The sequence below is a fragment of the Melospiza melodia genome, unplaced genomic scaffold (genome assembly GCF_035770615.1).
Source record: "Melospiza melodia melodia isolate bMelMel2 unplaced genomic scaffold, bMelMel2.pri scaffold_18, whole genome shotgun sequence".
NCBI lineage: Eukaryota > Metazoa > Chordata > Aves > Passeriformes > Passerellidae > Melospiza > Melospiza melodia.
In genome coordinates this window covers 7,356,323-7,427,753 of record NW_026948525.1, presented here as the reverse complement: position 1 = coordinate 7,427,753, position 71,431 = coordinate 7,356,323, and the positions used below count along the sequence as shown (strand labels likewise).

The 71,431-nt window shown below is 49.0% G+C and overlaps 1 protein-coding gene and 1 long non-coding RNA gene across 2 annotated transcripts; one reads left to right on the top strand and one right to left on the bottom strand.

Moving 5' to 3' along the window:
• Positions 1-25,972: 25,972 nt before the first annotated feature.
• Positions 25,973-35,878, top strand: LOC134433350 (olfactory receptor 14J1-like; the record flags this gene model as incomplete). The annotated part of the gene is made up of 3 exons (XM_063182206.1): positions 25,973-26,434; positions 35,150-35,202; positions 35,710-35,878. Coding segments are annotated over 3 exons (684 nt in total), but the record flags the coding sequence as incomplete, so codon positions are not given.
• Positions 35,879-39,988: 4,110 nt separating this feature from the next.
• Positions 39,989-41,948, bottom strand: LOC134433478 (uncharacterized). Its single transcript, XR_010031562.1, has 2 exons — positions 41,836-41,948; positions 39,989-40,452 (listed from the first exon to the last, which is right to left on the bottom strand). It is a non-coding gene; the product is annotated as an uncharacterized LOC134433478 (long non-coding RNA).
• Positions 41,949-71,431: the final 29,483 nt, after the last annotated feature.

Genomic DNA, 71,431 nt, shown 5'->3' with positions numbered 1-71,431 from the left:
TCCAGGAGCCCGTGGTAGGGCCTGCCGGGCTTCCAGGGTCGGTGCTTGCGGCGTCGGCCAGGGAGGTGCTCGCAGCGCCGGCCTGGCCAGGGTGGCGCAGCCCACTCTTCACTCCCCGGAGAGAGAGAAGCAGGGGGAAAGACGGCCCCATCTGAGCATGCTCCGAAGACACAGTAAAAAAACTTTTTCGGCTCTGGGTGAAACTTCGCCCCCCGCCGCCGGGATGCAGGGGGGCTGGGAAGCAGCAGATCATCCCCCTCCAAAGGCTCTTCCCCTGCTGGAGTTGGGGGAAATGGGGCGAGCCAGTTGCAGTTAGCAATCCAGGGAAAAACAACTGCTCTTCGTTCCAAGACCAGAAAGAGTGCCTTAAATGTTAGGTAAATTCGGGGGTGTCTGAATCCACAGTCCAAAACGAATTGGAAAATGGATTCCATGCACTCCCATACAAACACATCCAGAGCACACAGCTCATTTGTAAAAACCCAAAAAGCTTTACCCATCGGAAAAGCTCATAGGAATGTCTTTCTGACAGGAAAATTCCAAGAATTCCATCCTCTTCATTTTTGCCAGAGGGCAATAAATTTCTCCTCTGAAGGGGAGAAAGGAAACTCAGCCCTGGTGGGAATGCCCCACCACCTTTGCAGCCATAATCTGCAAAGACCAGGATCATCAGGAAGGGAAAAGCCAACAGTACCTTGAAGAAGAGTCCAGCATGCTCTGGCCAGCTGCTTGGTGCTGCTGAGATTTCCGGCCATCTTCCTGGAGGCTTTTCAGAAAGTTCTCTTTGTTGTCAGCCTTGGCTGTGAACTCTGTCCAAATCAGGATCTTCAGTTCTTCAGCTCCTGGCTAGAATCCACTTCTGTGGTCACTTGTGAAGCAACCATCAATGACACACATTCGGGGTTTACTCAGTGCAGCAATTGCTCCTCTGGGGGTCTCTCCAAGTGATGATTTGCTCTTCAGATGAGGGGTCACCAATTGATGGTTTGTCCTCCTCAGTCACTCGGGGTTCACCAATTGTGACAGTAGTCACAAGGGTTTTGAGGGTAAGAGAGAGACATGTTCAGAAGGCTTGATTTATTATTTTATGATATATATTACAATATGTCTACACTAAAAAGAATAGAAGGAAAGTTCTCAGAAGGCTAGCTAAGCTAAGAATAGAAAAGAATGAATAACAAAGATCTGTGTCTCAGCAGAGAGCGACACCCAGCTCTACCATGAGTGGTCAGTAAATCCAAACATCCACACGAGACCAATCATGGATTCACCTGTTACATTCCACAGTAGCAGATAACCATTGTTTACATTTTGTTGCTGAGGCTACAGCTTCTCAGAAGGGAGAAAAATCCCAAGATGTCTGTGACATGGCAGTTGTGCGCAGGCTGACAGAGCAACTTCCCTGTGCCCCTCTAACCAGATCCCTGTTACCCGGTTTCCGTGTTCTGAATCCCCTCATTCCCAAAATGGCTGCGACCACATGGTTGGCATTCACAATACTGCTCACCACATGGCCAGAGAACAAAATGGCGGCAGCCACGTGTTTCAGCCTTCCACTCACCCTTCTTCTCCCCACAATCCCTTTCGCCCACCTGTCCCATCCCCTTCTGGTCACACAACCCCTTCTTTCCATGGGACGCTCATCCCCCTCCCTTCATGTCCCCACCCTCTATTTCATCATCCTGTAACCCCGCCCCTGGTTCCCATGGTTGCCCCGCCCTCCTGCCTATTTCTCACTCCCCCTTGCCTGGGTCCCAAGAGGGTGGGACTGAGGGCTGGGGGGGTGGGCCCCTGCCTGGTTCCCATGGGGGTGAGGCAGGGGGAGGGGATGTCCCTCCTCCCAGTTACCAAGGCACCGGTGTGGGAGGGGCAGAGGCAGGGGGTGTATCCCCTCCCACACCCCATGGGGGTGTGGTGAAGGATGTTTCCCCACCTGCTTCCCAAGGCCCTGGGGCTGAGGGAGCGAGTAGTCCCGTTCCCGGTTCCCAGGGCAGTGGGGCTGAGGGAGAGGGTGGTCCCCTTCCCGTTCTCAAGGCAGTGGGGCTGGAGGAGGGGATGATCCCCCTGTTGGGTCCCACCGGGGTGGGGCTGAAGGGGGAAACCCTGAGGTCCAAAACAGGGAGGAAGAAGTCATCCCCTTGATAGCCCCTGTTCAATACACGGGTTGTAGGACTGGCCCTAGAACCTACCAGCCCTTCTCATTTAAGATAAAGTGTGAGTTATGTAAAAGTCAATTAGAATTTAGGAGAAATATTGAAATTTTTAGAAGCATGATGAGAGCTACATTACCATCCCTTGAGTTTGTTCCTGCTGACATCATAGATCTTTTCCTGTGCCTGCTTACCCAGTCAGAGTTTGATCTACGGGAAAGCTCCTGGAAGAGATCTCTCAGAGATCTTGTAGAAGAACTTAAGCAAACCCCTCAGGGTGCCAAAGATTTAGAGAATAATAACATTACTTATGAACATCGGTGCGGCGAGGGGGAGTGGGCTAAGCCTGAGGACCAAGCTTGGGTGTTATCAAAATTCATTCTAGATAAGATTTCAAATGCTGCAGATAAGGCTTTTAATCAGCTACCAACTGCTGAAGCTAGTGGTAGTTTCCTTGACATTAAACAGTCTCCTTCAGAAAGTTCCTTGCAGTTTGTCGACCGGCTCCGTGCACAGGTTGAGAGACAAGTTCGGGACCCCAAGACACAGATGGAGATAGTAAAAGAAATGGCACAGAGGAATGCCAATGAAGTCTGCAGCAGGGTGCTCCTGGGACTGCCTCTCAACCCCCCGCCTACACCGGCAGAGATGACGGAAGCCTGTGCTAGGAAGGCGGAACTGTTTTCTGCACGAGAAGCGTGGTCAAGGCTGACAGACCCAGAGACGGTGGCTGTTGTATCTCCAGAAGTGAGGAGGCCGCAGGTGTCATCAGAACAACTTGAACATGTCATTTGCTTCAAATGCAAAAAACCAGGACACTTTGCCCAGGACTGCCCCCAAAGCCAGCAACAAAAGACACCCTTCTCACCAAAAAACTCTGATGCGAGCATGCACCCGCCCAGCGCCGCAACATAAATGCAGTGAGCTTTCCTAAGAGGAAAACCTCCCTCAAAACAGAACAAGGGGAAGAAAGGGAAGCAGGGTGTGGGAAAACAAAATAACTGCTTACAAGATAAAATCTGGTGGTTTCACAAGCGTTTCAAGCTTGTGACCACCAAAACTTTTGCTTTCAGGTCAACCCAGTGAACAATCATTGGAGTGGACCTACCAGAGGACTCGCAGAACTTGACAAAAGATCGCACATGATTGGATAGTACTTTGTTATTGGGGACACTGCACACACACCCATGGAGATTGAGGTAGTTCCCATGACCATCAAAGCGGACATACCTAACCTCATTCTTCTGGCACACTGTCCACAGCCACTCTTTTGTTTGGCCAAGGGGCAAATCATTGCCCACGCCATTCCTGTTCCAGCAGAAATTTCAGTAGATGACAAGGCCCTAGGTGTATACTGGGCAGAAGTGGTTGGCGAGGACAAACCCATTATGGGATGCAACCTAATGCGTGGAACAGAACATCTCCACATGAAAGGGTTGCTTGACACAGGGGCAGATGTGACAATCATACCTGAAAAGCTGTGGCCGTCAAATTGGGATTTGCAGCCCATGGCTGGTCAAATCCAAGGTGTAGGAGGAGTCACATTGGCAAAGATATCAAAAAGCATTGTGCAAATTGAGGGAGCGGACAGAAAATTGGCTAGTGTCTGCCCATTTTTTACTAATTACAAAGCTCCCTTGTGGGGTAGAGACACCATGTCCCAGTGGGGAGTCAAATTGGTCATCCCTAAGACACCCCAGGATTTTTAGAAGCGGCCACTGTGGAGTGCTTTGCCCACAAGCAAACATGGCTGAAAAAGTATACAGTCTGGGTAAAACAGTGGCCACTCAGTAATGAAAAGATAGCGGTGCTCGAGAGCTTGTGGAAGAACAATTGGCTAAAGGATGCACTGAAGAGACAACTAGCTGCTGGGATTCCCTGGTCTTTGTAATAAAAAAGCCAGGGAAGGATAAGTGGTGACTCCTTCATGATTTAAGAGAAATAAACAAGAGAATTGTGGACATGGGGTCTCTCCAACCAGGGATGCCCTCCCCAGCGATGCTCCCCCAAAATTGGCAATTGGCTGTTCTCAACATCAAGGACTGTTTCTTTCATATTCCCCTACACCTGGAAGATGCACCATGGTTTGCCTTCTTGATTCCCACCATCAATTGAAAAGTCCCAATGAAGAGTTACCAGCTGGCAGCTGGCCATTTGTCTCGGTGCAGGGAAGGCTCAAGAACCCCAATATGAGTGTTCAGCAAGCTTCGTTTATTGAAGAGAGCATCAAACTTTTATGCACAGCAAGTAGTAAGCTCATGCATAATCTGGAAGCTAAGCAGCCTATTGGTTATACTACAATATCAGCTTCTTCATTGCAAAGGAGTTCCATTTGCTTTTTCTCATGTCTCTTGTCTCTTAATTACAGGACTTTGTTATGGTAACACAGCTATGCTCAAGGACAGTGTCTTTGCAAGTGCAGGACTCAGACTGGCTGAGTTCGGTACTTTCCCAGCCTTTGGTCGGCTAACAAGCGAATGTCTACGTGACCTCTGTCATGTAGCCATTCCTCCAACAATTCCCCCGTTTTTCTATTTGCATAGGCAATGTTTGATTAAATGCAGCAGATATCATCTTTTTGCACTATATTTTGTAAGCACATGCTAAAGCAAGGCAAAACTAATACTACTAACAAAGTTATAAAGCTTACCATAATGCTAGCTTTATTGGTTAATTGCATTACACTCTTTTTAATACAAGAATAGGCAATTTTAATAACTACTATATTGCAAGCAGTATTCTTAACTGGCAAAGTCTTTCTTTTATAAGGGATTTATGCTAGGGAGTTAAACAGAAGGATTTATAGGATATGCTATAAGACAGACACGAAAAGAATTTTGTGCTGTTGCAAGGGTCAAACAAAACTCAGGTGTGCTAATATAATTTACAAAAGTAAGCTAAAAGAATAATATGTGTGCAGATTTCGTTAGCATTGGTTGCCTGATAAGCTTGTTCTCTATTCTCAAACAATAGATATATTTTGAACAGGAATAGTTCTACTTAAAAATGCTTCCAATTGTCTTCTCTAATTAGAGTTTCTCTGATGTTCATGATAACATTCTGCACATAAATCATAAAATAAATGTCTGGCATAAATCTATTTTTGTTCTTTACATTTACTACATACAAGCAAGACCTAAGGGATACAAAAGGCACACTTATTACGTCTTACTTATACAATCATTTCAACACATCTTTAACATCTTTAAATTTTTCAAAATATAATTTCAGAGTCTGATTATGTTAGCGTTCAAAAACACATAATCACAGGGAGATTATATGCGGTGCTTTTTATTAAGAGCTCTGGGAATCGGGGTATATTCAACCCAAATCTGACTCCGACCATACATCCGAAATGATCATGTTTTATACTCTATCGTTACATAACTTTCATGTTAATTATTAAACTTATATTGTTCTATTGTATACATAAATTTAGCCCCTCTCTGAATTTCCAACATAGTTTCTCATTATTCTTCTTATAGTTATATAATAATTATATTTAATTACTAAACAATCATCACATCTAACAATTATATAATTTTTCATACTGCTTACGCAGGTGCAGTTGATCTGGGAAAGCACAAAGCCTAACATTTTAGATTCTATCTTTAACTTTTTCCAGGGCTCCACTATCATTCTCCCCGCTTTGAAAGCATTTTCACTTCACTATAGGTGTAAATGTTTTCATTTGATACTGTCCTTTATTCCTCAGTTCTTCAAATCCAGGGTTGATGTAAACGTTGTCGTGGATGCTGTTACGAACTGGAGAACCAGAAGATGGTGGGCATGGATCTCGTGTTAGTGCCTTCATTATCCTCTGGTTCCAGGTCGTTTTCTTCTGTATCTCTCCCTTTAAGATGCTGTAAACTAACCAAATTGCTAAGAATACAATTAGTAAGATTATCACACTCTCAATGATAGATTTAATCCATGAACTCACATTCCACCCTAATCCTTTAAAGATTTTTCCTAACCAGCTTGTAGCCAAATCCTTTTGCTCTTCTTGTGCTTCATGCTCTATTTGTTTCAACTGATTGATGTCATATTCTACATCTGCAGTTACATTTGGGATATGAACGCAGCAATGATCAACTTGTCCCTTTAAAAATCCACATACTCCATGCTCTTTCAGAAGTAACATATCTAGGGCTAATCAATTTTGTGAAGTCATTTTTGTGGTGGCTTGTAATTGTATATTCAATTCTTTAAATCCTTCCCAGGTTACTTTTGCCAGTCTATCTACCTGACCTGTAAGTTTGTAGAGCATCTCTCTACTCTGATAGTTTGCTATAGGACCAAGCAATGACTCTAGGGCCCATCCAAATTTCTCTCCACTAAAGGGTTTTTGCCAAGTGTCATCTGGATCTTCATTGTCTAGAACTTCTCGTCTTGCTCTTATCTGTAGAAGTTCATGTTTTCCATTAAATGGGGACTTTTTCCAAATTGGACATAAGGTTGGGAGGCCTAAAGTAATCTCCTTTACTTTCTCGTCTACAGGCAGATGTGTTGTCCAGGTACCATCACTTGCTGCCCATACAAATTGTCCTGGACCTCGGACTGTAACCCTGGTACACCCTGTAATTACTCTATAATTCACTCTGCCTTGTTTATGTTTAATCCCTCTGCAAGCACAACCAGTTTGTAGGACTATTGCCAGGGGTGGCATCTGTTTTATCTCTTCATCATCCAAAGAGCAGTCGTAAGTTTTATTACATGCCCACCAACTTACTTTGTCTGCCCTTGTTCTGCTACTAGTGTCAGTGTTCGTTATTGCTGGATCTGTTTCATTCGCAGGGCCTTCCCACTTAATACACCAAGGGGTGTTTGCCATATATTGGAATCTTTGAAGAATACTCACAGACCACGCACTGTCCCAAGGTTCCATCTGATCTTTCCTATCCTTGGCCTCACATTCCCATAGCAGAGTGGTTTCTGTAACTTGCCTCAATTCGGGTACCTGTTTACATGTAATTGTTTTGTTCTTTTGTATTTCAGGTAGTTTTGATGTTATGATTCCCCAATTTACTGGGCCTCCTGCTGCCTTTGGTATTGGCAGACAGGCAGTTATTTGGCTGGTGTTTTGCATTTTGGCAAAATCTTTGACTAATCCAATCATTACATTCTCAGCCCGAACTGCATTAGAAACCTTTATCACCTGTGTTTCTGTTTGTACCTCTCTCTTCATTCTAGAATGAAGAGTGGTTAGTTCATCATTTTGCGTTCCACATCCCAAAGACATTAATGACCATAACGTTAGCACAATTACTGATAGCATTCTGGAGGCAATTGAACACGTCTTATCTGCAGCCTTTGTTCATTCCAGAGTTTATACAGTCTGTGATCCTCGATGGACTTTCTTCACTCGGGTATAGTGGATCCAGGGTTCCACGCCGGCTACTTTGACTGCTGTAAAGGTGGTCAGTAGTACCTGATGGGGTCCACTCCACTTTTCTTTCAGCGGTTCCTCGTTCCAGTTCTTGATGTACACCTCGTCTCCTGGATGTACGTTATGGACTGGGTTCTCGAGAGTCAGTGGTCTATTCCACACGAGGATACTCCGGAGCCGAGCTAAAGTTTTCCCAAGAGACAGAACATAATTATATACGTCCTGCTTTCCTGTGACATGTACATTAGGGTTAGGCTCAGGAGATTCATATGGTTTCCCATACAATATCACATAAGGACTGACTGACATCCCACTCCTAGGCTTTATCCGAATCCTCAACAGTGCTATTGGCAAAGCCTGGGGCCACTGCAATTTGGCTTCTTGGCATATTTTACTGATTTGCCTTTTTAATGTCTGATTCATCCTCTCTACCTGCCCACTTGACTGGGGTCTCCATGGTGTGTGGAGGTCCCAGTTTATCCCCAGCAACCTACTTACCTCTCTTACTACTGTACCTATGGAATGGGGTCCCCTATCTGATGATACCCCTAGGGGTACCCCGAATCTGGGAATAATCTCCTGTAGTAACCACTTAACTGTTTCCTTTGCTTGGTTCGTGCGACAGGGAAGGGCTTCTGGCCACCTAGAGAATGTGTCAACCCCCACTAACAGGTATTTGTGTCCTCGGGTTCTTGGTAGTTCTATAAAATCTATCTGCCAATAGTCTCTTGGCTCTATTCCTATCCAAATTCTTCCTAGCTGTGCCTGTCGCCTGGCCACTGGGTTGTTTTTCAAGCAGATATCACATTTTGACATTACTGATTTTGCCATTGTAAACATCCATGCTGAAATTAAACTCTGCTTTAGCAATTTTACCAATGCCTCTGCTCCCAGTGACATTCGTTATGTTTAATTTGTAGAACTTCTCTCATTATCAAGCGGGGTACCACTATTTGTCCCTGTGCAGTCACATACCATCCCTCTGAATTCTTTTGTGCATTTAGCAAACATGCCAGTCTCTCATTTTCTACTGAATATTTTGGTTTTGGAGGCAAATTGAATTAGGATACATTAAGCTTCAAAGGTATCAATGCTATTGTTGTTTGTACCTCCCGAGCAACCTGTCGGGCTGCCCAGTCTGCCTTTCGATTTCCCTCACAGATTTTGGAGTTTCCTGATTGGTGTGCTTTGCAGTGTATGATTGCCACTTGTTCAGGTTTTTGTACTGCCTTTATCAATTGCAGGACTGCATCCTGATGTTTAATGTGGGTACCCCGAGAAGATAACAGTCCTTTCCACAGTGCTCCGTGTACATGCACCACTCCAAAAGCATATTTTGAGTCAGTCCAGATATTTACCTTTTTCCCTTCACTTAATTTTAATGCCCTGGTTAAAGCAACCATTTCTGCCCTCTGGGCAGATGTATTTGGTGGTAATGCCTTTGCCTCCACTACTGTATTGACTGTTGTTACCGCATATCCAGCGTATCTGATACCATTTTCCACAAAGCTGCTCCCATCTGTAAACAGCTCCCACTCCGGCTGCTCTAGTGGGACGTCTTTCAGGTCTTCTCTTGCTGAATAGGTGTACTCTATCACTTCTACACAGTCGTGTTGTAATGGGCCTTCTTCAGTTGTGGTACCTAGGAACAAAGCTGGATTCAAAAGGTTAGTTGTTTTTAATGTGACATCATCCTGCTCAGTCAGGACTACCTGGAATTTCATCATCCTGCTGGGAGATAGCCAATGTCCCCCCTTTTGCTCTAAGACAGTGGTTACCATGTGTGGTACATAGACATCTATGTGCCTTCCCATAGTAAGTTTCCTGGCTTCTTGTATCAGGATCACAGTAGCTGCAACTGCCCGCAGACATGGGGGCCACCCGGCATTTATGTTGTCGAGTTGTTTGGAAAAGTAGCCCACCGGCCTTTTCCAGATTCCCAGACGTTGGGTCAGGACTCCTAGTGCTAGGCGCAGCCTTTCATGTACAAACAGCTGAAAATCTTTAGACAGATCAGGTAACCCTAATGCTGGAGCAGTTATCAGTGCTTCCTTTAATTTTAGGAAGGCTTCTTTCTGTGGTTTGCCCCAGGTGAATGGCTGCATCTTCTGAGCTTCATACAGGGGTTTCGCAATCAGTACCTAGTCCATGATCCACAAGCGGCACCATCCTGCCATCCCAAGGAAGACTCGCAGCATGTAAATTCTGGGGCTCTGGAATAGCACAAATTGCTTGGATATGGTTAGTACCTAGTTTTCGTTGCCCTTGTGAAATTTAAATCACAGTGGTTACCTTTATACAGGTTGCTTTTTCTTCTGTAGATATTAGTATATCATCAACATACTGCAACAATAAGTATTGGTCTCTTGGTACTTGCCCAATTTCGCTTCAAATCTCCAGTTCCTTTGACAGTTAGTTTCCAAATAAGGTTGGTGAGTTCTTGTCATGTCCAGGTGAGCTGGGTCTTTTTTCCGTTCCCTGTGTTATCACAGGGGCTGTGTGAAGTCACTGAGGAGGTCACTCTGCCCCGGCCCCCCTCACATTTCCCCCCAGAGCAGTCCAACCCTGCCCGTGCACAGCAGAGTCCCCTGTCCCCCCGGGTCCCCCTGCCCCCGGCCCTGCAGCCTCCCCCAGAGGATGTTCCACGAGATCGACCCCAGAGCCTGACACAGTGATGGGGCGCTGGGGCCCTGGGGGTGGCACAGGGGGACAGGGACCCCCCGGCAGCGTCCCCGTGTTCCCCAGGGCCAGAGCCTGGGTCAGGGCTCCTTCGCCCTGGTATGAACGAGGGCTTGAGAGCGCTGAAAAAGTCCCCAGCAAGGGATCAGCAAAAGCCAGATTTAATATTAAGGGACAGCATGGCAAAGTTCCTCGGTAAGCATCACTCTGCTCCTGACTGGACACTTCAGGCACACCAAGGAAACATAGGAACAACAAAACCAAACCAAATCCAGGCAATCAAACCAGAAATTACCCAGGAACTGCCCGTGTGTGTGTGTGTGTGTGTGTGTGTGTGTGTGTGTGTGACACAAGGAAAGTGAGGGCAAGGATAAAAGGAATACGGCCTTAAAGCTTAACAGAGCTCAAACTTTACAGGACTTAACATAACCTTGACTGATACTTTAAACTCGACAATTTAACAAAAGAACTGCACTTAACAGTATTTAACCTAACTTTTAACTTATGACTTTGCAATTCAACAGAGGAATGACATTTAACAGTATTTAACTTAGCTAATAACTTAAACTTAACAACTTAGCAAAAGAGCAACTCTTAGCAGCATTTAACTTAGCTTAGACCTTGTGACTTGACCTTACTTACAGGCATGACTGACTCAGCTATCCAAGGGACTCAAACCTCTCAGAGAGCAGCATTTCTGCCATATTTCCCCAGCACAGGCACTCCTCTGTGCACACAGAATCTAAGAGTCAGTTGTCGAGATCCGCCCGAGTGAATGGGTGACGGATGATTTTTTGGTGCAAAATAACCAACAAGGCACAGGGGGTTTGCAGTAACAAATCAACAAAATGCAATTTTATTGATAATAACCACAGCTGAATAAGCGTTTGAATAGGGAATCTAGGGAAGAAAAGGGTAAGACAAGGGAAGAGGGAGGAAAGAAGGTCAGGTGGGGTATAGCTACCGAAACGTGTCATTGTCCTTTGGGGGTCCAGCCGTCGAAGCTCACTGGTGCACGTCCCAGGGAGATCTCAAAGCACGGTCAGATTGCACCCCAAAATATACTGGTTTTCGTTGGGGGAAGGGTGGCCGAAATAAGGTTTCCAAGGAGGGGAAAAGAATAGGAACAAAAGGAGGGGGTGCTTTTTCCATTGTTTTCATGGCCGAATGCTTCGCATGTGCGTTTATTCTGGGCAGTTTTCCCCCTTCATGCACATTCCCCCCCCCCGAGCTGGGGGGGTTCAGTCCCAGGGGGTGCCAAGGGGGGGTGCCAGGGGGGTGCCAAGGGGGTTTCTTGTCTTGTTTTGGTTCCTTGATGAAGAGGCTCACCTCTCTATTTGTCTGTCACAGTGGTTGAAGACAGGCAAAAGGGGTCTTCCCTTGGAGAGGGGGAACCACTCCAGAGCTCAGACCAGCCAGGTCAGGAGGTAGGGAGAAAGTCCAGATCCATTTTTCAGAAAGGGCAGCATGCCCCTTTCTAGTACAGCATGGCATGTTCTGCAAACACCACCTGTGAACACACTGAATAAGCATAAGACTTTCTTTCCCAACTGGCTCAACAGTTTTTAACCTTTCAGTGTCTTTTCTCTTCATGACAGTTGTGAGGCAAAAATGAAAGATTTTCGGACAGACCCTCACCTTCAGTGCAAGGCACCTGTGAGAAATTCCCCTGAAGGCAGGAAATGTTCCCTGTGGATGCTTTGGCATCTACCCAGTGGGTGAAGGGTTGAGCCTGGAGGAATGGGGGGATTGGCCCAGGCTCCGTCCTTGTTCAGGATTCCTGAGTGCAGCAAACGGGAGAGTTCCTGGCTGGGAGAGGCCCCACTCAGAGGGAGTCGCTAGCCCAGGAGTGTCACTATAGGACACGAAAGAACACAAGCTCACCTCGTTGTTCTCAATGAGAAGTAAAAAGGGGAAGTTTATTTTCTGACTCCAACATTTACAGTTTTCCAAAAGTGACAGTGGATTGGAGGGTCACTGTCCCATCTCTCCAATGACACTGGACAAACCAACAGTGCATCAACTCTCTCCTCCTCCATAAAGGAATGCAAAACAATGAGTTATTTACAGAAAGTGTGTGAGAAAGTTAATTACAAGAATGTCAACATCAGAAGGCTTAGAAAATCTTAAAATACCAGGGCAACATCTCACCCTTATCCATTTAAAAAAGAAAAAGAGAAAATGAACAATATGAAAAAGAAAACATGAACAATGTTCAGTGCCCACTTGCAGAGGAATCATCAGAGTGATCACTCTCATCATCTGCATCTGACAATTCACCCGCTTGATGCCTTTCAGGTTGGTCACGGTTTCCATCTTGCTCGTCGGCTGGATTCTGTCTCTGCGGTCGCAGGTCAGGGCGAACACATTTCAAAAGTACCCAGCGTACTCAAGTATCTGTGGATACACAAACATACCTGCGCCCCAAAGCGATAAGGTCATAGGGACCTTCCCACTGTTTGGTGAATAAATTCCACACCCGAACCTTCGCTCGATGCTGATGTGCCTCGTCCGCAGCCTGCAAACGAGAGATGGTGATTCAAAGTGACAGGATTATTTGAGTTCTGTGGCACTGTGAGATGATTGACTGCGCACAAAACTTTTGCCAACCGACTGTGCGGGGTTTCACCCTGCATTCCCCGTTTTTGTTTTTGAAGAACTCGCTTCAGAGTACCATGAGTGCCTTCTACAATACCTTGACCAGTCGGAGAATGAGGGATACCAAACTTGTGCGAGACACCCCACAACTGCAGGAACTGCCGCACCTTTTGCGATGCACAAGCAGGACCGCTGTCGGTTTTCACAGCAGAAGGTATGCCCAGAACGGCAAAGGCCTGCCTCCAGTGGGCAAGGACATCACGGGCCTTCTCCCCAGTGTGAGCCAAAGCCCACATCGCAGAGGAGAACGTGTCCACAGTGACATGCACATACTTGAGCCGGCCAAACTCGGCAACCTGGGTGACATCGGTCTGCCAAAGCTGCAAGGCCCTTAAGGCCTCTGGGATTTACCCCTGCCGGCAAGGCGAAGCAAGTGCATGGCAGTCATCACATGACTCGACAATGTCACGAGCCTCAGTTGGCGTCAGCTGAAACTGCTTCTGCAGGGTATGTGTGTTCTGGTGGAAAAACCCATGGGATGCCTTGGCCTGCAGGAGTGTATCAGGCTGAGGCGCTACCCACGCTGGGTTAGCCAACTTGTCAGCCCTCACATTACCTTCCACTATAAAGCCTGGCAAATTCGTTTGACTCCTCACATGCAGAACATAGATTGGATGAACCCAGGCCTGAATGGCACACAACAAGGTCTTCAGTAAATGAAACAAGGCAGGATTACTGACCTCCTTCAAAACCGAACGGCCCAACTGGTGTGCAATATCAGCCACATGGGCGGAATCCGTGACCAAGTTGAAAGGTTCCTGGGAAAATTTCTCAAATGCCATAACAGCAGCCCTCAGTTACAACCAATTGGGCTGACCCATCCTCATGGCCTTCCAGAACCTGCCACTCAGATCCGTCCCTCCAGGTAGCAATGGCTTTTCCTGTTCTCCCTGAACTGTCAGTGAAGACGGCGGGTCCTTGCACAGGTTCCTGACTATTCTTGGGCTGCAAAGAAATTTGTGTGGATTTCGCCATATGCAGTAGCCTATGACTGGGCAGATGATAAATGACCTGCCCTGAAAAATTTTCCAGAGCACTCTGCAGGGACACACTGTTTGCAAAGCTCCAGTCAAAATCCTCCCATTGCACCGGGAGTATGATCTTTGCGGGATCCACACCTATCAATTGCAAACACCATTGCCGGCATTTGATTATCAAGCGAGCAATCAGCTCAAACAATGCAGTTGCCGTCTTCTGCGGCTGATGGGACAGGAAAACCCATTCCAACATGCAAGGAATCAGACCATTTGTCACTCCATTGGCCAATGACGCCTGTGGGATACGAATCTGGAGTGGTGATGAACACAGTGACATCTACGGAGGGATCAATGCGATAACCTTGGCAAGCATTGAAACAGCTTGCTGAACCACCTCCAACGCCTTAAGTGCCTCAGGGGTCAGTGTGCGAGGTGACTTTAGATCAGAGTCTCCTTTCAACAAATCATACAGAGGAGACAGCTGTGGGTCGGTTAGCCCCAAGTACGGACGTAACCAAGTGATGACACCTACCAATTTCTGAGCATCATTCATTGTCTTCACAGAATGCACAAATTGCACCTCCTGGTGACAGATTGTCCATTCCAGAATTTTGACCTCCAAGTTCTTCCAAGGTGGTTGTTTTTGAACCTTTTCTGGAGCCACCTGCAGTCCATGAGCATGCAAAGCATTGAGCAACCAAGGCTGAATCCTCAGCAGCTCATCTTGGGTGGACACAGCCACCAAAATGTTGTCCATATAATGATACAGAAGTACATCTGCTTGCCAACTCCACACAAGGCACAGGCCACATACCACTGGCATATGCAGGAGAATTGTGCATGCTCTGGGGCAATGTCCTCCATTGATATCTCTGTGCAGGTTCAGCCTCGTTAATCTCTGGCACTGAGAAGGCAAACTTTGATCTGTCATCAGGATGCAAAGAAATCGTAAAGAAACAATCCTTCAGATCCACAATGAGGACTGGCCAGTCTGCAGTAAGCATGGTAGGTGATGGCATGCCCGCCTGCAATGTTCCCATGCTTTCCATCACGGCATTAACCTTACGGAGGTCTTGCAAAAACCTCCATTTCCCAGATTTCCTTTTGATGCAGAAGAACGGAGTGTTCCAGGGAATGGTAGAAGGCTCCAGATGACCCTGGTCCAACTGTTCCTGCACCAGATTCTGAAGAGCGACCAATTTATTTTGAGGGAGGGCCCACTGCTTCTCCCAGACAGGCTTGTCCAGCAGCCACCTTATAGGAGGCGCAGGACACTCTGCGTCCTTCATCGCAGTGGCCCACATCAAAAATCTGTCTCGATGCGCACCCCCTAGACAGACAGAACATCCCTCCCCCAGAGGTTGGGAGGAGTTGAAGTAATATGAGGCCTAACCCAGGCTGTCTGTCCCTCTGGGTTCATGAGCAGCACGGGCTGCAGGCTCACGTAGCATTGTGCCATCCCTCCCAGGCCCACAACAGATGTCTCCACCGGATCCAGGGGCCACTCCGAGGGCCAGGCAGCAAGTGGGAGAACCAGGATGTCAGCACCGCTGTCAATAAGCCTGCAGAGGTGGATCTCCGACGGCGTCGCACCAGGAATGGACAGGGTACACAGCATCTCGGAATGGTCCTTGGTCAGGACCGCAGTCCAGTGAACTTGAGGCAGCCCAGTGGATCCAAAGCCACCAGCTCCACACAACTGGTCAGCTGTCTGCGAACAGAGGACTTAAAAGGCACAAGTTGAGCAAGTCGTGTCCCTTTCGGGATCATGATGGGAGGGGGTGCGTGTGGAGACCATGGCACAAATCTGCCCTGTGAAATCTGTATCAATGAGCCCCAGGTGCACAATGATGCCCTGAAGGGTGGCACTAGACCTCCCCATAAGGAGAGCACTCATGCCCCCACCCAAGGGATCAAAGGCATCCAGGAGAGCCTTGTGTATTTTACAAGATTTTAAGACAACTGTTGCTGCGATGCAGACATCCACACCTGCTGATCCGTGGGTGCTGGCTGCAAGCTGGCAAAGGAGACCTCCATTGGCTCCTGGGTATGGAGAGAAGCTTGTGTCTGGGCATGTCCCTGCTGCACGCTCCGCTTCACGTTTCCCGAGTCCGGTAAAGCCTGGCCATTAACATGAACATTCGCCTTGCAGATAATGGACATGTGATTTGGCCTACCACACTGACCACAGAAGAACATGGGGAATTTGACCTTCTGTGCCTTCTTCCCCTGCTTCTTGCCAGCCTGTGCAGTCCCCTGCTGTGGCCGCCTGCCCTGCGGTGCCGCCCAGAGTGGCTGCACAGCAGCAGCCACAGCAGCCAACTTCCAGCCCGAGGGGATGATGTCCGCACAGGCCTCTGCCATCTTGGAGACAGCAGGAAAACCAGGCACAGCCGCTATGACCCTCCTACAAGCATCATTGTAATTACACCTCGCAAGGTTTGCAATCACAATCCTCCTTGCCACAGGATCAGGCACCTGCCTCTCCACAGAGGCAGCCAGCCTTGCCACAAATGCCATGAAAGGCTCATCAAATCATCCCCCTGGACAATGGTCGCAAATGGCTGCCTCGGAACAGCCATTTCCAGGGTCTGAACAATCGCTGCCATGCCCAGTGTGTGGCACTAGTCAAGCACAAGGGGATCGAATCCACTCTGCCCCTGAGTATTTTCATAAATCCCTGTTCCCAACAGCATGTCAGTGACATCCACACGCCTGGGGTCCTGTGGCCCCAGCACAACATTTTGCACCACCGCATCGGCTGCCAAATGAGCCCACTTGGTCTCAAAAACATCAAACTGCACAGGGTCAAAAAGACAGGACGCCACATGACGGAGGTCATGAGGCATCAGCACGTCCATAGCAACCCTCCGGAGAGTCTGCATAACCTCAGCAGACCCCAAACCATGCTGAGCAACGGCATCACGGACTTCCCCCTCCAGCTTATATGAAAGGGGTTCATGGGTGTTATGAGTAACACCCCTGAGAACAGGGAAAGCCTGGGAAGCCCCTTGCAAAGCCACAGCACCTGCTGTGTCCCGGTCCTTGGGCCCCAGAGGGACAAGGGTAGATGATCGACTGGGAGGCAGGTCAACACCACTCACCCCTGCACCCCCTGCAGCACCGGCAGAGCCAGAGGACCCCACTCTGCAACCCTGCGGACGCCGCAAGGAGGCAGGCTCAGACATCTCATCAGTTTTAGTATTGACTTCTCGCCAGAAACACACAGGGTTCCTCAGACACACAGTCACCTGGCATGAGGGAAAAATCCACAAATTCAACGAGGAGGCGCCATGGCCCCGGGAACCCATCAGCCTCCCACTGGCCATGTCAGCATTTGCACTAAAGGTAAATACCTCAGCACCCTGTTGCACCGCAGCTGCAGCAGGGGGTGCCTTGGCAGGCACAGGTGCCAGCACGGCCTGCAAACCCAGTGTGGACTGGGATAAGACCAGCGCGGGGTCCCCAGCCCCCAACATGGGGGAGGAGGCGGATGCCGTAAGAGGCGGGACCCGCGGAGCCACATCACTGCAGAGCAGCACAAGGGAGCTTGGCACAGCCCCTATGAGAGTCCATCCTGAACCGCAAGACTCCACAGTGGGCACTGCCCCAGCCGAATGGAGTGGGGTGGGCTGCCTGCCCACCAGAGTGGGGCCAGACGGAACACTGTCCATGGCCCCACACCCCCACGGCTTCCACTGACTGCGCATCCCTGGCAGACTGCACCGACTCAGAGATGGGTAAAGCCACCCTCCCCACCAATGAGCCCAACTCGAAGGCGGTTGGACCTGCTCCTGCTGTGCTCAGGGGGAACGTCGTGGAAACACCGCAGTTTGGACAAAGAGTTGTCACCGAATCAGACTCAATCCGAGGCAGAGGCTGATCCTCAAAGGCCGGGAAGGCACAAAGAGAGGACAGCACGCCCTCCGCCCTGCCGCCCGCACAGGGCGAGGCAAGGATGACCTGCCGAATCCACAGAGCCATCCCCCAGTTGGACCTGTTCCCCAAAACACCGTCCTAGGTCCAGGGGGAGGGCTCTACATCACACAGAAACTCAAACTCTTCCTCGTCCACATCCGAGACAGGAGCGCATCCCTGGGAAATCTGAGAGGTGCAAGAACCGGACCCCTGCCAAAGCTCCTCACACTTCTTCCACTGCATCAGCAGCGATCCCACTTCTACAGTGCAATCATCAAAGAGGGCCTGCATGAGGCAGACCCCCATGAGAAACCGCGCCTCCCTGGAGAACACCTTCGCAGGGTCCGAAAAGAGCTCTCGCTCTCGGGCCCACAGAAACAATCTCTCAAAATCATCCCAGGAAACAGAAACCTGTTTCCACTCCAGGACCCCTGTCCAGACATCCAAAATTAGGGAATCCTCCTTGAAACCCACAGCGGTTGCCATTGCCCCAAGAACAGCAGGCAAAGCGCCAAAGAGGGGGAACAATACAACCTCACCGACAATCTGCACTCTGTCTCAGCCTGGGCTGCAGTACACTTAGGTGGTCACCAGATCTCACTGTAGAACACAAAAGAACAGAAGCACACACCACCGTTCTCAAGGTGAAGGAAAAAGGGATATTTTATTTTCTGACCCCAACATTTATAGTTTTACAAAAGTGACAGCGGATTGGAAGGTGACAGTGCCACCTCTCCAAAGACACTGGTCAAAACAACAGCCCTTCAACTCTCTCCTCCTCCATAAAGGAATGCAAAATAATGAGTTATTTACAGAAAGTGGTTGAGAAAGTTTGCTACAAGAATGTCAACATCAGAAGACTTAGAAAATCTTAAAAATCAGGGTGACACAAGTCTGGCTAGACATGGTCTCTGGTGACTTCCTCTCTGGTGACTGCCCCTGCACCACTGGGGCTCACTTGTTTCCTTGCTATGGAGACCATTGTGACACTGCGGAGCATTGTGGATCCAATGGGCCATGGTGACACTGCAAGCCCTTTTGGAACCTGTTACACTGTTGGGCCTTAAGGAACCAAGAGGAACATTGTGACCCTGCAGGGTACCACGGATCCAGGGGGGCACTGTGACACTCTGGGGCCTTGTGGAACCAAGAATATCTTTGTGGCTCTGTTGGGCCGCATGGTCCCAAGGGACCAGTGTGAAGCAGCAGGGCTTTGTGGAACCAAGAGGCCATTGCTGATTTCAGGGCCTCGTGGAGCCAAAGGGCTATTGTGATCCTGCAGGGCACTGTGGATCAATGCAGAGCATTGTGGCATTACAAGGCCCCATGGAATCATGGAGACCATTGTGACCCTGCAGGACCTCAAGGAGGCAAGGGGCCATTGTGACACTATGGGAAGTTGTGGAAACAAGGGAATCATTGTTGCACTACTGGGCCCCAATGGAACCAAAGGGCCATTGGACACCCAAAGTCCATTATGGCACTGTGGGGCCTTGGGCTTGTGGAACCATGGAGACCATTAAGATCCTTTAAGGACTTGTGTAGCCAAGGGGCCATTATGACACCTTAGGGCCTCATGGAAGCAAGGAGCCATTGTGACACTGCAGGGCCCTGAGGAAGCAAGGGAACATGAAATATGTGTGGCTGCCTTGGTCTCTCAGGGGTCACCTGATAGGTCTGGCAGACCTTGGAATGTGGAAGGCTGCTCCCATCTGCCCCTGAAACACTGGGGCTCTGGGCTCTTCTTTTTATGGAAAAGAACTGTCCATTTTTTCCAGGTATCCTTGGCCAAATTTGGATTCCACTTCCAAGTTTCTGTGTATCCAAGGATTGTTGCCAGACAAAAGTTGCCAGGCCAGACAAGTCTGGCTGGTCTTTGACTCCTGAGGGGCACCACTCACCTGTTTTCCAAATATTGGAAAGAGCTCTGTGCTTTTCTGTTTATGAAAAAACCCATCCCTCTTCTCCATGCACAGATGTTTTAAATTAGGACTCCACATCCATAATTTCAAATATCCAAGGGTTGTTCCAAGCAAACCTGCCTGGACAGCCAGGTCAGGCTTGCCTTGGCCTCTGGTGGTTGCTGTTCATCAGCTCCTGAAACATGGGGGCTCTGTGGTTTCCTTTGCATGGGGACCAAAGTGACATTTGTTAGCCTTGTGAAACGAAGGAGCCATTGCGGCACTGCAGAGCACCATGGATCCAAGGGACCATTGTGACACTGCAGAGCCTCGTGGAACCAAGGACATCATTGTGGCTCTATTTGGCCACATGGTCCCAAGGGGCCAGGGCAAAGCAGCGGTGTGGGAGTTAGCCTGGCTGTAACTCAGAGTCAGCCAGATTTTACCCCAGAAGACCTGGGCGCAAGTTTGAAGCCCTGGGAATCATTTGTTTAACCTAGGGTGAGCTTGAGAGTTCCCTCATATACCTTTAGTGTTGTTATGCTAAGTTGTCCAAGTTCTCCTCCCCTATTTGTTACTTGTTTCCCCTCTTTGGTTTTTGTTCTAGAGTGTTCTACCCCCAAGTGTATACATTGTTGCTTCGCCTTTATCTCAGATCTTTGGATCCCACACCCCTCGTGCTGTGCTCGACTTCTCCATGTTTATTGTTTTTCACCCTGTTACTAAAGTTTTTTTTGGTAACTCCATTGATCCTGCTTGTAGGAGCTTCGGGGGGTATGACGGTTGGGATGGATGGAGATGATAGATCTCTGAAGCCAGGTCTTGAACTTGTGGTTTATTGCAAAGGGTGTGTGTCAGGACCCAGGACAACCCTCTGGCTGTCCTGAGCACCAAGACCCCTGCCAGGGGTCTCAGAGACCCTGGCACAGAGCCCAAATGCCTGTGGTTTTGATTATGACCCATGGAGCAAATTACCAACATTGTATGAAGGTCAGCAGGGCACAAGAGGTTAAGTAGAATATCAGTGAAGTTAGCACAGGGGAGAAAAGTAGACTTTAGAATTTTTGGTATGGGGGTTCAGGAGGCAGGATGGAGGGAACTGGGGGTGTCCAGCCTTTCTCCTTCTTCTTCTTGGCCTCCATCTTCTGCTGTGATGTTGGCACTTAGAGATTGCTTTAGAGTAGAAGCTCACTGTCTAACATAGGTGATAGGTTTTGGAAAGTAATTGTAAACATTGTACATGTAGTTTTTAGTATAAAGACATAACACTGCCCCGGGGGCAGGCAGAATGCCTCGGACTGTCTTGCTGAGCTGACCTCGGCAGGGCTGGAGAAAAGTTTTTACAGATAACATAAAATAAACAACCTTAAGATGGAGAAATGAAGAGCCCTGACTCCTTCTTCAAGCGCTGGGCTGGGAAAAGAAACTTTTGAACTTTTCTCAGGGTCAATCTGACCAGCTAGAGATCCCAACAGGTGTGGGTGCAGGGGCCTTGTTTGGAGCTGCCAGACACTGCTCGGAGCAGGCCCAAAAGAGGAGCTCAAAAGAGGTGCCCAAAATGGATGTCCAAAAGAGGAGAGGAGTTCCCGTTACAACACAATAAATCTTCTTCTGTGACACATATTCTAATTTTCACTAACCACTCTAGTACAAGATACAAATCTTATGGCATTTACATACAGCCTATAAGAAACTTTACATTGCCATACTGTGTTATATTTTAAACCCTAAAAACTACTCTTTGGACCCCTACTGCCAAGCTAGTAGGGTCTGCTCTGACCCTTGGACCTGTCTGCAAGCAGAGGGAATTGTTTCATCAAAAGAAGATTACCTTTAGCCAGACATACCATTGTTTTCCAGTTGTTCAGTAACTAAGGCTTGGTCTCTAAAAGCTTGCTTTCATTTCAATCTCACTTACAGTTTGTCTATTCTCAAAATCTTTTGCCCCATAATCATATTTATAAGGCTTTCCTGTTTCATCTTCCCCAGCATCTGCTCCTTTTCATTTTCACCACCCTTGCCCTGAAGTTGGGGAACCAGAAAGGTTTGTCAGAGCCACCCTCATTGTGACATTTGGTGCACAAACAGGGACCCTGACATTCAGTCATGTCAGCTGGGGTGAGCTGATGGATAGGCCAGTGCTCCCCGGGATTTTGGATTGTGCCAGGCTGGCAGATTCATCATTGCTTCGAGTGACCTCAGCCAGGATCCACAGGGACAATGACAGTTTCACCTGCATAGGATTGCAGGTGGGTTTGGGGAAATACAGGACAATTAATGCCCATTTTGCTCCTGTGTTTTTACAATACGCATCCACATCCCATAACTGATTTAGGCTGTTCCAGTGGCTGTTCCACCTGAGGCGGAGAAAGAGAAAAATGGGTAGCCGGATGTCCAAAGTAGAAAGGTGCGTATATGGATGCTTTAAGTTAATTCTCACTGATCATGACCAAATATCTTCAAAGAACAAATTAAAATCAATCATGAAGTGGATCATTAAAAATTTTCCAGATGTCCCTCACCCTGACCGTCCTCCCTCCATCTTGGCTGCTCCACTTCCTGCTACTACAACCTTCTCTTCCACCCTGAATGAACCTCCAGACTCCACCCCCACAACCACAGGTTATGCCTCCACGGTCAATCATTCCCCCACTACCCTGGGCCATGCCTCCAGAAGGCCAGCCTGGAAGTCTGCCATCCTAGGTCAAGGCCCTTCCTCCCCAACACCTGACGCCTTTTGCATCATCCTCTGGCAACAATATAACCCTATGTTCAAGGTACTAAGCCCAGCTGCCACACTATTTCTAATCCAAATGTTTCTCCTCCAAGTCATTCTTCCTCCCCAGAAGACAGTTTGGACTCCTCAGAGCCAACTTGCCCCTCAACCCCAGAAGATCCCTGGGAAAGTAAGAAGACTGGCATATAGTCTCAAAATTCCTCATTGCCCCCGTATGTTATAAAAGAAGGGGGCAGAATCCCAGGTATCAGCCATTGGTTTACGGGGAAATCAAGGATCTGTGTAGGGCAGCTAAAGACCATAGGAAGGACTTACTGTCTTTTAATGGCCTAATTAGGGCCATGTCTACAGCACATGTCTTAACCCCCTATGATTTAAAATGTATTATGACCACGTTGCTGTCACCTACAGAATACACCCTGTGGGAAGGGGGATGGAAGTGTTTAGCACACAATGCTAATAATGAGGCAAGATCTGAATTGACAATCAACCATCTAGCTGGAGAAGGACAACACAGCCTACCAGATGATCAAGCAGCAGGTATCGCCAGAAAAGTATTGGATGATATCAAAGAGATGGCTTTGAAAGCTTTAATCCAGGTATCGGATGGTAGCACCCTCAATATGGACTACCTTGGGTGGCTGCAGCTAAAGCTTTAGGACAATTAGACAATCTTGGGTGCCTGTTAAGTAAGCAGAACAATGCTGCCTCCCTCACATTGAGTTGCCCACTCTCAGACATAGAGACCATCAGACATGCCACCTTGCAGAACATTGACAGAGTTTTTACTGTGGGCACATGGGGCATGGCCGTGTAGACTCTGAGGACATGTGTTGCATGAACCTCTCCATCCACAGCGAGTCAATCCACAAGAGAATTAAGGTACTGAAGGAAGGGTTCAAGAAGCTTTAAGTAGAAAACAAAGACTGGGTCAATAAACTCTTCCAATCCAAGGGACTAAAGAGTTGTATGATGTCTAGCTAAAACAGGACTATTAATTTTCTTACTGATTGTTGCTGTATTGTTAATTGTTCCATGCTTTTTTGGATGCTTTTAGAAAGTCTTACAAAATTATTTCTGTTCCATCTTTGTTGTAAAACAGAAAGGGAGAAGATACCCAAAACAAGCTCCTCATGGACCCCTTGGAGGAGAGAATTGGAGACCAGGATGGCACAAAAACCTCTCAGAGACTCAGCGTGGGAAGGAAAATTCTTAAAAGTACCTAAAAGTATTCTTAAATCCATAAAGTATCTTAAAAACCTTGAGTTTCTCAAGGCATTAATGAGCCCCACTGAGTGTCAGTACAAAGCTCTCAAGGGATTCGTTAAAGCAGAAATCTGAGGCCTTGAGTGCACAAACATCTCACAGAGTCTGTATCAAAAGGGAAACACCAAGTACCTTCAAACAACTGAAGTACCTTGAAGCATTAATGAGCCACAATGAGTGTTGTTACTGACAAAGCCTCTCCAGGGACTAATTACAGCAGATAATTGCAGGCCAGGATTGCATAAACCTCTCAGAGACTTCAAGGCAAAAGCAAAACCCAAAGTCCTTTGAAAAACCTGCAGTCCCTGCAGGGAGCATTAAGGAGGCCCCAGGGCCATTGCTGACCAAGCTCCCCAGGGACTCCTTCCAGCAGATCCTTGAGGCCACTGGGATGTGGGCTAGGGGGGGATGCTGAGGGCAGGACAAGGGGGTGACAGTGCCCAGACTGGCTGGGGCTGTGCCAGGAGGCCCCAGGGCCTCAGGACAAGGTGTCTCCTCACAGCCCTTGCTGGCACAGACCCTGCTGTGCCCCAGGGCACCAAGATTTGGCTTCTCTATGTCCCCACCTGTCATCACTGCCTCCAGTTCTCTGCTCTGCCTGGGGCCTGGGGACACTTTCTCAGTCATGTCCCTCTCTGGGACCCATTAAAAGTCCAAGAAAGTTTGGAGTATGATTCTGACTTGGAGTTCTGGAGAGGTTTCTTCAGCTCCCTCTCAGGGACTGATGTTCAGGGCCTGGGCACAAAGTCCCAGAGGCTCATTAAAGTCCTTATGTTGTGTCTGTGCTGATGAGCTGGGCTGGGCTCCTGGACAGAGGCAGCTCCTGGTAATCAAGAAAAGCTTCAAAAGCACATTTCTCTTGATTAGCAGCTCTTCTACCAGCCCAGCAGGGCTGGGGCACTGCCTGCAGCCACCCTGGGCACAGCACAGAGGCACAGAGAGCTTCAATCAGTCAGGGCTGGGAAGGTGCTGAGAAGTGCCTGGGGCACAATCACTGCCAGCCCTTGACACAGGAGCCTCTGGCTGCAGGACAATGCGGGTGTAGCTCCTGAAGCATCTCCTCAAGCTGGAACATCCCAATGCCTACAGACTCTGTGAGTACATTCTCTGATTGTCTCTTGTGCAGAGCAGCCAGGGGTACCCAGGGCTGTCCTGCAGAGCAGGGTCCTGCAGCCCAGGGCGCTGTGCTGGGGCAGGGACTCTGCTGCCTGCCAGGGACAGCTCTCAGCCAGCCCTGGCAGCTGCTCCCAGCACTGGGGGACAAGATCTGGGTGGGAGGAGACAGCTGGTAAGGCTTGGAAGTGTTCTCCTTTTGTGGGGAGGATGCTGCATTGTTCAGGACTGCTCCCAGCATGGCATTTACCTTCAGAACATTTCCAAATACATTATGCAGGCAGCGGAGCGAGGCAGGGACTGCATAAAAGGGAAAATCCTGCTTTTTTAAAGTACTGCTCTGGGTTGTCTTAATGGGAAATTGCACACAGATATTCATCTGGCAGTCCAGGATGAGAAAAAAAAAATTTCTCAGATGTTGCTAAACCAGGCAGTGACAGAAATCAGCACAGGGCCCCTTAGAAGCTGCATTTTGTCTTGTTTATCCAGCCTCCTCAGGGTTGCTTTGACGTTGCCATCAGAGCCTGCAGAGCCAGAGCTGCCCCTGGGCAGTGCCAGTACTGGGAGGGGTCTGCAGGGCAGAGCTGAGCCCCCAGGGCTGGGCTGGGCTCTGGCAGGACTGGCAGGGCCCAGCCCTGGGCACAGGGAAGCAGCTGCTGGCAGGGACAGCTCCAGGCAGCAGAGCCCTGGGTAGGGAGTGTGTGGAATGTGCCCCCAAGCTGTGCTGGGATATTTAGGATCCTCTCCAAACCCAATTATTCCATGATTACTTTTTTAAAGATCCAAATGCCAAGGCACAGCAAATGTCCAACAGCAGCTCCATCAGCCACTTCCTCCTGCTGGCATTGGCAGACACGCGGCAGCTGCAGCTCCTGCACTTCTGCCTCTTGCTGGGCATCTCCCTGGCTGCCCTCCTGGGCAACGGCCTCATCATCAGTGCCATAGCCTGCGGCCACCACCTGCACACGCCCATGTTCTTCTTCCTGCTCAACCTGGCCCTCACTGACCTGGGCTCCCTCTGCACCACTGTCCCCAAAGCCATGCACAATTCCCTCTGGCACACCAGGAACATCTCCTACACAGGATGTGCTGCTCAGCTCTTTTTCTTTATGTTCTTTATGGGAGCAGAGTTTTCCCTCCTGACCATCATGTGCTACGACCGCTACGTGTCCATCTGCAAACCCCTGCACTACAGGACCCTCCTGGGCAGCAGAGCTTGTGCCCACATGGCAGCAGCTGCCTGGGGCAGTGCCTTTCTCAATGCTCTGCTGCACACAGCCAATACATTTTCCCTGCCCCTGTGCCATGGCAATGCCCTGGGCCAATTCTTCTGTGAAATCCCACAGATCCTCAAGCTCTCCTGCTCACAATCAAACCTCAGGGAACTTGGGCTCATTGTAGTTAGCCTTTGTTTATCATTTGGCTGTTTTGTGTTCATTGTTTTCTCTTACGTGCAGATCTTCAGGGCTGTGCTGAGGATCCCCTCTGAGCAGGGACGGCACAAAGCTTTTTCCACCTGCCTCCCTCACCTGGCTGTGGTGTCCTTGTTTATCAGCACTGGCACATTTGCTCACCTGAAGCCCCCCTCCATTTCCTCCCCATCACTTGATATATCAGTGTCAGTTCTGTACTCAGTGGTGCCTCCAGCCCTGAACCCCCTCATCTACAGCCTGAGGAACCAGGAGCTCAAGGCTGCAGTGCAGACAATGATGACTGGATGCTTTCAGAAACGTTGAAATGCTTGCCAATTTCTACAAATAAATGTAATAAAAATAATCTTTGATATTTCTGTTTGTTTTCATTTTGGAAGTTCTTTTTATTTGTTTTAATTTTTTCATATTATCTACAAATAAATGTAATTCTATGTGACATTTCTCATTATGTTTCTCTCCACCTTCCCTGTGGCCACAGCCCATTTCAATGGGGAGCTGCACTCTTGGTGGCTTTAAATGAACTAAAGGATCTCACAGCAAAGTTTTCTGCAGAGATGCCCTTTTGTTGCCTTCTCTGGAGCTGCAGCAGCAATGTCTGTGTGCAGAGCTGGGGCAGATCAGGGCTGGCCCAGCAGCTGTGCCCAGCAGCAGCAGCACTTGGTGTTGCCAGTGCTGCTGCCGTGGCCCTGCCCCGCTGCCCTGGTGGCCCTGGTGTTGCTGCAGGGCCTGAGTGCTCTCGGGGCCGGGCACAGCCCTGGGGGTGGCAGTGCTGGGGCTGCAGCAGGGACAGGCCAAGTAATATGAATAATTTGTAATATAAATAATTTGTAATATAAATAATCTTTGATAGTTCTTTTGGATTTGTTCTTTTCCCCCCTGTGTTTTAGTTTTTTAATATTGTCCACAAAGTAAAACCATTGTTTGAGCCATTTCTCATTTTGGTTCTCTGCACCTTTCCTGTGCCCACAGACTGTGTCAGTGAGGGGCTGTGCTCTTGGTGTCTTTAAAGGAGCTAAAGGATCTCCCAGCAAAGTTTTCTGCAGTGATCCCCTTGTGTTCCCTATTCTGGAGCTGCAGCAGCAATGTCTAAGTGCAGAGCTGGAGCCAGATCAGTGCTGAGCACATCAGCTCTGGTCCTGCTGGCCAGGAGCCATTGGCCTTCTTGCCCACCTGGGCACTCTGCTGGCTCATGTCAAGCCTGCTGTCCATCAGTCCCTGCAGGTCCCTTTCTGCCTGGCTGCTGTCCAGCCACTCTGTCCCCAGCCTGTAGTGCTGCAGGGGTTGCTGTGTCCAAAGTGCAGAACTCGGTACTTGGATTTGCTAAATCTCACATTGGTGGATTTGGGTTCTGGATCCAGCCTGTCCAGGGTCCTGTGCAGAGCTCTCCTATGCTCCCACAAAATCAACACTTACATCCAGCTTGGTGTCATCTGCAAAGATGTCCTTGGTTCCATGGGGCCTCTCATTGTCACAATGGCCTCCTTGTTACACCAGGCCCTGCACTGTCACACTGGTCTCCTTTGTTCCATGAGGCCATGCAGAGCAAAAATGGTCTCCTTGGTTCTGTGGGGCCCCAAAATGTGACAATGGACTACTTGTTTCCATGGGGCTTCACAGTGTCACAATGTTCTCGTTGGTGCCACAGTTTCACAGTGGCCCCTTGGTTTCATGGGGCCCAATGGTGTCACAGTTTCACAGTGGCCCCTTGGATCCATGGGGCCCCAGGGTGTCACAATGGCCTCATGGTCACATGAGGTCCCACACTGTCACCATGGTCTCTGTGGTTCCAGAAGTCCCCTCAGCGTCACAACAGACTCCTTGTTTCCACGAGGCCACACAGTGTCACATTATTCCAGATTCCTTGAGTCCCCATCGTGTCACAGTGGCCCCTTGTTTACACAGGATCCTGCAGTGTCCCGATGTCCCCTTGGTTCCACGAGGCCCCACAGTGTCACAATGGCCCCTTGGCTCCTCTCGGCCCTGGAGTCTCCCAATGGTGCCCTTGGTTTTGCAGTGCCAAAATGGTGAAACCCCTTGGTTACTCGAGGCCCTGCAGTGTCACAATGGCCTCTGTGGTCCCACAAGGACTCACAGTGTCACAGTGCACTCTCTGGGTCCATTTGGCCCCGGAGCACAACAATGGACCCCTGGTTCTATGGGGCTGCACAGTGTCACCATGGTCCAATTAGTTCCACAAGGCCCTGCAGTGTCACAATGGCCCCAGAGTGTCCCAATCATCACAGAGTGACAGAATCAAATAGGCTGGAAAAAACTTTTGGATCATCAAGTCCAACCAATGTCCTAACACTGCCTTGTCACCCAGACCATGCCACTAAGTGCCACTGGAGAGGGACAGTGACTCTGCCACCTCCCCCCCTGGCCAGCCCCTTCCAATGCCCACTCATCCATTCTGTGAAGAACTTCTTCCTATTGTCCAGTCTGAACCTCCCCTGGTGCAGTTTAAGGCTGTGTCTTCTTGTCCTGCCCTCCAGCAGATCCACACTCACACCCAGCTTGGTGCCATCTGCAATTTGTGAATGGGGGACTCGATCCCCTGACCCAGATCACCAGTGAAGATATTAAACAGGACTGGGCCCAGCACAGATCCCTGGGGGACACCACCAGTGCCTGGATACCAGCTGGGTGCAAACCATCCCCACCACTCTCTGGGCCCAGCCTCCAGCCAGCTCTTAAATCTGCCAGTGAGGAGGGAACCTGCCCAAGCCGTGGGCTGCAGCTTTTCCAGGGAATGCTGTCAGAGACAAAGTCAAAGGCTCTGGTGGAGTCCAGACAGACACATACACAGCCTTTCCTTCATCCACAGGTGGGTCACCTGGTCATAAAAGGAGACCAGGTTGATCAGGCAGGATCTGCCACCCCTAAATCCATGCTGGCTGTCTCTGGTCCCTCAGCCATCCTGTGATGGCACTCAAGGTGATCTGTTCCATAACCTTGCTGGGCACCCAAGTCAACCTGACAGGCCTGGAGTTCCCCAGCTCCTCCTTCCAGCCCTGCTTGGGGATGGGCTCACACTGGCACCTCCAGTGCTCTGGGACCTCCCCACTGAGCCAGCACTGATGGTAAATGATGGAGAGCAGCTTGGGGAGCTCATCCACAGCTCCCTCATCCCCCTGGGATGGACCCCATCCAATCCCCATACCTGTGAGCATCTGAGTGGCTCAGCAGGTCACCAACTGCTTCCTCCTGGATTACAGGGGGGCTGTTCTGCTCCCTGTGGCCATCTACCAGCTCAGGAGAACACTTGTCCTGAGGACAACCTGTCCTAATATTGAAAATTGAGATAAACAAGGTGTTAAGTAGCTCAGCCTTTACCTCATCTTTAGTTACTATCTTCTCCACTGCATCCAATAAAGAGTAGAAGTTCTCCTTATCCCATTGTTTGCTATTAATTTATTTATAGAAATATTTTCTATTACTTTTCATGGAAGTGTCCTAGTTAAACTCTAATTTAGCTTTCACATCAAAACTTTTCTTTCTGCATGACCTTACAACATCCTCAAACAATTCCTAAGTTGCCTGACTTTCTATCTAAAGGTGATGCTCACTCTTTTTTCCCCTGACTTCCCACAAAAGCTCCATGGGCAGCCACGCCAGTCATTTTCCTTACCAGCTCCTCTTTTGCCACACTGGGACAGGCAGCTCCTTCCCCCTTAAGATTACTTTCTTGAAATGTGCCCATCCTTCCTGGACCCCTTTGTTTTTAAGGGATGTTTCTCTTAAAAAAATCATGACCTGATTTGGTACTCCCCAAATCTGCATCCTAAACAGGCCAAAGTCTGCCCTTCCTAATTCCAGTGCAGAAGTTTTGTTGTTGCCCCTCCTTCTTTCACAGAACATTGAACACTTCATTATTTCATAGTCACTGTGCCCCAGGCAGCCTCTGAGCCCCACATCTGCCACCAGCCCTTCTCTGTTTGTGAACAACAGCAGACAGAGCTTTCCTTGGCAGTGGGAGTGTTACCAAAAATTCTGTAAAACAGAAAACTCCTTAACACCAATGTAGCATTAAGAAGCAGAATTTTTTATTCAGGGGGATGCATGGGGGAGAGCTCCTCTCAAAGCTGTGCATGCTGAGAACAGGGAAGTTTCTCTTTATTTTCTGTATTTTGCACATATATTCATTGATTGTCCTGGACTAAACATACATATGATAATCATTTCCCCAAAATCATTAACACGTTTCCCCTCCCCTTTTGCATGCGTTCTTCTGTCCTGGGGGTCTCCTGGTGGTCCCTGGTGCTCGTGGACCCCAATGTTCCAGTGGGCCTGGCTGAGCTGGCAGGACACTGAGGCTGCTGAACTTCCAGTTCCCCTTCTCACACAATGGGCACTGTGTGGTTTCCACAGGCCTGGAGTTTGGAGAACAAGATCCAGGTGTCAGTTCACCTGGTGTAGACAATTTATCATCTGGTAACATGAGGTCACAGAGTGAGCTGTGACATCACAGAGTGGGATATGTGAGGTCATTGAGCATCTATGACATCATAGACTGTCTCTGTGACATCACAGAGCCAGCTGTGACATCACTGGGCAGAGATCTGACATCACAGAGCAGATGCTGACATCAGAGATTTGGTTGTGACATCAGAGTCCAGCTCTGTGACATAAGAGAATGGGCTGTGACATCACAGTACAGCCTGTGACATCCCAGAGGGGCTGTGTGACATCCCAGCAGTGCTGTGTCAGGTCACTGGGTTGGTCACTCTGCCCCAGCTCCCCCTCACAGTTTCTCCCAACAAGTCCAATGCTGTTCATGCCCAGCAGGGTCCCTGTCCCCCAGGATCCCCCCGGCCCACCTGGAGCCACAGCCTCCACCAAAGGATGTTCCACAGGATCCACCCCAGAGCCTGACAGGGGACAAGGGGCCAGGGCTGTGTGACCAGGACATCAAGGACGGGGATTATCCAGGTCACTGTGGCCTGGGTTGGGTTGCCAAGCGCAGGAAAGATGTCTGGCAGCTGGAGCAGGGTCTGGGAAGGGCCTCCAAGGTGGGGCTGGAGCCCTTGGGCTGTGAGCAGAGGCTGAGGGAGCTGGGCTGGTCCAGCCTGGAGCAGGGAAGGCTGAGGGGCTCCTCATCCCAGCCTGGCAGTGCCAGCCAGGAGGGGATGGAGAACACAGAGTCAGGCTCTTTACCGGGGGGCTGGGGGGAGACAAAAGCCAATGGGTGGAAGGAGAAAGAGGGGAGATCAGCCAGGGCAGGAGGAGATGAAATGAGTGGGGCTGGTTTCAGCATTTCCTCAACACCAAGAGCAGCCTGACTTCCCTTTTCCATCCATAGATTCGCAAATCAGGAATTGTTTGAGCTGCTCTGTCCTCAGTCCAGGATGAGCATCCTGATACAAGAACTTAATTGTGTTTATATCTATCACAGAACCACATTTGTCTAAAAATAATTTTAGTATGGAAATCACTTGTGGATGGTGGACTCATCAGATGCTGCAGGGACATTGCACATAGCTCAGGGAAGAGTGAGATTGTTATTAAATTGTTTCCTGTTCAACTGTGGTCTTTTGGCCATAAAGAGAAACTTTCTGTGCCTCTGAGTCTCACCAGTTCCTGACCCCCAAAGGACACAAACCTGATGAGTTGTGGTTCCCACTCCAGTGGTGGCACTTGGACCTCCCTCCACACCCAGAGCAGAGCTCCCTTGTCCCAGAGAGTCCCTGGCAATGCAGGGATGAAGGAAAAAAGACAGGCTATGGGGATCGGGGCAGGGAACAGCCAGGGATTTGGAGCCTGGTTGTGAGCCCAGGGCAGGACCCGGCCCTTGGCCTTGGTGAACCTCATCCAATTTTCCTGGGCCCATGGATGTCTCCAGCCTGTCCAGATCCCTCTGCAGAGCTTCCTGTCCTTCAGCACAGCCACACTCCCACCCAGCTTGGGCTCACCTGGGAACTGACTGAGAGTGCCCTCGATGGCCACATCCAGATCAGCAATAAAGAGATTTCACTGACTGGGCCCCAATCCTGAGCCTTGGGGACACCCCTGGATGTGACTCCATTCCTCAGCTGCTCTGACTGCCAGGGGTTGGGTGAGGGAAATGGTGGGGATGCGTGCCAGGGATGTGTGCCAAGGCCTGAACCCCAGCCCCTGGCCAGGCAGATCCTGTCCCGCCCTCCTTGCTCAGGGCTCTTCCCGGGATGGGCACTGGCATGTGGGCATGTGCAATGGCAAGGGCAGGAGCATGGGGCGGCCCCTGCCAGGCTGCTGAGCAGGAACAAGGAGGCAATGAGGCCCCAGGCCTGCAAGGGTCAATTGTCCCCTCCTGGCCCCAGGGCCAGCAGCCATGGCCAAAGTGCTGCCCAAGTTGGCTCTGGCAGGGCTGTCTTGCAGCTGCTGCCCATCCCTGTGCCCTGTGCAGCCCAGGCTGTCCCACGGTGTCCCTGCCCTGCGCCTCTGTCCCTGCAGGCTGTCGGCATCCCCTGGCTGCTCCACCTGGCTGGGTCCTTCCTTTGCTGACAGCTCTGCCTCCTGCCTGCCCCTGCCTGCCCACACAGAGCCTTGGGCTGCTCCAGGCTCCTGCTGGGAACGTGCTGCACTACAGCCCTGCCCTGCCAGGGAAATTCCTTTCTCCTGGTGCCAGTCTGGGCCTCCCCAGCTGCCCTTGGCATTAATTCTTTCTTTCTCTGGCTGTTTTCCACTATGTCAAAAGGATCCACCATCCCTGAAATCTCCCTTTAAACACTCTCATGGCTCTGCTCCACTGTCCTCAGTCTCCACCTCACTGAGCACAGAGCTCCTTTGTCCCTATACAGTGCTCATATGCCCAAGGCCTCCAAACCCCTCATTGGGACATCTCTGGGCCCTCTCCAAGGTGTTTCCAAATGAAAACATTCAGATCATTGTCTAAGAAAATCACCAGAGGACAGGGCCAGCCTGAACTGACTGTCCTGGTTACTTTTGTGTGGGAGCAATCCTTGGATATATGGAATTTGGGAGGCCAAATTCTAATTTTGGCCATGGTCCCTGGACAAGAAGGCTGGTTCTTTTCCATAGGAATAAAGGAACAGAGCCCCTCTGTTTCAGGGGCAGATGAGAAGTGACCACCAGAGGCCAAGGCCAGCCAGGGCTGGCAGGTTTTGTTTTGCAAGATACCCTTGCATAGAGGAAATCTTTTAGGGAGAGTACCAGTTTTGGCAATGGGCATCTGAAAAGTGAGACAGTTCTTTTCCACAGCAAGGAAAGCACGGAGGCAGCCCTTGACTTCCCAAGATCAGCCAGAGCTGTCATGTGGCCCCTGGGAGGCCAAGCCCGCCAGAGCTGTTCCATGTTCCCTGGATTCCATGAGGCCCCACAGTTTCCCAATGGTCCTTTGCTTCCAGGTGGCCCTTGGGGACGTGGTTTTGCGGTGATGATGGTGCTGCCAGGGTGCCGGTGGCACTGGGTGAGTGTCAGGGTCTCTTCCCACCTCGATGACTCTGGGATTCCCTGCTGAGCGCTCTGGCACCAATCATGTCCCACGTGTGCTGTTTAGGGCTGGCCTTAGCAGTGACTGTGGGGACAGACAGTGGCAGCCCATCTGCCACAAGATCTGCCAGCCTTTGGGCCCTGCCTTCTCCTTCAGACAGCTGCAAGAGGTTGACTTCAGCCCAGTCATCCTCCTCCTCCTCCTCCCACAACAAGGGAATGGGCCTGAAGCTGAAGATGCTGTTACCTTCACAGCAGTCCTGTGGCAGGTCTGTGCTGCTGTTGTCTTCTGCCGTGGAATCCTCTCAGAGTTCTCTGAGCTCTGGTTCACTGCAGTTTTCTCAGCTGTAGAGGTCTTGGGAGCTGCTGAACTCTCCTTGGGACAGCTCTGGCTCTGCTCCACCTTGGCACTCTTGGCAAAGCTCAGTCTGGCTGTAGGATTCCTAGTCTTCATCATTGCCAGTTGAGGTGCCCGCCTCACTCTCCTTCTCTGCCAGCACTGAGCCCTGCTCTGCCTCTTCCAGCTGCTCCCTGGGGATTTGGGCTCCCAGTGGGCTGGGTGAGGGGCTGGGGGGAAGCAGGGGCTGTCTGGAGCAGGGACTGGGCTCTGTATCCCTGCTGATGGCACCTCCTCTCTGGGGGCAGGAGAATGTGCCTGCTTCTCCTGGCTGTTCACACTTCCTTCCCCTCACTGGCTCAGCTTTGGCTCAGTCACCTCCTTTTCCATTGGGGGCAGCTCCTGGACAGTTGCCCTTTGCTGCCCCTGGTAGGGCTGTTGCTGTGCCCCATCTCCCCACAGCACCCTCACAGCCGCCTTCCACTGCTGCAACTCGTAGGCACTCCTTGCTCTGCATGGGGACGCTTCCTTGGCTGCCATTGCGGGCACCGACTGGGAGAATTCACAGCTTGTCGCCTCTTCTCTCAGGCCAAGCTCTCGGGCCCCAGCATCTCCCCACTTGTTATCTCTCTCAGGTTTCTTCTCTTCCTCCTCCTCCTCAGTGTCTGACCATGGCCAGGCTGAGGCACCCACTGCCCCCACCAAGTGCCCGCTGAGGGCCTGGTCTTGCCCCTAGCTGGGCAGGGGGCTGGGTGACTGGAAGGAGTTGAGCTTTGTCTTGCTCTCTTCCATCTCAGAGCTCCTGTAGCACGGACAGATCCCGGGAGCTGCTTCCTTCTAAGAGAGTAGCTGTCACGGGACTGGCCACCCCAGGGCTCTGTGCCCCTTCTATACACCCTCAGTCACGGTGGGGCTCTCTGATGTCACAATGGTCTCTGGGCACCACCATGTCTTGCATCATCAAGGGCCCTGTGTCACAAAGGGCCACACCCAGTGCCCCTTCAGCAGCTGAGCCCACTGGAAGCTGCATGGAGAAGCCCCTGGCCTTGGGCACTTGCAGCTCTTGCTGTGCCCAGGCCCTTCCCACAGTCCCACCGTGCACCCACTGTGTCATGGTCCTACTTGACAGGCTGACCTGCACCCTCAGAGCCCTGCCTTGGCAGAGTAAGCTGCTGTGGGCACGAGCCATTGGCCAGATGGACGCAGCCAAGCACTTGTGGGCAGTGGCTCCTTGTGCAGCTTTAGACTGGGCATAGGGGACTGTTGAGAGTTTTTGCAGATTGAGGAGTTCTTGCTAGACAATGGCCATATTCAGCTGATGCACAATCCAGCCTGCTAGTACTAATGGACAATGGACACATCCACAAACAATGAATAATGGACATATTCAGAAATGGGGCCGGTATATCCTTGAAGAAGATACAAGAAGAAGAGTTGTTAAGACTCAGAAGGTTTGTCAGCAAGCTTGGGAAAGTAAGAAAAAAGTGAGCCATGGTTGGGCCAGACGACCACAGCAAGACGCATGAAAAATTAGGTGATCCAAGCCACATTCTAATTTAGACGCGTGAGCAGCTAGGATTAACCAATCATGTATTAGCTAGAGATGCATGGACAGTAGAGATTTATTATAAATATAGTCTTTTTAGGGATAATAAATTTGGCTTCACTGGATCATATTGGTTATGGTGTGATATCCCTGAACCTCCACACCCTGCCTTTCTAGTGAGAACACGGGCAGGCGCAATGTCACAGCACTAAAGGGACTCGAGGTTGGCAATTTGGCTGCTGTGCAGAGGATCGGAGCCAACCCTCGAGGAGCGGAGAAGCTGGTTGAAAGTATCCTCACTGCCCTGGGGAGAGGGAAAGGTTACTGGAGCTCCGGTCGTAGATGACTTGAATCTCACTGATCAAGGTGAGCGGCCGGGGAGGAGATGGGGTCTGAATATGAAAGGGAAGGTGTTCAGAAACTCCTCCAACATATCCTCTCTAAGAGAGAACAAAAGTATGATGCTTCCAATTTGAAGGGACTACTGCACTGGAATTGGGACCATAATCTCATAGCAGGAGCACAGGTTTCTTTTGAGATTTTGACATGGGAAGCTGTGGGGCGAATGCTGTGGGATAGCATTGCATCTAGTGGGAGTGAGGGAAAAGGGGTGTCTAAATATGCTATTTTGGTGAAAATTATCATAGAGGTGTTGCAAGCCTTAAAGGCAGAGAGGAAAGCTGCTGCTGTGGCTTGTGCAGCCCTTGCCCCCAAGTCAGAACAGCCTCAGGCATTTCCAGTAACTTCAGTTCAGCAACAGTTTTCTACCACCTTAGATATTCCCTCACGCAGCCTACAACCCCTCAGCTCAGAATCGAGCATTACACCAACTGCTCCTCCAGCTCAGAGCGAGAATGAGGAAGCTGCTGCCTCTTCGGGGGGGTTAGCCTGCAGACCAAAGGACAGTTGTACTCAGAGTTAAAAAGCTGAACCACAGAAACGAAATATGCTGTTAGTGAAAAGGATAAGGAAGGAGATGTTATTATGAATAGTGCTTCTATTGAAGAGGATTTAAAATCTTTAGTGGACAATTTGCAAAAATTGGTAATTCAAAAAAAGGATTCTATTGGAAAAAGGCTCCCAATATTACCAGTTAGATTGTGCATGGGCCAGTCTGACCCTCGCTGCTGGGCCAAAGGCAGCAACTGCGGTGTATCACCCCAGAGATACCTTGGCTTGCTGGTGGTTGCAGCTGGGCACTGAACAAGTCCAGGCTTGTTAAGAACCCCGTTTACCTCAGGAGGAATAGCTTCAGGCGATGGTCAAGAGAAAAAGGAGAGGATTCTGCTGGAGGGTTTAATGTCCAGAGGTTTATTCCATGGTTACAGAGGTCTGAACGTGAGCAACTGCTCCAACAGAACAAGGACCGCATGCCCTGATCACCTTTTTAAGCTCAGGGACAGGGGGAGGGGAGGTACAGGTGAGCCACCAACCAGGTGAGAGGGGCAGGGTCTCAGGGGAAGATGACACCCAGAAAGGCCAATGACCTCTGGGCACAGGGGCATCCTTTGAACTTGACCAACCACACGACGCCTTGCTGGAATGTTAAGCCTGATTGACAGGACTCACTCAGCATGGGGGCAAGGGGGAAAGGAGAGAGGCAAGGCACACCTGGGGGAATGACCTGGAAGGCCAAAATGGGACATTACAGCACACCACAACAGGATTCAGTTGTCTCCAAAACAGACTATTCTTTTGAGAAAATGGACATGTCAATGATAGTAGGTTCAGACAGACAACCAGGAAAGCGGTTACCACCCTCTCAGTTTGTCTCTGAGCCAGCATTCTTGCCGGTTAAACGAAATCCTCCTTGTCGTGCTCTAAAGAATGTGGAATTAGAGTTGGAATGTGACCCTGAAATAGAAGCAGCTCAACAACTAAAGTAGAAAAAAGTTATTCCAGAAGCTTATTGTAGAAGGGACTTTTCTCTCCAATGATATAGAGGCTTTTCCTGTAGTAACTAATGCTGCAAGTAGAGTTTGAGAACCTTTTGATTGGAAGATTTTAGAAAAATTGAGAGCAGCAAATCCCAATGTGCACAGTCACTTCTGCAGTATATTTTTACATCTAACACATTAATTCCAGCTGATATGCATATCCTAATAAGACTTATAATGCCACCCCATCAGCAGGTGAAGTTTCATAAAAGCTGGGAGAAAAAGTGTGCTCAAGAAGCAGCAAGACCTAGAGTGCAGGGTGATCCTCTGTATGGTTTAACAGCACAACAGTTACTTGGCAAGGGGCCCTGGGCTACTGCCACTGCCCAGGCTAGGAGCATTGATCAAGTCTTACAGATGAGCCAACAACTAGCATATAATGCTGTCCTTGCACTTCCAGATAAGTTACACCCCATGTCTTCTACACAAATTCACCAAAGAAGAATGAAGACTTTGATAAATTCTTAGAAAAATTGCATGAAGCTATCTATAATCATTCTGATTTAAATTCAGACACAAAGATAAAATTGTATGGACTTTGGGATCATTACTCCATTCCAAATGGCTTTCCCTTCAGTCACAAGAGCCTTCCATCTCTTCCAAAAATTGCCTGCTGAATCTCTTCTGCTCTCTTCCAAATCTGTCCGCTACTCCAGCATAACCCTTGAAGCACGGACAGATGACTCTTCAACTAATTATAGTAGAAAAGAAGGGTATTTATTGCAGCCCTGGACACATGTGAACTAGTTTCCAAAGACATGTGCAAGGAGCTGCAGACTCCTGTTCTCTATTTCTACAGAAATGGTTTTACTTTGGGTTTCTAAGGACCCATAATACATAATTATTACCTGCCTGCTTCGCATTTTTATCAGCTGAATATCTATTGCAGCTGCACAATTGTATTCCCTTAACTGGATTGGTGGGATTTTGAAATGAGGGAGTGGTTGCATGGGAGGAAGAAAGCAGTCTTCCTCATGGTGAACTCTCCTCCCATGGCCAGTTGGCAAGACCTTTTGACCTGCTGCTCATGGTCCAAGCCTCTCCTAACTGTTCAATTATTCTTAAGGCAAGGTCTTTCTATGGTCTCAGCTTCTTCACAATTGCTTCCTCTATCCCTGTCACTCCTAGCTTTATGTTCCTAATATATTTGGTACTCTTTAACTAAGGCACATGATTTCTGCTACCTGTATTACTAACTTAGCTTCTTACCTCATTTTAAAATCTTAACTAAAATATGCAATCTTCTACTATCCCAATTCTATTCCCAGCTGGGCCCTCGACCCATCTGCACTTTTCAATTATCCTCATTACATTTTCAGCTAACCCCTTGACTCACCTCAGGCACATCCCTGACTGCCTCTCTCCCAGCAGCTCAGAGCTGCACTGCACAGCGCTTGCTGTGCGACAGAGAGCACAAAGCAGGCTGGCCTGGTGGGCCTGAATATTTCTGCCAAACACTCTGCATCTCACCTTTGCTCTGGCTCAGTGCTGAACTGCAGGTTTGCAGGTGCTTCCTCCCAGAGCTGCGTGAGGCGCTGGCTCCTGCAGATGGGCCCTGCCAAGCTGTCCCTGCCTCACGCTGGCCTCGCTTCCCCTGGCACAAGTGCCGGGCCTGAAGGAGCTGCCCTGTGCTCCAGCCTGCCGAGCAGCCCGGCTCCCTGCCCCGGTGCCCAGAGTGCTGCACACACTGCTGGCCTTTGCCAGGAGTTGCAGGACAGCCGGCAGAAGAGGAGGAATCCTCAGGCAGCCCAGCGGCCCACGGCTGCCCTTGGCCTTTCTCTGCTCCTGGGCACACTCCAGACGGCCATGGCCTCCAGGCCGGGCTGTGCCCAGCACGGCTGCGCTTCCTCTCGGCAGCAGCCAGCTGCCACCTGGGCTCTGAGAGCGGAGGATTCGCCCACTCCCAGCAAGAGGCACCCAGTGCCCGGCTGCTGCCTCTTGCAGCTCCAAGGGCCTCCTTCCAGCCTGCCTCTGCTGGGGCTCAGGCTGCTCCAGCCTCTGCCGGGGCTCTGCTGGGGCTCCAGCCCGGGCAAGGCCGGGCCCGCTCTCACCTCACAGGTGCTGACAGCTCTGCACCACAGGAGACCTTCCCGAGCACCCTCTCTGATCTTTCTGCTTTCTCACTTGAGCAAGGCTCTCCTCCAGCCAAAGAGATTATTGCGCTTAGGGATACAAATCCAAGTGGCAGGAACCCCATTGCTCTCCAGTCACAGCTGAAGGCCTGCATCTGCACAAGATGTTTGGGCTGCCTCATTCTTCTTTTGGTTTTGCCTTCAAATGCCATTGCCCTTTCTTCCTCAACTAGAAATACCACAGCTGTGCCATAACCAGCCAGTGGGTCATATTCCAAAGGCAGTGCGGTCTGGAGAGGATGAATGAAGAAGAGCCCTCCTCACTTATGAAACCATACAAAAAAAGCCATATGTGTGACTTAGTACCAATAAAAAACAATTGGTAATTCAGAAAAAAAATGTTGAATTTTCTGAAGGGGTCAGAAGGAGGAGAATCTTCCAAGTGAGTTGATGTTTCAGAAACTTTATTAATTACAACTCTAATCTATAATTCTATGCTACAAATCTCTTTAGCAACCCTACTCTACAATCCTACTCTAAACTGGTAACAGAGATAAGTTCTTGACATGATTGCTATGTTCTCGTCTCCTAGGGTTAGGGTTAGGTTTAGGCTTAGGCTTAGGCTTAGGCTTAGGTTTAGGCTTAGGCTTAGGCTTAGGTTTAGGCTTAGACTTAGGTTCAGGTTTGGGTTTAGGTTTAGGCTTTGGCTGAGGCTTAGGGTTGGGGTTAGGGAAAGGGTAAGGGAAAGGGTAAGGGATAGAGATAGGGATAGGGTTAGGGTTTGGGTTAGCATTTAAGGTTAGGGTTAGGTTTTAGGTTTAGAGTTTAGGGTTAGGGTTATTCGTCTTCTTCACTGAGTTGATGACTTGTGCCAGGATGAATGCTGGCTTGGCTGAAGTTACAAATGGATGCTGTCCACCGGAAAAAAAAAAAAAAAAAACAAAAAACAAAGAACAGTGAACCATTACTTTCCAAGCTCATTGCTTCAGGGACTCAATCAGGATACATCAAGTTCCTGGAAAGACCCAGAAAGAGGAGCAATGGGACCATCTGCTCCCCAGTCATCCCCAATGTGCAAGACCTTGCCATCACAGGCAAACCTGGCCCAGAATCCCACTCATCTGTTTATTGTGATGTCTTCATCATGCTGGGATTTTTGCCCTGCCAGCGCTCTAGAAATGGTGCTTTCTGTCATGGGGTTTTCTTCCTTTCAGGAAACTCCAATGACTCACATAGGGCCCTGCCTTTGAAAGACAGGCACTGTGCTGATTCCCACAGGGACAGGAAGCACTGTCTGCCTTTCCATGCCCTGCCCCTCGTGTGCTGGATGGCACCTTCCTTCTCAGAAAGGCCAGCCCAGTGGCACTGGGCCCTGCAGTTCCCTCTCTGCCACACAACCTGGTAGTAACCCTGGCACAGTTCCCATCTGCTTGAGCGTGCCAGGCAGCAGATGGGGCTGGGACAAGTCCCTCCCAGCTGTCCCTGTTTGCATGGCAGAAACCTCTGAGGGTGGGCTGGGGGGCACCAACCAGGGCCCCTCAGAGGCTCACAGTGAGCCCCCCACAGCCCCTCCTGCCCACAGCCAAATCTCTGACCCCCAGGCTGGGACTGGCTTCCTTGGGTTCCTCCACCACCATTTCATGTCTCTGTACCCTGCATTGCTCTACTTCAATTCTTTTGCCATTAGATAAAACTGAATACGTCACCAAATCACAAAAGAGGGCAACAGACACAGTCAGAGGACAGAGCACCTCTCCTCACAGGAAATGCAGAGGGAGCTGGAGTTATTCAGTTTTGTGAAGGACAGGCCCCAGGGAGACTTTATTGCCACTTTCCAAGACTTCACAGTGGCTTTGAAGAAAGTGGGGGACATCTTTTTTAACAGGACCAGTTACAATAGGATATGGACAAATATTTTTAAACACTAAGGGCATCTAATCAGAGTAGGTCTAAGGAAGAACTTGTGTACTCAGAGCATGGTGCCACACTGGCACAGCTTGCCCCAAGAGCTTGTAGGTGCCCCATCCCTGCAACCATTCCGGCTCCGGTGGCAATGGGCTCTGAGCAACCTGATCTCTTTAAAGATGTCCCTGCTGATTGCAGGACACTTGCACCAGAGGACATTTACAGGGCCCTGCCAGCCCAGCCCAGTCTAGGATTCCTCACCATTTTCATTTGAAGAGCAGCAAGAGTGGAGGTGAGGAGGAAGGGGGCTCATCTGCTGCCTTGGGCTTGAGTGGAGGAGGAGCCCATCCCTCAGAGCCTGTTTCACCTGCAGCCCCTTCACATTTTACCTGCAGGAGCTCCTTGGCAGACCAGCGCTGCTCCTCGTCTGTCTGCAGGCAGCAGCTCAGGAAGTCACACAGCAAAGCCGAGAGGAGCTTGGGCTGCCGCAGCTGTGGAGTCCCTACTGTGGCTATCAGGTATGTAGCCTGGAGAGAAAGGAGACACCAGGCTCCACCTCCTGCATTCACATCTCTAAGGCTCTCCCAGATCCCTTTGTTTAACCTCTGTTCTTCAGTGGCAGTTTCTGCCCTGGCACAGACCCAGAGATGACTTTCCTTTACCAACCAAAAACCCAAACCCCGATGCAGCCACAGCTTTTCCACCATCCTGCAGATCTTGCCTTGGCAGCTGAGTTCATTGCCTGACCTAGTTAGTGGGAACTACATCAGCAAAAGGACATTTGCTTCTCTGAGGATTCATGCCAGCTTGAGATGGTTTTTGGAAGAGGGACTTTGCTATACTAACTAATTTCAAGGGTTAGTACATGAAAGGCATCTCTGCACTGCTTGTTGGTCCTTTAAGCGCACGTGCCCTAGAACAAAACTCATCAAGCTTTTTGTGCTGTTCTTGAAAACAATGGGAATTGGAAGAAAAGAAAGGAAATCCATCAGTTAATACCCAGGTAGTGAAACAAAAATTTACAATCTCCTCTTCAACACAGACACATTAAGATGCCTGCACAAATGTATTGGGATGAAAATGCCTGCTTGGGCACACAGGAGCCACTTGCAGCTCTGTCTCTCAGCAGTCTGAAAATTTCAGCTTCCCATTTTTGCAGCCAAAGAAAAATTGTCTAGGTCAGAAGAAGGAGAGGTTCCATCCCTATGGACACCCTCTAGTCATTTGGCTGCTCAAGTCAATGCATTAATGGTAGGCCCATGCCAGAAAGTGCCAGGAAACAAACAGGAGGTTTTGGCAGGCTCTCCACATCACCAGGCTCTGGCTTGGTGACGTGCAGAATGTTGCTTGGGCTAGGAGAGAAACACGGTCACTGAGTGTTTCAGCAGCACTGCACAAGAAGCAGAAGAGACTCTGTGCATTACACCCTCATGCCCATGTTTTCCAGTGAGAAGAAACTGCACACAGGGTTAGGTTCCTCTCTAAAAACCACGGTTTTAGAAACTTTGTTGGGTTTGGGTTTCCTTCCTTCATTTCTGGAAAGATAACAACACTTTTAAGATGCTTTTTCCCTGTTATTAAGGCCATCTACACAGACAAAAGAACTGGAACCACTAACCCAAAGGAAAGTGTTGAGTGAGAATGGAGTTTGGAGTTTGTTTGCATGTGGTAAGGCTTGAGTTCCCCCACTGATGCAACCAAAAGTCCAGCAGATGCTGATGTGTTGCAGGGACATTTGTAGGAGGGGACCTTGGTGGAAGTAGTTCCAGCAGATGGCAATGGGATTTTGTCCAGTGGCACACAGGACATGGGACAGGTGAGAAAGACAGTGGGATCAGTGAGTATTTGCTCCTTACCGTGCCAGAACTTTCGCCCAAGTAAGGAGGTTCTTGTTCTATCATTTCAATTCCCACAATTCCAAAAGACCATATGTCCACTTTGGAGCCATATGGTTGACCTGTCACCACTTCAGGCGCCATCCACCAAGGAGTCCCGGTTACCGAGCACCGTCTGCTCTGCTCAGGGGTGAGCTGAGTAGTGAGGCCAAAATCAGCTGAGGAGAAAACAAAATACTGGTTTTATCTGAATTCTGTGCAATTAGGAAAGCAAGCAAAAGAATTCCCCAGTAGAAGTTTGAAATTGCTCTCTTGAATCTCCTGGCATTGGCGACTTTAAAAATCCCCCCATGCTTTACACTGCCTCTAGCAGTGGCTTTTGTTCTTTGGAAACTTTAGACTTGTAACTCCCTCCCTCTGGAAGGGACCCATACAGAGCAAGGCCACTCTTGACTGCTTGTGGCTCCTTCTACCTCTGTGCACGTTGCAACTGTGCCCTCAGCTCGCAGCAGGGGTCCCTGCACTGCCACCAGCACCATTTTTGGGGAGCTGGCAGTCACGCCAAGAAGCCCCACACCCACATCCCTGGAAAGCTGCACCTGACCAAGAATATACTGACCCAGTTTGACAGAACCGTCCGTTCTGAGAAGGATGTTGTCACTCTTCACATCTCGATGGATCACATCGTTTGCATGAAGAAAATCCAGTCCTTGCAGGCACTGAGCGAGAAAACAGAAACAGAAGGGCAAAAATGAGTGATGTGATTTCATCCCACAAGAAAGGAAACAAAGAATCTAAAAGATTCCCTCTCCAGGGGAATGGGGAGTAATGGCAGAACAGTAATGGCCACTGAGAGGAAGAGCTTGCTGCTCCAACACTTGCAGAGCAGGACCTTTCTGAGGAAAGGCACGTCAGCTTTTGAAAGAGCAACAGCACCTGCTGTTGTAGGCTGTCCCCTGCCAACCAGCCAGGATGACTCCTGCTGCAGCGCATGTGCTCAGAAGCAAAGAGCATTCTGGCTGCACTCCTATCCTTTTTAGCTGAGCACTGAGAGAAACGAGTCTCTCTCTTCTTTCTTTGCTGTTTGTTTCAAATCCTGCCACCAGCACCTTTGCTTTTACAGGCAAGGAATGCAGTGAAGACAGACTCCAGGCAAACATTTAGAGAGGCAAGGTGGAGAACAGCAACTACAAATAGAAGAGACAGAGCGAGAATACAACAGCAGGAGATAAGAGTACTGGCACTGAGTACAGGGAGTGCAGGGGCACTGGCAGGCCTTTCACTTGAGATGCTTTTACTTGCCTATAGCATACCAGCAACACAGAAACAAAGCTCGGCACAGGAAACCTCTCCTGTTCTGAGCCCCTGTTTCCCAGACAATCCTGCCCAAGCCCTTGGAAACACAGATGGGATTGCTGACCTCCCGACTGATGGCTGCCATCTCATCTTCAGACAGGCAGGTCTGGCTGACGATGTCGCTCAGGACACCTCCATCCATGTACTCTATAACCAGCAAGAGTTCCTCGCCCAGAAGGTAGCTGAAAGAAGGAAACAAGGGGGTAGAGATGAACATGCATGGCTACGTTGATTTTTTGCTTCCAGGTTTCTTATTTCCAGATGCCTTTGTGACAAGGACAGAATCAAAGGAATAGACATTCCCTCTTGGCTGTGCATTATTCGCAATCTGTGCAGTCTCATAGAGAAAGACACATCTGTGAAAAAGGAGATGTCTTAGATGGGCAGCAAATGAAAAGTGCAGTTTAGAAAGAGCCCAGATATAAAACATTCCAGGCATGGTGTTTCTGGAAATAAGCACCTAGTCTTCCTGGCATGCATAGCAATGGCAAAGAGGGGCAACGATCCAAGGGAAATCCACTTTAGGATGGTTCATCTGCACTTAAGAAACTTTAAAAAATCAATCCCACATAAATGTGGAGGCAGTGAACTTTGAGGCTATTGAGTTAGGAAGATACAGCTGATCCAGGTTTTAAATAATTTTGGAGTAATTATCAAAGTAGGTGTGCCAGGGAAGACTCATGCAGACAAGATGCACTCTCTTCTCATCCATTGGAGATGAGTAGAGAAATATGAATAAATAAAAATTAACAGCTTTACTTGCTGCCACTGACCAAAGTGGGTTTTTAACCTCTCATGTTTGCTTTATGTAAACACACATCCATGGGATAAGATCATGACCTCTCACCTGTCTAAATAATTCACAACATTGGGACTCCTATACGTCTTCATGATCATTATTTCATTAAAGGTTAGCTCCTTCCTCCTCACTCCTTGAAGATTTATTTTTTTTATTGCCACCTAAAATGACATTGAAAATCAGTAACTTGAGGGGTTGGTGGCACGAGACCACAAGGCACGTGGAGCAAGTGATTTTGCAATGACACAGCTGAGCTGTGCCAAACTGCCTTGTGATTAGGCACTGCAGTAATTAGGAACTGACATTCCAACAGCCCATTTCTCTGCTCCCTTGGGAGCCAGTTACAGGACACGTGGGGCCACTGACATTTTGCCTTGACCACTTGGTAACAACGGTGTCTCAGTTATCACCCACAAACCTCTGACCACACTCTCTGCTGCTTTGTTTGGGACTCAGAAGAAGGAATCCATGCCTTAATACTCTGGATAAATCTTGTGATATGGGCAGGGCTTAGGGCTTTCAAGGACGCCTTGCAGATCTCTCCCTATGTGCAGTTCCCAAGTGCAGCACTGCAGGTGGCTAAGGAACTACCAGTAACTTTCAGATGGATTTGCTGGCAGCCAGAAACGAGAATTCAGGACTCTGAAGCTGTAGCCCCAAAGAGCAGTGAGGTGCTCGCAGGCACCACCTTTGTTTTAGCAATGGAGAGCGAGTGAACGCGTCCTTCTCTGAAAGGAACCGCTGCCCTCCGTGCCTTCCTTCCGACAGCTGAGGAGGACAAAGTCCCAAATGTGTTCTGTGGGCTGGCACCAGTCTGTGCTTCTTGTGCCTTTTCAGCACAGCTCTGCCCAAAGCTCCAGCCACAGCTCACACCAGAGGGGAAAGCCCTCGAGTGCAGCAGAGCCTGCAGGGGCTGTTGACATTTACCTCTCCTCCTGTGGCACTGTCGAGTGCTCTATAAACATCTCCAAAAGTCCTAGAAAAAAAAACAGAAGCAGAGAAAGCAGAAGCTGTTTAGATCTTGCAGTGAAAGCCAGCCCACACAGGAGATCTCTGCTGGAAGTGTCAAAACCTGCAGGATGCAGGAGGGCTCTGCCAGAAGGGAGATGATGCATTTTCCTCTCAAGTGCATGGGCACTGGGCCTGTTCCTGAAGCACTGGGGTCCAATTTCTAAAGGGAGTCAAGTCTTTCCTCTTGGGTTTCACTGTCTAAACAGTGTGGTTCCTATCCTGACCACAGAGTGTTTCCCTCTTCAAACCAGGGGAAAGAATTGTTCCTGGCAACTGTTATCTCACAGCTTTGATAGGGCATAGGTTGCTCTTTCCGGCAAGCAAGTTTCTTCTCTTTTCATTAGTGTGCCAGTATGATTTTGAGACACACAAAAAATGCTAAAGAAATTAACACAGAGCTGTCCCACACTTGAGAGACAAGGAGACCTTCCAGGTCCTGTTCCTTGATGCAGGCAAGACCTCGGTAGCAAGGCATCTCTGACAATGCCTTCTGAGCCCACTCACAAATTCTGAGCAGCATTGAGAGATGGGACAATCTATCCCCAGTGTGTGATCATCTTTGCAGCTGTCCTGACTTCATGCTGGATAGACATTCCACCCCAAAAACACCTGGCCCACGGTTGTGCAGGAGTAACTGCTGTTGGACTCACCCGCTGCCAATAAAATTCAGATGCGTGTATTTCATCAGGGGATTTTCAGTGGTGTTCACCATTCTCCCTGAGGGAAACAAAATGCAAGATGCTGACTTTAAAGCAGAGATCCCAGCTTCCAGGAGATACAAAAGGCAGCCCCAGCGCCTGGAGCTCTGAGCCCTTTGTGGTCGGCTGGGTAACAACAACCACAACCAGGCAGACAGCCCTGCAGCACAGGTGGCCAGCACAGAGACTGATTTGTACAGTCTTTTGAAGAGTTCTCTTGACAGGAAACAAAGCACAGGGACATACAATCCCAGGAGAGGAGGACATCTTCCCCACCTTTCAGCAGTTTGCCAAAGGAATGCCTTCCCATTTGTAAACCAGAGCAGCTCCAGCTGTAACCGATCCTGACGGGGCTTTCAGCATCAGGACCCTGACCTGTTTGTGAGCAGGCTGAGCTCAAAGATGCCCCTCTTCCAGCTAAGGAAGGCTCCAGCCTCTGCAGTCACTCCAGCCCTCAGGGACAGGGCAGTGACCACAACAAGGCTGGCAAAGCCCCAGCATGAGCACTGACAGGCACTGATGGGAAGAAGCCAGAGTGAGCCTGAGCCCCAGACAAGCTGTTACCCCCATTCAGGACACAACAGGATGGGCTTTGAGATCAGCCACACCAAGGCAGAGATCAGTGCCCTTTTTGTCCCAACAGGTGATGGCAGACACAGAATCCACTGGGCTCTGGTCTCAGCCCCACCAGGTCTCTCATCTGAGAGCACAGCACTGGCAGCTGTTACGGGCAAGAAGCAGATTCATTGGGTTGTGCTGCAGAATCACAAAGGGCTTGATGTGTTTTCCTAGAGACTGATCTGAGCAGGGCCTGGGCCAATGGGTAGGATTCTAACAGTCATGGGAAAGAGTGGGAATCAGGTATGGAAAAGTGCCATGGATCTGAGGGATATACCATGGCTGGGCTGGAGGCTCTCTCCTGAGAAATGCCTGCAGTACAGTTTTATCTGATCACGCCACTTGGATGTGTCTCCTGGACACATCTTGATAAGCATAAAACTAGAAGATTAAATAAAGTTTGTTATCAAAGTCTCTGTTTTTTCTTTGGTGGCACATGGAAAATACCTTGTGCTCTCTATTTGTCCTGTAACCTGATGTTCTTTCAAAGTAGTTCTTATTGACACAAAGATAGCATTCTCTTATTGACAAAAATATAGCATTCTCATGAAAATAAACTGCAGATGTAGTAGTGGTAACAGTAACAGTCATAAAAATGACATCAGTAAAACGTGGGGTAGAAGGGCTCCTTCAAGATGGAGAAAAACACAACAAAAAACCCCCACCAAAAATGAACAACAGAAAAGCAATCCCACCCCAACCCCCCAAAAAAAATCCCCAACCAAAAAGACAAAACTCCAAAGTCAGTCCATTTCTGTGAAGTTTTTTTGCTGTGATAACTGGTTGCAAATCAGGAGTCTAAGGAGAATTTAGGAAGCTAAAAATTCTGTTCAGTTTGGCCACTAGCACACAGGACTTGCCTAGATCATTTGCTAGGTCACAGCCTTCTGCAAACCCAAGCCAGTCCCAGGTGCCCTCAGAGGCAGCAGGAACACCCAGAGCTCTCTCGCTGCCTCGGAGCACAGCACTGCCTCTGGGGAGTCCTAAATGGCCCTGTGACACCGAGCTCAGGAGGAGCATTTGGTACAGCTCTGCTGACACCTGCACACAACACACTGTCCCTGAGATAAGAAACACCCCAGACGTACCCAGCAGCTCCAGGTACTCCTCCTCAATCTCCTGTTCCCGGGATGTGCCCCAGCCTGAGTTCCCAGGTTTCACAGAAGGGCTTCCTCGAGGTGATGCTGCTGCAGCAGCAGGTTCAGAGCCCATGATGTGCTGGACCTGGAGCATTTCTGGTGGGCACTGTTCCTGTGCCTCACTCCTAACTTGGGGTTCTTCATTGCCACACATTCCCTGCAAGTCTTCGCAGGCTGCCCGGTGAGATGTCAACACTTGCACCTCAAGTCAAACAGAACAAAGCAGTCAGACACTACAGCTTGTCCCTGTCAGCCAGGAGTCATCGACTGTGAGGAAAGGCAAAGAATAGATTGACAGGGGATACAACAGCTTGTTTCAATCCTCCATCTGGGTCACCAAGTTCCACTGTAAAAACACCTCAAGAAAAAAGGAGAGCAGGAACAGGCCAGCAGGAATCAATTGGGATGACTGCTGGCCAAATGGCCAAAGGACAAGTTTCACTGTCCAGGGCAGACGTTGAGATTCAGCACACTGGGAAATGTCCTTCAGAGTGACTGTGATACACACACTACAGCAGCATGGCACTCAGAGGCATGGCCCCACTCCCTGCTGCTCTGCACTGGAAAGGCAAGAAGGGCAGAAACCACCAGATTGGTGACTGCAGTGGCTGCATCCCTCTTTCACTCACTTGGTTTTGCAGAGACTGACGGAAGCGATTAAGTTTCTCTCTGATGATTTTCATTTCTTCCTCCAGCTGCTTATGCCTTGCCTTGATCATACTGTGAGCTGTCTGAAGCTCTGCATCCAGCTGTTCCTTCATGTTCTCTAATAAACAAAAGAGAGGACATTTCATGAGTGGAGTGGCTGCCACTCTTTCATTCACCTGGTTTTGATGATCACCCCTCGGCTGATGGAGATTCTCCTCTTGAATTCTTCCCATGTCTTCCTTGTTCTTTCTCTTCACTGCCATGATGTCACTCTGAGCTTCGGGCAGCTCTGCTTGTGGCTCTGCCTTGATGTTCTGTACACACAAAAGCAGGGCAAGGGACTGAGAGCTGCCATCAGGCTCAGCTTTTTTCCTCTTGCAGCCTCAAAATCACATTTATTCAGCCCCTTCTTTCTGCTTCCCTCCCCACATCTGCCTCCATTGCAAACCTCCTGTCCCAGGGCTGATCTCTGCAGATTGCAAGGCTCTGTGCTTCCATTGCCTGTGGGACTCCTGGCCTCCTCAGTCCCAAGAGCTCTGGTTTATGCCCCTCTCCCTGCCCTTCCCTCTGTGCCCTGGCCAGTCAGGCTTACCTGGCCATTCTCCTGTGGCTCTTCCACCTGCTGCCTGAGCTGCTCTTCCTGCTCTCGGGCAGGGAACAGCTCTCTCTGAGTTTGGCATGGCAGCTCAGATGAGGCAGTGTGCTCCTGCTCTTTCCCTAGAAGCACCTGCACAGAAAGCAAGAGAAGATGGGTTTCAACTTCCCATACGCCCTTTGTGGGCCAAGACTCACAGACTGCTGGGCTCACACGTTCCCAAAGCACTGTGCTGCTGCTCTCCTCGGTCCTTCTCTGCCCGAGGGGAGGCACAGATTCCAAAGTGACCCTGGCCCTACAATCAGGGGCCATCTGGGACTGAAGCTCCTGCAGCCTCTCAGGCAGCTGACAGGGAAGGGGTGGCATTTCTCAAGGGTCCGGTGAGGGCCTCCCTCTGCTTCTGCTGTGTCCTGTTTGTCTTTCAGTAGTGACTGACTCCCCGCCCTGTCCCACAGCTCCATCCTGGCTCTGCAGGGGCTTCCTGGGTGAGCTCACTCCTTGTGAGAGACACTTCTGGTGTTCACCTTCTCTTCAGGCCTGCACCAGCATTCCTCCTTCCTGACATCCACACTCTTGTTAGAAAACCGGGTCATTCAGGAGATAAGGATGCATGCAAAGATCTCTGATGGAAGTCAGAGAACCTCTATGGCCATCTCAGTATATGGAGGAGGACCAAGGTGTTTCTTCTCCCTCTTTTGTCAATGGAGAATTCTGACCAGCAGTAACAGAGTTTCTCATAGGGCCCCATTAATGAATGCACTCACACAGCCCTGGGGATGCCAGTGAAGGAAACCATGTGTCATGTATGGCATGGCATGTATGACCAGAGTCACCAGACCCCAGCTACAGCATGGGATAGTTCCCTTAGGACATGCAAAAATTTAAAGGACAAATGAAGGCTTCAGGTCAGAAAAGGCTGAAGCAGGAAAACATGAGGGGAAAAACAACCATCTCTGGAGGGGCAAACATCTCTGCCTGCTCAGGATCAGTCAGTGGAACTCCTCTCCTGAAGGGATACCTTTAGGTGAGCTTTGCATCTTACACTGCTTTGGAGCAGAGCCAGGAAGATTCAAATAGACAGATAGACAGATCTCACTTTTATAATCTCTCTTTACTGTGCTGTGGTATTTAAATTCTTTGAACAGATAGAGATATAATTCTCTCTCCTAGGTGTTTTTTAAGGGAAGGTAATGAGAAACTTAGAGAAGAAGAGGAAACAATTATTATTATACTTGCTGTTCTTGTTGTTTAATACACGTAGAATGTGTTACAGTGATTGTTTACTGAAAGTGTTATAGTGATTGTTTACTGTGTTGTGACTGTCTGGAGACAGTCACGAGTTTTTCTTTAGCAGCTTTTTAGTATAGTATGTCTATAGTAGAGTTTTAATATAGTGCTAGTGTAATATAACATAGCTTAAGAAAGCATTTGTTTAACCTTCTAAATCAGAGTCAAAGCACATTATTCCCCACGGGGGGGGTCACCATGAATCAATACTATCCTTTCTGTCACTACACACATCAGCACTCGGTAGCAGTGCCCTGATCAGCTGCCATCCTGAACTTGCTCTCCTGTTGCTTCAGTAACCCACACTCTTGGGGAATCTGGAGCATGTCGGTCCCTATGGAATGCAACCAGACCCAGAGCATTGCACTGGGAACTGCACTCTTTGTGCATCTGTGCTTGGGCAAGTTCTTCGCTTGGACTGGACCACACTGATGGTGCTAAAGTGGCTGGAATCAGAAATGCAGCCCAGCCCCTCCCAGCTCCTCTAATCTCTAAGCACCAGCTGGAATGCAAGGGCATTGATTTCCTGCTCAATTCCCAAACACAACACATACTGATTCCCTGGGCTGCCAAAAGACACAGGAGCTGTTAACCTGAAAGTGATGTGTTTCTGCCAGTGCTGGAAAAGGGCAGGAAAGATTGAGAAAAAGATCCCTTGCTCACTGGAGAAGGAGAAATTACCCAAGGCTTCTCCTTCTAGCAAACAAACAAACAAATAAGCAAATAAAATATGAAAGTGTTACCCACTCCGGTGTCTAAAGCACTTGGATGCAGTGAAGGGATGTCTGGCAGGGAAACAGCCCTCGTGCTGAGCATTGGCTCTATGGATCCAAGGCAGGGATCAATGGCAGTCTGCCTGAAGGTCCCTCATGAGCCCCCATTGTCCAGGCTAAGGCTCCCTCAGCACCTCCTCCCTGGCCTTGTGCTGCACCCCTTGCCCAGCTCCCCTGTCCCTCTGTGCCCACGCTGCAGCCCCTCCATGACTTTCTGCTTCCCAGGGCCCACAGCTGCACACAGCACTCCAGCTGTGGCCGCAGCGCTGCCCAGCACAGGGCCACGCTCCCTGCCCTGCTCCTGCTGCCCCACTGCTGCTGGCACAGCCACCGTGCCCTTGGCCTTCTGGGCCCCCTGGCCCCACGCTGCCTCATCTTCAGCTGCTCACGGCCGCCAGCCCTGCGTCCTTTGGGCCCACGCAGCTCCCCAGCCACAAAGGTGCCCACTGCACTTCAGATACAGCAGGCACCATTGCAAGGTGTACACCCTGGGTTTAGCATTACAAGACAGCAGTGAAGGACTTGCAGCTTTGCTCCCATTCTAGGCTCCAATGCAATTTTCAAAGCAAACTACACAATAGAAGGTATCGACAGACACATGCAGTGTCTGGTTTTTGCCTCAGAAGAAGGGTTCAGAACTACTCCCTTTGTTTCTTTTGCCACACTAGACAAGAATGGTCCCCCACAGCTTCATGGACAACACAGTCATCTCCTTGCAGCTTATCAAAGACCAAGAAACAGGCAGACTCAGAGCACCTATCTGCTCTGCTACCGACTGCTCTGCCTGAAGGGGCAAAAGAGTAACCTGGCAACAAAGGCACCAAAATCCCTGACTTCAGGCAGCAACTCTACATCCCCAGTGTGTCTCTGAAATACTCCCAAGTAAACACACCCAAGAAGTTTTTGGGGACCACAAACAACTTGTGGGGTCAGATCAACATTTTTTTGTGCCTGCAGCAACTTGGCCAGTCTGTGCAGGGGGACAGGTCTCTCCACGCCACAGTGTCCCCTGTGTGTACAACAAGGCTGAGCACAGTGTCTTTGACATGCTCCCTCCTCTGGGAACAGGGAGCCTTCGTGCTTCAGGGTGACCCCTATAAAAATGCCAGGAAGCTGGTCCCTAAACATGACAGACCAAAGCCCATTGTCCAGCTGTCACAGGCTGGGGGCAATCACCAGGCCCTGGCAGGACTCCAGCACTCAGCATCCTCAGCCAGCAACAGCAAGTGCTGGCTGGTCAGAAACTTGCAGCTCTGCCCTGCACTAAAGACAGCAGCACACACAGCTGGCACTTACTGGCTCAGAATGTTCAGGCTGTGGTGTGAGCACAGCTGGAGGCTGGCGCTCATCCACCTCATTTGCCTCCTCTTTGGCCTCCTCTCCATGAGCAGAGGGAGCCAGAGGAGAGACTGCTGTTGGTTCTGTGATCTGTGGACAGACAGCAGTGTGAGGGACAGAAAGTTACCTATAATTTATACCCTTATTTCTATTCAGCACTTTAATCTATTCAGCTCTATTTCTACAACCAGCTCTGCTAAGGACAAATCAGAAACTTTGGTAACAATGGGATTCTAAGTCAGTGCAACTAAATTTAAATGGGCCAATTCAACAGAATTGCTAATAGTTCTGAATTAGACATTTCGCCCTGGCTACTATCAAGAAGCAACATTCTCTCTGCAACATGAGCTTTTCATTCCTTGAAAGTTCTGAAATGGAAAATTAGGAAATAGCCAGTGATGCCTTTGTTATTGCTGCTGCAGACATGGATATGGATTTTCTTTCAGCCTACCCAGCTGGCCCTCTACACTCTACTGCCACAGACCAAGCTCACAGCTTGCTCTACAATTCCTAAGCACCAGGAACATGAAATGTTCCTTTCTCACTCACCTCAGGATCAGCACCTCTGAATACACGCTTCAGGTGACCTGGAGTGGGCAAGGGAAAATGAACAAGTGCTGTGAGAAAACTGCCTGGGCTGCTGAATCCCACAGAAGAGAAGTCAACCCAAACAGAGAGTATTTTTCTTTATCAACATCCCTCCACATGACATAGTTCTTTCACACAGCCAGCAAGAGATCAGGACAATAATCTTGGTTGTGCCTACACTTTGGCCTGTCTAGTCAGTAAATGAATACAAACATGATCAAGAAAATGCAAATTCTTCTTCAACACTCAATGCTTCTGTTCTGTCCAACAGATAAAGCAGCTATTGTTCTCTTGTCTTTGAGGTACTTTTTTCAAAAAAGAAGTTGCATGCACTAATTCCCATTAAATTGCTGAAAACAGTCACCCAGAGAAGCTTGCCCCAAATCCCCCTGAGCTGTGGCAGTTCTATTGTGAAAGAGCACAGCAGCAGCTCCAGGCTCAGGAGCAGACACTCACTGCTTTGGCACTTGCACTTCACTGCAAAGGGAATCACTCTTTTAGCACTCAGTCAAGGGTCAAAACGGACAGTCAAATCCTTTCATTACAAAATTTAGAATAAAAGAAGCTTTCCCTGAGTTCTGGGGAGAACTACAAAGTCTTTAGAAGGCCTTCTGAGAAGGCCTCCCAGTCTGCATTTTGGAAGTTGTCCTGCTTGTCCCAGCAACCTGAGGAAATGACAGACTCTGCTGCCCCAGACTCTCCTGTGGAGGGAATGGAAGCCCTGCAGGTTCCCCTGCAAATGCTGCCCCTGTGGCTACAGACACCCCCTTTTTAGCTGAACCTCTTGACAGGAGCTTTACCAAACCAGAGGCATCCTAATTCTCTTTCTCTTTCAAAATCAACTCAGTCACTAAGAAAGAGCAAGAAGACATGCAAAAGCCGGGTTAGGTTACACCCTAGCCTAAATAGAGTTGAAACCTCTACTTACTTGCCAGGCTGGTAATGAAATAGGCGGAATAAACAGTGCCATACATGGTGCAAACTGCAGCAGCGAGTTGCTCAATCATTGTAGCACTGTGTTTCAAGTTTACTCCAACCAAGACTCCTGTCAATGTGCAGCTACACGCTGACAAATGCCACAATCAGGAGGATGCTCCTGATCTGAGCAACCCCTAGGACTGCTCTGGTACTGAGGCCTTCCGTGCACCAAGGCAACCTTCTGATGTCACCACAACAATGTAGCAACCATGCCCTGATATCACAAAGAAAAGTATGACAAAGCAAAGCATCACAAAGCATGTTAGTCTGTGAATTTATGCAAAGCAATAACCAGCCTTTCCTACAGCAAACACAAAATGGCCTCGGAAGTTCTCCTCTGACACAAAGCAGCACAAACTCCCCCCATGGGCCAAACCCTGTTGTTCAGGGATCCAAGAGGAACTCCAAGAGTGCCCCAAGCACCTACAGCCTGTAATCCAGCTGAACATTCAGATGGGACACAAGCAAAGGAAACCAGACCAAGAAAATGGCCCAAAGCATGGTACAGAAGCAGGAGAGAAAGCACTATTGGCATAGCAGCTGAAGTAATTCCTAACAAATCACCCCATATATCTGCATGTTTATAGGATGTTTCCATGGCTGCTGTGTATGTACATCTCTTCCTCTGCTCTTTCTTCCCCTTTGGCAGCAGTCGAACTGGCAGCATCTGCCCGCCAGCAGCAGCTGCTCCAAGCTGGGAACGCCACTGGCGGTGCTGATTTCCAGAGGCTTCTGTGTGCCAGGGGAAGCCAAGGCAGGAGCGGGTTGAACGGTGCTGGCGCTGCTGCTGCTCTGTGCCAGAGAGCCCCGGCTGGGCAGGGCACGGTGCCCACTGCGCTGCGGGCTCCTTCTCCTGCCACAGCTGGGCACACCTGGCAACAAGGCATGACAACCTGTGGGCAAGCCAAGGGGTTTCTGGGGCTGCACTGCTCTGCACACACCCAGCACACCTGCAGCACACAATTTTAACCCTCAAATAGGAAAACCAAAGGAAAACAGCTGGAAAAGATTTCATTTCAACCATTCTTTATGCTTCAATAGAAATGACCAAAATGAAAGTTACCGAGCAGGGCCGATCCACACTGCCCGCTCAGTGTGAGAAAAGAGGCATTACTTTATTTCAGTGCTGGGTGTGTGGGAATCACTGCCCTGAAACATGCACACCCACGTGTTAGTATCCATGGAACTAAGACATTACTTTCATTACTTTTATTCATTACTTTGCTCAAACTCACAGGCTAAACATTCTCACAAAGTATTTGACATGTTTAAATCACTTCCCCAAAATTACTCACATTTAGAGTAGGGGTCTCTTGAGGGTCTCTGCTGGCCACGTGGTGAACATCCCATTCCTCAAATTCTCCTCCCACGGTTAGGAGCCTTCTTCTCCTTGAATGCATTGCAGCTACCTCCTCAGTAGGCCCACTGTCTTTATTCTCAAGGCTGACATCCACTTGCACACATTAACCACTGCTGTGAGGGAAGGTACGACTAAGCACTGCCTGGTAAAGCTTAACAAATTCACAATTTGTTGCAGGTCAACACTTCCCCAACATCTCTCGTTCCTTCTCTGGGAATCAAACACAAGCATTTTGTGATTCATGAGTCCAAGGCTGCCTCCAACCCTCCTGTCACCCAGCAGCCCTTCTCTCCTCACAAACAGCAGGCCCAGCAGTGCCTTCCCTCACTGGCTCAGTCCCCAGCTGTGTCAGGAGTTCTCTGTCACACACTGCAGGAACATCCTGGACTGTTTGCTCTCCGCTGCACTCTGTTGCCAGCAGACATCCCCACCCTGTTCCATGCCCCTTGCAGAACCCTGCACCTGCTGTCCATGGGCACCTGGCAAGGGAGGCACTCATGGCAGAGATGCACCAGCTGCCCTGGGCAGGAACCAAAACCCTCTGGCGGCACAGCTGCTGGCCTGGGTCTGGCACAGCTCTGCACGCCCCACTCCTCACGGGCTCTGGGCTGGAAATGCAATTGCACTTTCTGCCTCATGGAGAAACACCAGGGCTGCACAAACAACGGCCAGCAGGCCACATCCCAAAGGCACTGCAGCATGGAGCTGAGAAGGAAGAAGACCCTTACCCAATTCCTAACCATACCAAAACCACCATAATGGGGACTTCTAATCTTCTGAATGTAGAATTGATTCACAGGGTGACAAGGGAACCTTCCAATGGAGTTGAAGTTTGGTAGAGTTTTTATTCTGAGTCCTACTCAGCTTGTTGACTTGAAATTTTATTTTAAATTTTTTTTAAAGTCTGTGCAGTTGTATGGTTTTGTTCTAATACCAGAATGGCTAGATGAAATGTACTGGCATTTTAATTTCATCCAAACTGATTAGTCTGTAAAAGCTTTCCTGCAGAATAGCCACTAAACAAGAAATTCAAATCTGTTGACTGTTTACTTTGAAAATTTCTACTAAACTTATCAGACAATGAGGCATTTTTAGTTAGACTATAGAGCAAATTAATTCCTATGGATAACTTAATTTGGATAAACCTGTTGATTTCAAATTAAAACTGCCAGCACGTACTAAGTGGAAATCTGAATACTCACTTCTATGAGCTCTGAATTATTAGATAGTCATTGTTCGCCATATTAACAAAAATTAACATTCTGGCTATTTTTTTTACTTACAGTCAGCTCTTCAACACTCTTTGTAACACCAGAAAGAGTTTGTAGCAGTGTGAACCATGGGTTGGTGGAGCATTGCAGAAGGCTCCCATGCCAGCACTAAACGTTCACATTTACCATGGCATCCCTTCTTGCCTTTAATTCCAAGCTACAGCTCAGTTCCTGCAGTACAGATTCACACTTGTAGTCTGTATTTGCAGCTGGTTCTTACTTCCCTGTCCAATAAAAAAATCATGCTGAGATCTCAAATCAAAATAAAATGAGGAGAGACTCAGGTTCTGGATAGGTATAGCAAGAACTAAGAGATTTTTTTGCAAATATGTTGAAAAGCAGTTTGTAGATGCTGCAAAAATGGCAGATTAAAGACTTGCACTCTAACTTGCAAGCTGAGGTTTGCCTGTTCTTTCTGGACTGATTTCTTGAGGCCAGACACTGAACCTAATCAGTAAGAAAATCAAAACCACAGGAGTAGTTTGGAGAATATTGTAAATTATTCTGTCATGGTGCTTTTTGCCTAAAAGTTCTGGCCATCATCTGATTGGAGTAATTAGAGGAGATCGAAGCCATCACACTCTGCCTGTGCACACAATTCCTTCCCAGGAGTAATCCATGAAGCAATGCTGACAAACCCACACCAGCAGCTGCTGCCACACAGTCATGAAGCAGAGAATTTGTATTTCTGCTACACTTGGACAGCTGAAGATGCCTCTGCTGAGCTAATTTTAGTGACTCCCCACCACAGATGAGACCTTGTGGTCAGTCTCCAACAAGTCAGGGCAGTTAATATTCTGCCTAAATGAAGTAAGTCTAGCAATACATAGACCATGGAGCCTGAGGAAAGCCAGCAGTTGTGGGAGATTTAATTTGTTTCTATATCTTTCTTTTTACTAATTTATTGCAGTCAATTATTTAAAGAATGCAAACTTATGGCACACCGTTGGCTGGAAGGTTGGTCAATCTTCCGTTCATGACTCCTCTGAAAGCATCACCCCAGTGTTTTTATCAGTAGCTCTTCCATCATCATGGCTCACACAGCATTTCCTGCAGCTCTTGCTGGAGTCAGGGAAAGGCACCAGGAGAAGGGGGAGGAAGCTGTGTGCAGAGACTGTGTCAGCTACAGAGACATTTGTTTCCTCTGATTTGGCTGAATGGCTGCAGGAACCTTGCTGGCACTGCTGGCGGGGTGGCCTTTTGCAGGGCTGGGCAGAGTTTGGGGCCCAGGATCCCTCCTCTTGGTGGGACACCAGGGTGAGCAGCCCCTGTCCCAGCCAGGAGCAGAGGTTCTGTGGCTCTGCCCCAGGCACAGGGACCTGCCACTGCCACGAGCTCCTGCCGCGGCTCCTCTGGGGCAGCTCCTGCTCTGCAGCGATGATGGGCGCAGCTGGGGGTGGCTGCAATGGAGGGGGGCTTCCAGTGGGCTCTGTTGGTCTGCCACTCCAGAGCCAGCAGAGCTTCTGGAAGGAGTCTCCCCTTGTGAGCTGCTGGAGCTGGCACTGGCCACAGAGCCGCTGTGTTCATCCCTGACAGGCCCAGAGCACAGCAGCCTCTGGGCCTCCTTGCTGCACGATGGCAGTGAGGAGCCATGGACCAGAGGTTCAGTATGTGTGACTCAGTTTCCTGATAAACTGTGCTAAGAAAACCCTGCATCCCTCCTGCCAGATCTAAGGCACTCCAAGAAATTTGTTGGCACATTGGGAACTCAGAATTGTTTGCATTTTGAACAATTGTCTTATGAGTGCTTTTGATTGTTTTTGTCATTTTGTGTTGATTCAGTTGATCCTTCAGATAAGCTTTCCTAATAATATAAAACACAGGGAATTGTGGAGACCCTGGGGGGGCATTCCCTTGTCTAAGGAGACACAAGAAGCTTCCCTCAAAAAGCTGTTAGACCCCATTGGCTCCTTCCCCTGTTCCTGTGTCTGTTCCTGCGTTCCTGAGCCACACCTTCCCTATTCCCTGATCGGCCCCCTTATCTTTGTACTGCCCTGAGATCAGGGTCAGCCCCCAGGCCCCTGTGGAGACAAAGTGAGACCCTCTGTGTGTGGCTGCTGGGACCTGAACATCTCCCTGCACAGCTGAATGAAACATCTGTGGAGATTATGCAAAGGTCCTTTTTGCTTCTTTACCCTGGACTGTGCTAGCAGCAATTCAGACTGCTACAGAGGAGAAGCTGCAGTACTGGCACCAAGATTTTGGCAACTTGACCACAGGCACAGAGGGCGTGCAGGATGCTGCTCTGTGAATTCCTTAACCAGCCATCTCTGGCGCTGGCATATTCCCTCCAGCTTCTGGTGCAGCCAGGGCCACCTTTGGTCCAGTAGATGACATTGTTATTTGAAAAATTCGGCCCACACCTTGGGCAGGAGGCCATCCACAGGCTCTGGTCCTGCAGCCCCTGCTCAGCTGGGGACAGTGTTCCCTGTGGGGAAGATGGAGCAGCCATCACAGGGTCTGGGGGGCTGTTTTCAGCAAGGTGGCCAGGCTCTCTCCCTGCTGGGCTCTAGCAATTGTTTGGGGGAGCTGATGGCAAATTGTATGTAGTCCTGTTCATCCTACTCAGAAAACATGACAGCTTCTATCATTCTTCTGCAGAGTGGGCACGCTGGATTTCTCTTTGCCCACTGCAGGATGCAGCCCAGGCAGAACTAGAGGGGACAGGGCAGAGAAAAATTCACATTCTTCTTAGATACCTGGCAGATGGGGCAGCTCCATTCTGTCCCCATGGCCATGTCTGTCTGTCCCAGCAGCAGGGAAGAGCTGAGGACCATGAGCTGCTCTCATCAGCAATCTTGCATGGCCAGAGCCCAAGCTCGAGCCAGAGTGGTCCAGGCTCTGTCAGTGTCCAAATATAAGCAGAAAGGGATGCTCTATCACAATCCATTCCTTGGTGAAAGAGGTCCATAGCAGCCCCAAGAGGCACCTCAGACACTCAACAGTCAAGGCAGTAACATAGGGACAGGACACAGATGGCAGTTCATGGCTGGGAGAGCATTCGTAGACATATCCAAGGACAAATTTCCCAGGAACTCTCCACAGCTCTGGGATCTGCCCATCAGCTCTGTCAGAAGCTTCAGCAGAACAACCAAAGTCCTAAAAAGCAGCTTCCAGACACTTTTCCTACCATCCTGCCTGAGTAGCTGGGTTGCTTGCTGCAAAACACTCTTTTCTCCTCTTCCCCAATGCTCTGTGGACACTTGCAGCCAAAATAAAAAGCTCCTGGCCCTCTGTGTGATGTGATAATACAGTTTTTACATTTCCATGCTGGGAAGAAAGAAAGCTGTGCTGTGGGTCAGGAGAGGCCAGGACCCACTTGGCCTTCCTGCAGGCTGAGGTGGTCCCAGCAGACATCCTGCTGCATTTTTGGGGAATGTGTGAGGGGGAGTGGAGGGGGTGACAGAGAGGCTGAGATCATAGAGTGGAAACTCAGCTCCAGAGTGGCAGTGCAGACTCTCCCTGCTGAATGACTGCTGGGGCTGGCAAAGAAGGAAAATGCCCCAATAACAGCCCGGTGGCACTGTGTCTCAGGGACAGGTACAGGGAGGTGACAACAAACAGCAGCATGGCCCGGTCTCACAGCTCCTAGGAAGCAGTGACAGAGGGGCCTCATGTGCCAGAGATTTCAGAAAGGCTGTCTTCTCAAAAGGCCACTCTGAAACCCCTCTCTTTGCCTCTTGGGTTTGTGTGTGCTTTTGACAGCCACAGCATCCTGGGGCAACGCATTCCATGATTTCATTAAGCGCTCCTTGGAAAGCACCTCCCATTGTTCAACTGAGCTGCCAGCCTGGTCATTTCAGAGGTGCTGCCTTGGTGGAGAGAAAAATCAATCTTCTGCCTTTCAGGGAGCTGAAGGAGGAGGGACTCTTCACCATCAGACACCTGGCTGGGTCCCATTCAGAGGTCCTGCTTTGCAGACTTGGTGAGGTTTGCTTGGCAGTTGCCAGCAAGGTGAGAACATTGTTCTGAATTGTCCCCCATACTTCATACATGGTGTGTAGAGTAGGTATGTGCTTGCTCATCTCCATGTGTGCTCAGGGTCTGCCCTCATTTCTGGTTTTAGACCTGAGATTTCTAATGTCTGTCATCTATCCATAGGATCTGTGGGTATATGCAGCTGTATTTACTGGCAGGTCGGGTATCTGACACTCATCTTTGAGTGTGGTGCCTTTATAATGCAATGTGCAAATGCAGAAACTGAGATGTGATGATGTTATTTGCCAGAGTCCCAATCTCTGTCCAAGTTGTAATTCAACACTGCAAATTTTTCTGTAGACCTGAGCGTTTGATTTCTGTTTCCTGGCTGAGTGCTTCAGCTGCTGTTGTTGATTTTTTGAACAGGAGCACCTGACTCTTTTATCTTTATGATTTTTGCTTTCGTGATTTGAAAGCAGCTCTTGCTTTAATTTTCTAGTAAAAGGGCCTAAAATCAAAGCTGTGGACATTTTAGAAGGGTTAAGTGGAACAGTTAATGGAATTTTTATTTTAGGCCTGCAGTGAGCAGGTCTGAGGCCAGAAATTGGTGCCAGAGTGCCTTTCTGTGCTTGTGCTCTCCTGCTCTTCCTGTCCTTGTATGTTCCTCTGGACACAATGGGATGTGTTGTCATTTCCTGGGACTTCTGCTGAAGGCAACTGGTTTTCTTTTCAAGGTGATTCTTATGTTTCCCCTCTTGACCTCCCCAGGTGACCAACCTCCGTTCCAAGGTGTCCTGCTCTGCCATTGTCACTCTGGGAGAGCTCTCTGTGACCTTGCAGAAGGACATGGACTCTCAGGTGGATGAGGTTGCTCGGGTCCTTCTCCAGATGGTGTCCAGCTCCCCAGAATTTGTTCAGAAAGCAACCAGTCAGAGCCTGGGGATCGTGGTGGAGAATGTGACTCCTGCAGGAGCAATGACTGCTCTCATGGACATGGGAGTCAAGTAGGTTCTTTTTCTTTTAGTGATATTCTTCACCTTTGTGTGTGTGGGAGGGAGAAGGAATGAGACAGAGAATGGGATTGCTGGGAGGGAAGGGTCCTGTATCCTGCATCTTCTGTGAACTCAGTGACTTGATTCTCTAAATCCTCACTTCTTTCCTCTTGTCACCTATTTCTGCCCTCCTGCAGCCCATCAGTTCTCAGAATCACAGAAGTGTAGAATGTGGGGAGTTGGAAGGGGCCCATCAGGACTATCAAGTCCAGCTCCTGGCCTTGCCCAGAACAGCCCAAGGGTCACACCAAGTGCCTGAGATTGTTGTCCAAATGCTCCTTCAACCCTGTCAGGCTTGGTGCTGTGACCACTGCCCTGGGGAGCCTGTTCCAGCCTGTTCCAGTGCCCAACCACCCTCTGGGTGAAAAACCCTTTTTCCTGATATCCAAACTAAAGTTGCTCTGACTCAGCATCCTGCTGCTCTCTGGAGTTCTCCCAGTCTGTCAGATTTTCCTAGATGTGGTGATCAGTGGGGAAGGGAAAGTGCCTGCAAAGGCCAAGGATGGAGCCTTGTGCTTTTGTGGGCAGAGGGACAATTGCAATTGCAGCTGTGAGCAGTGTTTGGTATTTCACAGTGCTAACCACAGAGGCCCTGGAAAACCATGTCTCCTCATGATGCCATTAACTTGAGAAATGAGGAGGCTCCTTGCTGGGGCATGGAGCACATGGGGGACAATCTGCTGGGTGTGGCACAGCCTGCACAGCAGGTGCAGCTCCTGCCAAAGGAGTCTTGTATGACTGTTCTGGCCTTGGAGCTCTAGTTTCTATTCACACTGATGTTTCGTGTTAGCCTTGAGATGATGAATCACTTTACAGGCACCTTCACAGGCTGACTGCCATGGGACAGTTGAAGCAAATGCTGCCTTAAATGTTGGTGCTGGGCCTGATAGTTCCCAAGAGACACTCTCTAGAATAGGACAGCCTGGCTAAACTGCCTGCCACCCTTTCCACAGCTTTGCAATAGGGTCAAACATTCAGATGGATCCGTTGCCAAGCCCCAGAGGAGAAACAGGCTGCATTGCTGGATATTCTGCAACTTCACAGCCCACAATGTGTTTTTCCTGCATTTGTTGTTTTCCAAAGTTTTGCAGATTTGGGGATAAATGGGTGGAAAGAGCCTCAGTCCTGCTGCAGCTCTGTGTACTGGGTGCCCTCTGATAGGTCAGCATGAATGGTCCTTAATTTCTAAATTATTCATATGTCATCTATTTCTTTAATCTTTCTCAGAGTAAATACTGAGAAAGAAACTGAGTATCAGACAGGGCAGGGAGACTGAATTCCTCCCTCTTCCGTGCAGGCAGGCCTAGTGTGCAATGCTACCTTTGTGTTTAGCTGAGGCCAGAGCCTTGTGCAGGTGTCTGAAGGTGCAGGGAGAGCCCAGGCTCCTTCCCCCAGCAAGGGCAGGGAGCAGCTCTGGCCAAGGCCGGCGCTGCCGCTGCTCCTTGTCCCTGTGCCCAGGGTTTGCTCTCTCCTCCCCAGCAGCCGCCCCGCCCCGGTGCGCGAGTGTGCGGCCCAACTCCTCCTGTCCCTGGTGGAGAGAATTGGAGTCACCCGGCTCGCAGGCACCCCCAGGGCTGAGAGGCTGCCACATGTGGCAGGGAAGCTTGCTCAGGACTTTCACAAGGACACAAGTAATGATCTTCATTTCACCTCCCAAAACAGGAAAACCGCTTTGTGTCTGGCTATAAAGGTGAAACCACACAAGAGTGGAAACTAAAGGGAATATGAAGTTACCTCACGGTGTGAACAAGGGTCATAGAATCATGGAATATGCTGAGTTGGAAGGGGCCCATCAGGGTCATCGAGTCCATCCCCTGGCCATGTGCAGTGACCCCAAGAGTCACTCCATGTGCTTGAGAGCATTGTCCAAACTCTTCTTGAGCTCTGTCAACCTTGGCACTGTGACCACACCCTGGGCAAATGGCTGTGCCGGGAAACCTGAGGTTGGCCAGCAAAAAGGAACATTGCCACCTTTTTCCTGTGGCTTGAAGGATTCTTTGCTGAGATCAAAAGAGCTCAGATCAGCCAGTCCAACACTTTTGTTTGACCTTAGGTGCACAACACAAAGCCAACGTGTTGGCTAATATTCATCACTGAAGGATCCCAAACATCCATTTCTCATTAACTTCAGACTATCCTAGAAATATTTCAGGGGTCTTTAGCCAATCTTTTCAGACTTTCTAAACTTGTTCTGAAGATTCTAGAATGCTGTTATCTGTGGCTCAGTGAGCTCCACATTTCTTCTTGAAAAAAACAGTGGCTTCCTAGTGAAAAAATCAACCCAAACCACCAAAATCCCCTTCTTTGATGATGAAATTGCCATTAATAGCTGCCAAGAACACCAGAGCAACTAGCTGTCCCTGTGCATACACATAGTATATAATTATCAAGAGGATGCATGAGGTGTTTTGTCCTGGCTTCCCTGCCAGTTAAAGAAAGGCAAATTACTGTGCAATGGCAGCAAGACACTGCTAATAGGCTCTGACAACAAAGCAGATGTGTTTTGCTTGTTCCCTGGGATCCTTTGTTGCCACAGAAGTGCACCCCAGTTTCAGAGTGAAATGGTATTTTTCTGTTGTCTCACAGTTTCCCCTTGCCTTTTGTGTTCAGCTGACAGCACTGTGCAGTGTCCAGTGAGGTAAATCTCCCTCTTTGCTGAGTAGGCAATGCCTTCTCGTGCAGGGATTGCACCTGATGAGTTTAAGGGATCAGCCCCTTCTGTTAACACTCTTCCTGTGTTTGTTCACTTTTCTTTTGTTTCCTTCCTTCGGCATTATGGACAGGAGATGGTGAAGATGTTGCTCAATCATCAAGAATTTAAAATGCTTTTGGAACAATCTCTTTCCCCCCGTGACCTGGAAGATATTCTGACAAGAATTAAGAAGTAAGTAAGTGATTGGCAGGAGAAATGTCTCCTTTGTGCAAGTATTGCCACTGCTAATATGAAATCAAAGATACCCAATCTGTCTTTAGCTCATTCCTCTTCTGCTGAATCATTTTGCTCCTGGGAATGAGCTGTTAATCCTCAGCCTGTTCATCTGCAGACAACAAAGGAACTGATATTCTTAGGGAAAAAGTGGGGTTTTGAATATTTTCAATATCGGTCACAAAAAGGAAAGGGAAAGAGGAGATAATGGGTTTACATTTAAGTGTAAGCCCCCATCATGCTCTCCCTACCCTGCCCCCTGTAAAGCAATTAAGTGAGAATTGTGCTTCTGAAGATAACAGAGTCTTTGCTAAGGACACTGGAAGTAGTAGTACCAAGAAAATTCCCAAATTTACAAAAGATATCCAAGTCAATCCTAGTTACTACAATGACTGTCTGTCTTTTGGGAATACTGCCCTGCTGTCCAGCCCTGTGGAGCTGGAAGAAGCTTGGTGAATTCAGCAGCATCGAGTGAAAAATCCTTTGTTTGTTTGGGGGAGGATTTTATATTTTGTTATCGACATTTCAGAAGGGAGCCTGCCTTTGTGCAGGCACAGGGAGAGTGAGTGTTGAACCAAATTAACTTCCAACACAATGGGCCAACCCCCAAAAGAGTCCAATTTTTTCTGTTGATTCCTTTACAAACACTTGTTGCCTACCAGATTGCATTATTCCCATTTATGGTCAAGACTAAGGAATTTGGGATTTTAGACTGCTGCTCAGTCTGGTAGCACCCATAACCTGCCTTGGGCTATTGAAAACAAAGAGTTGGCATCACTGAATCTCTGGTCTGTTTCCATCTGTAAGTTAGGAAATGTTTCCCTAAGCCTTGGTAGCAGTGATCCTGGTTCTAACTTATGTTTTCAACAGGGAATTTCCTGTTTTGTATTCTAAAGATTGATGAGGTTTCTCTATGTCTTTGTAGGGGATGGAAAACCAGAAGGCTGAAGGCCCATCTGTCAAGGAGCCGGTGAAGGAGAGGAACGATGGCTCAGAGGAGCCCCAGGCCACATTGTCTGCTGGCAAACGGTACTGAGCACTTTTGTCAGATGTGACAAAGCACATGACAAGCTTTACATGCCTCTTCCTCAGGAAAAACTTTCTGGCAGAGATGACCAATGCCACAGATTGTTTCCTTTCCCTACTCTAGGATATGCTCTAGGATAAAAAGTGCCTACTTCTGCATTGTGCTGAACACAACTTCTCTGGAGGGGTTTCCACAAAAATGGAGAGACAAAAAGACACCCATTGGCTGCAGCTCAGACAATCCAGTGCAGCGGCAAGGGCAGTGTTGTGGAGGCTGGGAGAGGGCCAAGTTTCTGCTGCCTGACTTGGGACAAGTAAATTCAAACAGTGTTGTAATCATATTGTTGTATATCATATTTCCAGAGTCTCATACCTTCTGGGTGGTTTTCTCACAGCAGCTCTTCACACCAGTATTGTTGTTGCTTCCCAGCCAGGGCTCCTCTGCAGCCCTCCCTGAATGCCTCACCCCCTTTTATCCCAGCTACCTCCACGGGCCAAAGCTGCTGCCCAATCAAGGGCATCACAGCTGCAGCCCATTTACAATAACTAGAATCAGGGCAGGGTCACTTATACAATACAGAGATCTTTTACTGCCATACATATATTTACTCAGGCCCCTATAAAACAGGGCTTTTTTTTCATCTGAGTGGAGTCATTTTCAGATGGGTGTTTTGATGAGAAATCTCAGTCTGAAAGCAAGATGCTGTTCCACAAAGATGCAGTTCTCATCTGTGAGGTTTGGCCTGGCTGAATCATGGTTTTCTTTCCCTCAAACAGTACCAAGTTTGAGTAGTAAGTAGCAAGGCAATTCCTGAACAACTTCAGTCAACGGGTGTCTGAATGTGGACTTTATGCCTTGATATTCCTGTCCTTCATGTAATTTGCTTGATGGACAGCATGTTTGGTTTATTTCCCCCTGTGCTGCAATCAGCATTTAAGACAGTAATTTGCTCCTTGCTGTCTCTTCATGGCAGTTGCAGAGCTACTTGTACCTGTTCTCCTTTGATAGCAGAGGGGATTTATTTAGCTCTGTTCTCCTCAGCAGTGGCAGGAAAGTGACCACATGCCTCAGTAGCATAACTACCATCTTCCTGTGCTCTTGGAAGAGACAGGTTGATCAGGAGAATTGTTCCCAGTGGGGTTGTGAAGCTGTGCATCTGGTCTCCAGGGAAGCCAATGAAATGTGAGCGTAGTTCTGGGATGTCTGACTTTTGTTTTTATCTCTGTTACTGATTTTCTGAATCCTTCAAATATGGCCCTGTTTATCTGTTCAGATGCATCTGAGCTACTTTTCCAGATTGTCATGCCTGGTTGCAGAGACACTTCTCCAGAGTGATGATTTCCCTTATTCTAAGACACACACGTCCCTTATGAGGAGGCATTTAAACTTGGCAGTAGTGTCTCTCTTTCTCCACAAAGCAATGTGACCTGTGTGCCCTGGCAGCCATCTGAAGATAGATCAGATGCATCTCATCCTTGGTTTTCCTGAGTGAGCACTGGTGAGAATGTCACTTGCAGATTGTCTGCCGTAATGATTATCATGAGGTCCACGTTGTTCTTCAGAGCCTCATGATTTTCCAGCTTGAAATCACATGATTAGGAAAGCTGCTCAAGATGTTTTGCTCACAATTAACTGAAGGTATTGTCTGTGGCTGCAGCTCTCTCCATAGAGAGCAGCAGGCACAACTTTGCCAGGCATTGTCCTGGGGAAGGATGTTAGAAGATCAGAGAAAAGGATGAGAAACAATTCTTATCTTCACTTGCTGCACCCGTTGTTGTGAATATGTGGAATGTGATATGGAGATTTGTTTACCAAAGGGTAATTTCTTAATTGGCCACTGGTGATGGTGTTTTGGATTCAATTGACCAATCTGGTCTGTCTCTATCAGACTGTCTCTAAGGGTTTCTGAAGTTTAGCAACAGTGGGTTGCCAGTGATAGTGAGTGACAGAATTTAGCAAGATGCCTTCCTTTTCAGCATCGAGGGCAAATAGAAATTTGATTTCATGTCCCACAACAATCCTTTTTAAGGTGCCCTAGTTTACCACAAGCAAAGCAGACAGGCTTTTTATTAGAGTCCACTTGTACAGCATTAACAGAATTTTCCCAACGTTTTTCTTGTTTTTCTAAAAGCTTTTCAATTTTATCCATTCGTTGTGTCAAATCGTGTTCCAGTGTTTTTTCCAAAGCATTGACCTGTGAATTTGCAGCATTTTGTGAACCCATAAGTCTACTGCAAGCTGTTAGCGTCTGTGTAATTGTTGGAGGCTGATCAGGCAAAGCTAAAATAATTTTTCTACATTCATTATTAGCATTTACAGAAGTAAGATTTTGAATGATATAAGAGCGGGCTTGTTCATCTGGACATTGCCTTTCAACTGCTTGAGTTAGTCTATCCAAAAAAGAACCATAAGATTCAGTTTCACCTTGTTTGATCGGTGGATAAGAATTCAAATGTGAGCCAGGAGGCTCAAGTGAAAGCAAGGCCTTTCTAGCAGCATCTTTAATGTCTGTTAACACAGGCGGAGGCAGTTCAGCTGCTTGATTTTCAGGCCTATTGTAAGGTGAATCACCAGCTAATTGAGCAACATCTAGATTACCATAATCAGTATTTGCATATCCTTCAAGCAACTTGTTAAGTAGAATAGCATAGCATAGCATAGCATAGCGATTGATCAGCCTTCTGGAATCATGGAGTCAATGCTAATTATTTCCACTATGGGGATGCCATGCTACGATAAATATAACCAACAGGTCCTCATTTGGTTTTATTTTCCAGGGTGAAATCTCCCTCTGATGGACACCTCCTGCACTGTGCACAAGCCCAGGTCACATCACCTCCAGCTGTGGAAGAAACGGAGCTGCTCCAGAAGCTTTACCATCTCCTGGAAGCCAAGGGGTTTCAGACAAGGATGGAAGGCGTGGAACTCCTCCAAGACCTGTGCAAAACCAGCCCCCAGCTCATCTCCACTAACATTGCCCAAGTATGTAGGGTATCTTCACTGCTCCTTTCCTTTGGCTCCTTTCCTAAGCCTGTAGCAGCAAAGTTAATTCAGTGTGTCTTGGCTCTCTCTCCTGGCTGTTTGGGACACTCTGGTCCCTCTTACCCAGACAAATGTAATTCAGGTCCAGGCTTCAGGACAAGGTATTTCAGTCCAGCTGTATTTATCTGGCAGGTGCCTATTGATGCTGTTCATCGGATGATGGCAGAATTTTCTGCTGGTGTAACTGCTGCTCTCTCCTACTTCCAGCTGGGTGAAGTGAAGGGAATCCAGCCCCTGAAAGCATGGCAATTGTTCTCTAGACCAAAAATGGGTTTGCACAGGGAAGAGAAGTATCAGGCTGGGTTGGTTTAAACCCAGTTGTTTTATTTAAGAATACTTCTATATACTCCATCTTGTCTTACACAGGCACAGCTCTGGCTACTCATTTCCATCCTTGTTCCTATTCCTCTTGGTAAAGACAGTGCTCACCCTTCTTGGGGGGTCTTTTTTTCTCTTTGGAAAAGGAGGAAAACAGCTAAGGACTCATCTCTGCCTTCTCCTCCCAGTAGCTGCTTTTTCCCTTTTTCCAGGGAAAGGTGCCTGATAAAGAGGCTGTCAAGGGACTGAACATGCTCTAATGAGAGCTGCACAGCACATTACATTTCAGAAGTCCACCTGTTACTTAGAGAAATTGTCTGGATCCTGGAAGAGTTGATCAGAGCCCTGCACTTCTCCAGACACTGGCTCTGAGACAAACAAAAGAAAACTTAGATCTCCTACAGCCACAGTTTTGGCAAAATCATAACTGCCCTCAGTAATTGAGGCAACTGTATAGAAAACCAGGCATTGTAAACATCTGCTTCCATTCAAAGCAAAGGTACTCTTTAGCATTAAAAAATGGAATTGATTTAATGATTTATAGATGGAGAGAAATACCATAGGAACCATTCAGTCCCCAGCCAAACCTCCTAAAAACAGAAGAAAATCTTTCAACCAGCATGAGGTTGTGCCACCATTCCAGTGAGTGGCCCACAGGAAAACAGTGACATTGTGCAAGCGAGTGCTGACCTGACAGAAAGGATCACTTTCATCTTTGAGATTGCTGACTGCTACAGCCACTCTTCAAACAGGGGCATTTCAATCCAGCTTTCACATTGCTTATTCTCTTCACAGATTTTTGATTATTTTGTCCTGAGAATATCTGACAGCCACAAGAAAGTGAGGCAGAGGGCACTGGACGTGCTGGCTGAAATCACAGGAGCCCTGAAAGATGCCTTGAACCCGGTGATCATTGGTTTGGTGGAGGGAATAACAAAGAACCTGAACTCAAAGGATCCCAGGGTTCGTGGGGCAGCTGTGAAAGCACTGGAAGAATCCATTGCTCATTTGGGTAAGGCTGAGCCCTGGCAGGGACTCTCCTCAGCTTCGTCTCTGTCTCTCCTGCACAAGAGAGCGCTGAGTGCCTTGACAGCTGCTCTTGTCTGTGGAACACTGCAGCTGACACCCACCAGAGGCTGTGCAGGTGCAGTCCCTATGCACCATCCCCAACAGGCTGGAATGGGATCAGCATTACCCAACAGTCCCAGGAGCCCTTGGCTCTGTGCTGCTTGTCTGAAGAGCAAGTCCTGGACTGCAGCTCTGCAACAGTTCAGAGGCAAAGGGGGTTTGGAGTTTGCTTGGGCCCCGTCTGACTTCCCAAGTGAACAGCTTTGCTGTTGGTATGAAGGGACACTGACTCTTCAGAGCTTCTGCAGGGCAGCCACCTGCAAGGCTCTACATTAGAGGC